General features: G+C 31.6%; 3 protein-coding genes and 3 pseudogenes across 5 annotated transcripts; 2 read left to right on the top strand and 4 right to left on the bottom strand.

Moving 5' to 3' along the window:
• Positions 1-6,129: 6,129 nt before the first annotated feature.
• LOC125606294 (F-box protein At4g00755-like) lies at positions 6,130-8,120 on the bottom strand. Of its 2 annotated transcripts, XM_048775340.1 has the most exons (5): positions 7,971-8,120; positions 7,608-7,741; positions 6,955-7,523; positions 6,747-6,865; positions 6,130-6,668 (listed from the first exon to the last, which is right to left on the bottom strand). In XM_048775340.1, exons 2-5 carry the CDS (start codon positions 7,720-7,722, stop codon positions 6,395-6,397), a joined length of 1,077 nt encoding a protein of 358 aa, XP_048631297.1. In that variant the 5' UTR covers positions 7,723-7,741; positions 7,971-8,120; the 3' UTR covers positions 6,130-6,394. The 2 variants fall into 2 exon arrangements, with proteins under 2 accessions (XP_048631297.1, XP_048631298.1); XM_048775341.1 differs by having other exon boundaries at positions 7,608-8,064.
• An 11,855-nt stretch (positions 8,121-19,975) lies between these two features.
• LOC125606293 lies at positions 19,976-24,909 on the bottom strand (annotated as a pseudogene).
• Positions 24,910-34,654: 9,745 nt separating this feature from the next.
• On the bottom strand, positions 34,655-38,265 carry LOC125606292 (annotated as a pseudogene).
• A 2,969-nt stretch (positions 38,266-41,234) lies between these two features.
• Positions 41,235-42,403, bottom strand: LOC106440543 (B3 domain-containing protein REM9-like). The gene is made up of 3 exons (XM_013882241.3): positions 41,870-42,403; positions 41,505-41,799; positions 41,235-41,413 (listed from the first exon to the last, which is right to left on the bottom strand). The coding sequence occupies exons 1-3, from the start codon at positions 42,272-42,274 to the stop codon at positions 41,385-41,387; spliced, it is 729 nt and encodes a 242-aa protein (XP_013737695.2). The 5' UTR covers positions 42,275-42,403; the 3' UTR covers positions 41,235-41,384.
• Positions 42,404-53,163: 10,760 nt separating this feature from the next.
• On the top strand, positions 53,164-54,708 carry LOC125606295 (methionine adenosyltransferase 2 subunit beta-like). 2 transcript variants are annotated; one of them, XM_048775343.1, is made up of 6 exons: positions 53,164-53,410; positions 53,520-53,685; positions 53,778-53,965; positions 54,041-54,167; positions 54,238-54,368; positions 54,455-54,708. In XM_048775343.1, the coding sequence occupies exons 1-6, from the start codon at positions 53,189-53,191 to the stop codon at positions 54,596-54,598; spliced, it is 978 nt and encodes a 325-aa protein (XP_048631300.1). In that variant the 5' UTR covers positions 53,164-53,188; the 3' UTR covers positions 54,599-54,708. The 2 variants fall into 2 exon arrangements, with proteins under 2 accessions (XP_048631300.1, XP_048631299.1); XM_048775342.1 differs by having other exon boundaries at positions 53,171-53,410; positions 53,484-53,685.
• A 14,736-nt stretch (positions 54,709-69,444) lies between these two features.
• On the top strand, positions 69,445-71,600 carry LOC106435780 (annotated as a pseudogene).
• The last annotated feature ends 489 nt before the right edge of the window (positions 71,601-72,089 follow it).

Raw genomic sequence — 72,089 nt, 5'->3', positions numbered from 1 at the left:
TAGTGATGTCCCGTGTCCGTGTAGAGAAGATAGGCATGTATTGCCTGAGTTATGCTATATTAGGCTTAGGCATATAATAAGGTAAGACATATGTATCAGTCGAAAGCAACATTTTATTTTTACCAATATTCTCACCTGTAGGTCAGATTCAAAATCTCAAAGAGGCGCACACATATGGAAGTAGTTTTACTGTAGATAAAATTGCGATCATATTTATACGTTTGACTTTTTCTTAGGTTTACTTACCACTGCCATAATAATCATACAAAATTGCCAAGTCATATTATTTTAAGAAATAAAAAATGAACAATAAAAAAAAAATAGTAATTGCCAAAAATACTAAACTTTTATGTTGTTAACGCTGTCACAAAAATCCGAAAACCTAAATCTTAAATTCTAAATACAAAACCTTAAATCTTCGGATAAATCTTAAACCATTGGGTAAATCCTAAACCCTTGGATAAACTCTAAACCATTGGGTAAACCCTAAACCCAAGGCTGATGGCGTTTAGGTTTAATGTTTACTATTTAGGGTGTAAAGTTATGCTGATGAAGTTAACAACGTTAAAAAAAATGTTTTTTCTTGGTAATTACTACAATTTTCTTTTATTTTTTTTACCTTTTTATTTCAAAAACATAAAATGTCTGGGCAAAATTTTATTGGTTATTATGGTAGTGGTAAACGTAAAGATTCACTATAGCGGTGAAACCTAAGAAAAACTCTATACATATTGATTCTGGAGTTGGGTGTTTTAGTATATTTTTGGTATTATCTATATTATATTAAGTTTTGGGTTCTATTTTTCAGGTGTAATTTCGGATAAAATTTTAGATTTTCATAAATATAATTTGAATAATCAGATAACATTTTGGTATTTTTTGTGACTTCGGGTCCGATTTTAGATAAAATTTCGGGTATTTGAAAAATTTACAGGTGTTTTTTGTTTTCACGTATTTTTTCGGGTTGAGCGTATGTTTTGGATTTTCCAATCTTTTTTGGATTCTAAATACCGAACCGATCCGAAAGAATTAGGAACCAGGAAATAGCGGGTATTAACAGTTTCTAGACAACTAAACCCGACAAGATCCAAACGAACCCGAACCGATAAATTTTAATGAGTTTTTCTTATGAGCTTGTACGTTTACCACTAAAACGATAACCAATAAAAATTTGTTAAGTCATAATTCATATTATGTTTATGAAAATAAAAAATAATCAGAAAATTAATTGTCGAAAAAACACATTTTGATATTGTTAATGCCGCCGCAAAACTCTAAACCCTAAATGTCATCAGCAAAATCCTAAATCCTAAATCATAGGGGGTAAACCACGAACCCAAAACCTTTAGGGTGAACCATAAACCTTAATATTAATCATATTGGCCTAATTAGCTTGATCTCTTTGACGCCTCCATTATAAAAGCTCTTGAGACTAGAGCTTCTATAAAATCATGTCCTTTCAATTCAGATTAACCTGAATGGCTTTATGAATAAACAACATAAGGAAAGAAATTTTATTTAGAGGAGAAAGAAAAAGCAGGAAAATAAATAATTTTAAGAGGATATATGATGTCATATATCTATCTATAGGTTCTCCAAATGTCGGAATTATACTAGAGATAGAGATAAAGGTAGGGATTATGATTTACTTTCACTTTTAATGAAGGGTAAAAGACATTTATAACCATAAGGTTAACTAATTTAGACTTAGGTTTTAGATTTCAGGAATGAGATTGTTTTTTTGGAATGTGAAATTTAGGATTCTAATAAATATATAAATAAGTACTTAAAAATATAAAATATTTTTAAAATAGTTTCAAAATAAAATTTTGAAAAAAATTCAAAAACAAAATTATAAAAAAGTTGGAATTTAAAAAGTATAATTCAAAAAAATAATTTTTTATTTATTTTTTTGTACTTTTATTTATTTATTTAAATTATTATTTATTGTATGTATAGAGAACATGAGTATACGAATCTTTTGCCACTTAATGAAGAAGTTATTTTTTAAAATGTCTCATTAGTGGTCGTAAACATGAATAATGGTCTCAAGAAAATGGTAATCATGAAAATTCCCGAGCAACGTAAAGAAATAATTATTTATTACTGGGGATATTAGAATATTTGAATTATTAGATATTCATGAAAGATATGAAAGTCAAATAATTTTTTTTGATAATTTATCTATTCTATTAAAACTGAAGTACAAAATAATACTTGTCTATTTTTAAGTGGTTTCTTACAGATTTTCATTCATTTTTTTTAACTAATTCTAGCTACTTCATCTATTGTCTTTTCTAATTAATTCAACATCATTCATTACAAAGTACAAAACATATATAACCTATTTTTAAGTGTTTTATTACAACCTTTTCACTCTTCCCATCTACTTCATTAATTATATTTACTATAATAATTTGACATCATTTATTTTTTATGTGTTAACCTAATAATTTCACAGGTCTGAATAATATTGCTTTATTTTTGACAAAAACTCAAACCAATTAATAAATTTATTTATTTATTTACAAAATCAGTTAGACATGGACATCTAAGTACCCATTCAAGTACAAATCGGTTTTTTGGATATTGTGTTTTTGTGTTTTTAAATTAAATTTTTTTCGGATATTATAATTTTTTGGACAGGGTTCGAGTTGGATCCTTCCGGGTCTGAGTAGGTTCGTAGAAATCTAAAAATATCCAAATAACCTATGTGTTTAGAAAGTAAAAGTAAAAAGTCACGTGAGCGCGCATGTCAAGTTCTAGTATTATTTAAATAGATATATGTTGTCTAGTAGAAAATATTTTCCATTAATTAAGTGAGTAGTTCAGATTTTCAAAAAATACCAGTAGCAAACTATTTAGCTTCAAAAGCTCACTAACTTTTGTTGCATAACCTATTCCCCTTTTTTCTTCGCTTTGCCGACATAGAATGATTTCGATTCTCTTCATTAAAACTCTGAAAGAGTACCTTAGGTTTTTAGTTAAGCTAATTTGAATTCGTTTTAGGCTTAACATAGATTTTAAGAATCTATAAAATGGGCTGAATATAATTGAATGTAAAATTATATCACGTACACCTAAAATCAATTATGATGAGGTAAACAAAAGACCAACTCAATTTTTTAAACAATTAACACCATCAAATCACTAAAATAAAAACAACAAGAAACATTACTTAATATTTCGTGCCATGTTTATGCTTTATTAATTTTGAAATATGTTCTTATACGTAGAAAAAAACAAATTGCGAATATTCCAGACACCTAAACTTGGGAACATATTTTCCTTAACAAATGGTATGTTTTTACTGAATTTACGTTAAATTTTGAAGCCGGTTAGCTCATACAACATACTAGGTTAAGATCCGCGCCTTCCGCGGGATGAACATTATATATATAAATTATTTTATATATTATATATTTATAACATATTATGAAATAATAAATATATATTGAACAATTAAAAAGTCATTATCTACTACTTATATAATTAAATTAGTGTGAACATATAAATAAATTTTATAAATCAAAAAAATAATTTTTTTATTTGATATGATATATAATTAAATTTAAATGATAGTAACATATATATGGTATATTTTAATATTAATATTTATTAGATGATGCTTTTTGCTCATATTTTTTTTATCATTTGTATCTGTTATAGCAAAAAGTCTAAATTAGTGATAACAAAATTTTAACTGTGGAATTAATGGTTTAAGTAATTTATAGTATTTTAAAAAATTAAGCTGTCAATATTTTTTCAAATTTTTTATCAAAAAAATGTTCAAATTAAATTTCAAAATTAAAATATTTATGTATTTTTATATGGCATATAGTTTAATTTAAAATGATACATATATTTATATATCTTTTATTTTTGATACTTATTAAATGAGACTTTCAACTTATATTATTTTTAATTCTTTGTATCATGTCATAACAAAATTTTTAAATGATAGATCACAAAATTTGAATGTGAAACTTTTAACAGTTTTAGTGATTTATATAATATATAAATAATTTTTTTAATTTTTATTATATGGTTACTATGATTGTTTAATTTATTTAATAGCTTAAAATTAAACTAATATAATTATAATACACATTTATTTTTATCAAATCTTTATTATTCAAAATCATTAATTGTCATATATACTTTAGCCACATTAGGCAATTCTGTAATCTTATTTAAGGAAATAATGAAGCATATTAATAATGTATTTATTGTGGTTTAATAAAAAACATATTATATATTTAGATGGACCAACCTATTTTTTTAAGGATTCTAATAATCATTCTAGTGATGACATGTGACTACAAAAAAATGTTGCAATGCTTCTCAAATAATATATAGGGGATATTCGAAACCAATAATATATGTAAAAGACTATTATGTAATATAATCTATACTATTCAAAGAGAATCAATCCTAAAAATCTACTTAAACAAAGTTGTTGCACTTTTTTATTAACTAATAATATTTTGGTCTTACTTTAAATTTCGACTAACAATGTGTTACCTTATATTTCTCTAACAATCATTTAGTCAATACTGTTTATTTATTAGGCCACATCTTTTTAAATGATTACATAAAATCCCTCGGTTGGAACTTATATTTCACCATTTTTCATTTGAAACTGAGTATGCGGTAACCACAGTCAAAAATATTTATCCATTGTTTTAGGTGACCCGCTCTGATACCAATTGTTGATGTAAAAGAGACACCATAGTAGTACTGCAGAAAGTAAACCGAGAGACAAAACACTACAAGCAAGTACTTATGCTTTATTAGAATATCTTTTAGACAATCTATTACAAGATCTGCTTAATTCAGCTTTTACACGTCTAGTGTTAACACCCTAACACATGCTACTGAATGATTTCTAAGCTACAAAGCTTATGTCTCTCTTCCGTCAGTACTTCAGCAACTGCTTCAGCACGACCAAGACCACACTCAAGAGCTTTTCTCTCTCTATAAAACCAGCCTCTGTGTCTGTGTCTTTTTCGACGATCCTCAAAGCTATTTATCATTAATTCTATGTTCTTCAATACCTTTTCTCCAAGGCATCAAGTATATGGACATTCCAAAACAATAAGTGCAACTTTCTTTTTCTTGGAATTACACTTAGTTCACTTTCTTTAAGTCATAAACTTGTTATCCAAATTTATTCCTCTTGCCTTTTTTCCAAGATACTTTCTTGCTCTCCAAATCTACACGACTCCAGCTCAGCACCTTGACTTCATATGGTTTTCACCACTCAATATGACGTCTGCTTCAGCAACTACGTCAGAGACTATTTCAAGACAGACATCTTACATCTTCAATCAAACCATTCGTAGTTCATGTTAATAGAGGCGCATAGCCTAGATGGGCACGTAGCCTAGTGGGCACGTAGCCTAGTGAACCACGTAAAATTTCTACTGTTGAGCTGGTGATTGTGGCCTGAGCCAATAGACGTGCTGGAAACTCATCAAAATGCTTGTTTTGTCTTCTCTTCTTTTTTTTTGTTATCGAATCTTGATAAATAAGCTATGATTATGTCTGTAATATGAAAGAACACCATGAGAAGATTGAAAAACAAAAGAAAATAGAAAAAGAACAACATTTGAGCAAAACCAGTCATGTTTCTATTTTCATCATCCGTTTCTCATTCCAGTCCAGCCTTTCAATTTCTCTAGCATATGCACGTCTCCATGATGACGGTAAAAACTCTGCAGGATGTGGCGCTGGTGCTGGAGGATCCCGTGGTTGTCTTAGCTGTGTACTGATAAGGTTCGAAATGTGATATGTCTTCATGCAGCAGGTCCTTAGAGGAGCTGCATCGTACGATGGTGATGCTTGCTTTGTTCTTGGATGAAGTGCTCTTTGGTAAAATACCTGATGGGGTGTATTTAGAACGGAGGTTCTTAACGGCACTAAACACAGCCTGCAATGCATTGGATTGTTTCTTCTTTGGTATCATTGAAGGCCTTCTGGGAATCGATTTGAACCCATTTGAAAGGAACATGAATTTGAATCTTCCAAGAGGCAGTCTTTGAACATTCTTGGCCTTTAGTTCCATCCTTAAACGCTCTGTTTGAACATTAATTCTATTTTTTTCCAAAGCAAAGATAGACTTTTGAATCATAAAAACAAGCTTGCATTGCCAAGGACGTGAAACTTGAACGAAACATAAAAAAGTAGTAACGTTATTATTTCAGAAAACTCTCCACACAACACATTGTAAGAGGCTGGAGAAGAAAGAAGCTTTTAAAAACCGCTCACAAAAGATGGAAAAACACCTATACGATTCTTCAACAATAGAAGCAAATACAAACTAAAAATCAAAAGAAAGAAAAAGAGACACACAATTCAGCATGCATCCCATCCCCACAGTGTGATTCAAACACTAAACCTCACCGTCTGATTCAGCTTCCTCCTCCTCCTCGTCAGATTCAGGCCAAACATACTCGACGTCAAGAGGATGCCTGTGCAGGAAATTCAAGAGCTGTTCAAGATTTCTCATCGGCCTAAACGGACTTAGCCCCTCTTCTTCGTTCTCATCCATTTCTTGTGGATCACTGTAACTCAACACTTTCAACCGAAACTTCCCTGACTCATCCGGATCCACCACCTGAAACGATTTTGCTAGTGATCTTCCCATCACTTTCACATGCGACACGCTGCAATAACCCATCAATCATCAAAAAAAAAAAAAAACTCTCAAAGACAAATAGGGAGAGAGAGAGAAGAAGATGTACCATATGTAGTATAAGCCATCCATTTCTTGAGTCTGAACCCGACCAAGAAACTCGACTAGCATATACCCACCAATGCAAATAACCGGTTCTGGAAGCTTAAAGTTCTGCAACCGATTCTCCTACTCAGTTTACAAACATTGGGGTTATCAACAGTTGAAGAAGAATGAGTATAATGTTCGCTAATGACTGATAACACAGACACACCTACCTGAGCCATGGGAAACTCTTGTGAAGTGTAAGTCCATACATATTTGTTTTCAACAGGAATCTTTCCCGCTGTCTCAGCTTCATTGTTATCGAGGTGACCCAACCGGAAACGAACATAATGTGACGAGTATATCGGTGTACCCGGCTGGAAATAAGCTTGGAAAGGCTGGACGCTGAGTTCGGTAATGACACACAAATCACCCTTCAGCTGGTAAAGAAGTGTTTCGGGCACGGAAGTCTTGTGGTGCCCTGTACTAGACCAATACGAAGGGGTCCCACCAATTCTATCTCTTTCGTCCAGTGTGTTCAAGATGCTCTCTGCTGGGAAATTATCGGTACTGGAGGCTATGATGGCATCGGCAATACAGCTTCTGATAGGGGAAGATGTGCATCCTTTAGCCAATAAGGCATAAACCCTGTGCTCTCTTTCTAGTACCCTTGTATCATCCCTGCTTGACCCGGCTTCAAACGATTCCTTCATATCATTGCTTGTGTCTATTATACGATCCACACTAGTTAGCTGATGGAACAACTTCAAGCACAGGTTCTTCGAGAGACTGTGTTTAATCACTGCAAGTACAAAAAAAAAACACATTCTTGGATGTAAAAATACTAAAGATTTTCAATTCAAGGACAATAAAAGATGTTTCTTACCAAAGTCTCGCCAGGAGCGTGAGACAGCACTGGCGCGGACTAGATCTGATGGGTCATCAAGACAGGAAAGAATGGCTAGAGACATGTCGGTATCAAGATTTTCAACGAAATCCATCCTTGGTTCGATCAAATTCCTTAGAAAAAAAAAAGATTGAAACTTTTACATTGTATTGTTTTGGTTTCACATCTATAAACAGCGATACGATCAAACGACCCGACCGCCTGTAATTCTGATGACCGATTCAGACTGGACAAAGGGTTGGGTGTCGATAACACAGCGAATCGACGATGAATATGGACACACACACACACAAAAAATTGAAAAAGATAGAAAGAAAGCATGGAATGGAACAAAGTTGATACCTGTGTTTCTAAATCGAGAATCGGATAAGAGCGACGGTGACCCTATCGATTGAATTGGGGTTAGATTTAATAGAGACAAGGACAAGTTCGAAAACAGACGGTTTCTGGCGGAATCATTCGGGTCTCTATTAACCAATATGCCGACATCGTCAACGCACGGCAAGGTTAGTCCTGTCTTTTTGACCGCTTTTTTTTTTAAAAGAATAATGATATTTAATGACTTTCTGTTTTTCTTTTTCTTTTCTTAATCCAAAATTATTTCGCAGCATCATATGTAATAGTGAATTAAATTAAATATATAATGTAATTGATATCTATACTATTATTTTAGAAATGAATATGTTTATTTATTATTTTCTCCATAATTTTAGGTTTAGCCATATTTTATGCTCAATTATTAATTTTAAATAATTTTAATGATTTAGTTGATAATTTATCATTATCTTAAGAATAATTATAAAAAATTCTAACGATAAAATCGTTGTAGATCAGAGATTATACATGTACCAAGAACGCAAAATACAAAGGCGGATAACCTAGCACACAGTGTCAGGAAACAAACGTCTTTCGTCGTTCACATGGATCAATATCTCCTGGTGTGGTTTACAGAGTCTATATGAGTCTGTAATGTTGTCGACAAAAAAAAAAAAAATATATATATATATATATATATATATGTTTATATTATAATTGGTTTAGTAAAATTAAACTGACACTATTATGATATGTTTGAGAATAATTTTAGAACAATATAAACCACTCATTGTGATAAATTCTGAAAAAATTGGCAAACAATTCAAAAATATTTATAATATTATTTATTAAGTGATTAAAACGAATTTTAATAATTTTATATCATCATTATCTAAAAATATTATATAATATGATATCCATTTGTCATGCTCTATATAATTTAAATGTTAGTCATAAATAATACTCAATTATTAATTTATCTGATTATTTATCTTTATCCTGGGAATAATTAAAAAATTCTAACGATAATATCATAGTTATTATATTATATTTACTTTAGTAATATTAAAAATATCATATATATTATATTTAGTTTAAAAATATTAAACCGACTTTATTTTGATATATATGTATATCACATGAGTCAACTATATTTTAAAATAAATTTTTAGGAAAATAAAATCACTTATTGTGATAATTTCTGAAAAAGTCTTTATTAATATATAATTATCTAAAAATTAAAAACAATTTTTTTAATTTGATAATCATTATCTAAAAAAATTATATATTATGCTTTTTTTGTAATCTGCTTTCAAGATTCTATATTATGTCGTCCAAAAATATTTTATATCATAATATTTTGAATAAACATATAAATTTTCAATGTATATAATTTTATGTAGACATGAATGTTTTCAAGTTTACTTTATCTAATAAAAGATATTTAAAATAATAATAAGTTTTTATTGTATATAAAAAAGCTATTTAATTAATTATTAAATATTTCAAAAACATGAAATAATTGATTATAATAATTTTTAAATCGATAATAGGTCTATTTACAATTTTTTTTGTAAAATTGTAAAGCCCGCAAGTGCGGGCAAAACACCTAGTTATCTATATTATCAAAACAGAACAATTCAAAGCCTAAACATGTCAATTTTTCCAAAAATACCTCCAAATTTACAAAGAAAAATTAATTTTAATTGATAGCTATTTTTTCTTTTAGTTTTTGGGCTTACAACTATAGTTACAAATTAATTCATGGGAACCCTTAATTCATTACATCTATGACCTCTTAAAAAATATAAATTTAATTCAATTATAAGTCTAAGCTCGTTGTATTTGGAAATGGCTGGATTAGCAAGATGAAGGTCCTCAATAAGTTTGAAACAAATAAAAGTGTACATAAGAAGATACTAGTTATGATGCCTCTAAACAAAATAAATAAATTATATACATTGAAATTATAATAGTATTGATCATTACAAAATATATAAATTAAAATTTATAACATAAATACAATGCATTTACTTTATATGACAAATAAAATAGCTAATTCAGTTTTATGTACTATTTTATAAAGTATATGAGATGTTTAATCAATTTAAAAAATATATATTATAAAATTATTCAGAGAACGTCTGATAGAATGTTAGCAGATGTCGGTTCACTGGTAAATGGCGGCTTTTTGGATTTTATCAGGTGTTTAGTTAATAGGTTTTCACTAAATTTGAATGTTATGGAAACAAATCCATTGGTAGAACATCTGATAGAATGTTACATGAATAACATAAGCCAGTCCAGATTATATATGTTTCACCAGGTTTACCGGTTCCACCACAGATTCAGATCAAATATAAAATATTGATTATATTTTAATTCGTCTATGAACCATATACGTTCCCCACTAAAAAGAGTTAAATAATTTTTAAGAATAAAATGATTTCTTTGCACCATTTAAATGTAGAGGCACTATTAGTTTTCTACATTTGGTTTGGGTATTTTGGTTTTTGGTGTTTTGGTTCATTTAGGAACCGCAAATTTTTGTTTGGTTTCACTTGGGTTATTTCAGTTTTTGGCTCGGTTCAATAGCAAAGTTAGGAACCGGTCAATATGCAAAAAAGAAAAAGAAATTGGGTCCAATTCAGTTCAGTTTGATTCTGATGTTTTGGATAATTACATAATTATAGGTAAAAATATAATATAATTTGAGATTTTTAGTTTAAATATCAAGTAATTCAGGTTGTTCAGATAAAAAAATTATGATAATGAGGATAATTTTTAATATTTTGAATTAAAAATTTTTGAGTAATTCTGTTTGTAAATACTATTTTAGGATATTTAGTTATTTAGAAATTACAATATAATTAATATTTGTTCGTATATAATTTATATTTTAAAATTTCAGGTATCATTTTGTTCTCTGTTTTGTTTCAATTTTTTGATTCTAGAAATATATAATATGCTTGGTTATTTTTAAAATTTGATTCCATTTTAGTTTTGGTTTTTCAATTTTGTTTAGTTCAGTTTTTGGTTCCGGATAAACGAACCTAAACCTATACATTAGATATATGTGCCTATGGGTGTCAAAATGGGTCATGACCCATGGGTTGACCCAATCCAAGTTGACCCATTAACCTAAATGAACTGTTTATTTTTGATCCAATGGGTTAATGGCCAAAACTGCAAAAACTTATTTTTCCACAAAAATGCATTTTTCCGCTAAAACCACAAAAAACGTTTTCTCATTTCGATTAACTTGGTCTTAACTTAAAAATAATTCATTATAAAAATGTTGGGTTGATGGGTCAACCTTTAACCCATCTAACATATTTAATTTAATGGGTTATGGGTCAACCCATAACCCATTAACAGTAAACCCATTTGGGTTATGGGTTGGGTTGACCCATTTGACCCATTTTCACAACACATAATGTGCCAAAACTTATACACTAGATATAATGGGTTCCCACACCTTTAGGAAAAGTTCATTAACAAATATTTTCCCGCTAATTTCTTGTTTTTTTAAGAATTATAATTGGTCACTTTTCAGTCTTTATTTTCCTTAATCCCAAAATTAGTTCTTGGATGGCATCATGTGTGATACTTAGAAGATATAAGTACGTAATGTAGTTTATAATTATTCCACCACTTATCTACACTACACCTTTAGGAAAAGTTCAAAAAAACATATACTCCTTAACTCTCTCTTGTTAAAATTAAATTAGAAAGATGGGCTTCACTTTTGTCCTCTATCTCCAACCTTCCACAGAGTTTTGAAAATAATAATGAAAACAATGTTTAAAAATTGTGTTTTAGATATGGTTTTAATAAGCTTTTACAGAACTATATTTTATTAGTTTAATATTTTATGTTCAAAAATTACAGTTTACTGTAAAATGTATAATTTAGTTGTTAACTAAAGTAGTCATATATAGTGTATCTAAATTATTCTACATTAAAGTGTACTAGATTTTGACCTGCGTTTTGAAAAGCGCGGATTTATTTTTTTATTTATTGATCCAAGATTAATTTAAAAATTACTATTATCTTCGTTTCAAATCTTAACAATTAACTTTTTAAAACTTTTATCACTTTCATTTTTTTTTTAAATATGGTATTTTTCGAAATAGATTAAAAGATGATATGTGTGATTTAATAGTATATATATATAGTAATGATGTGAATTGTCGATTTTAAACTGAAAATGAGTTTTTGCTTGTCATATATTTGTATTATAGCTCTAACCATCAATATAAAAATATTTTTATCCTTATTTGATTTAGAAGCTAATACTGTTTTTGAAAGCACAAATTTTTTTTATGTGAAATTTTTTATTAGAAAATAAATAATTTAATGTTAATTTATTATAATGTTTGAGGTTCAAGTACTATTTTCATATCTGACCCAAATCAGTGGTTGAACCGATCAAGATGAACCATGTATATAATCATGTTAATCGTTTATTAAAATTTTGATTGAAAACCTTGGTAAAAACCCAACTACTTGTTATTAACCAATTATGATTTTGCTATGACAATATTAGTTTATTGATATTACAATATTAGTTTATTTTTTATTAATAACCTATAATAATTAGTATTTGTATTTTTATTTTATATTTAAATTTAATTTTATGATAATTTTAAAATATTCTTACACTTATAATTGCTATATCAATATTATGGACAAAATGACATAATAAATGATTTTATGTGAAGGTATTATATAGTATAAATATTTACATAATTTTTTATTTGTATTTAACAATTTGAAATAAAATTTAGAAAATAAATTATAGGTTAGATGATAAAATCAGTATTATAAAATATCTTTTCGTTATAAAAAAATAAGATTGGGCCTTAAGCTTGTTAGATAAGTTAACGGATGCATTTTGGTTGGATTTTTTGGTTAAACGGTCTAATAAAATCGTTTCAATAATAATAAGCCTTAGTTAAATAGATTAGTATGTAAATTTATTATGATTAGTGAATATAGCATTTTTAAGGAAGTAAATATCCAACGTTTGCCTAAATGTCCTCAAAATTATAGTATAACTGATTTTGTTTCTGTTTTCATTTGATGTTAAATGAAACAAAAAAAATTAGAAAAAATCTAAATAAGAGAATGGCGTTCATTTGTAAATAACTTCAAAAACTACGGGCATAGTCCTAATAGGAATTCTGATTTAATAGTATACATGATGAAAATATTAATAGTAGGATAATAAACATCATCAAAACAATTATTATAAAAAAAGATAAAGAGTAACAAAGTCTGGTAACTATGTTATTTTTTTATTTATATGTATTTTTGATTGATTATTTTTAACAAAAACACCAAATATATTTATCATTAATTAATAAATTTATTGAAATATTTTTGGTGATGAATCTAAGGGTCCGACTGGTGACCATTTTGGAAACAAGATGAACGAATAGGAAAAGAACGTAAAGGAATAGAATTGCAGGAATGAAAAGGAATGGTTGTTCCATCCCATATTTAACAAAGAATTAATTTGTTCTTTATTTATCTACAAAAAAAAAGAATGGTAGGGAATGAGAAGGAAAAATTATTCCTTATGAATGGTGATATTTTTTAGGAACGTTAGGAAATGCATTATTTCTCACACCGTTCCCTGCTCCACCACCCTCGAACTAGGAGTGTGACTGGTAACCATCATAGGAACAATAGGAACGGATATGAAAAGAATGAATAGGAATAAAATTTTAAGAATGATGGTTCTTTATCAAAATTAATGAAGAATTGATTTGTTCTATAATTCTTTACGAACAAAGAAATGAAAAGAAAAAAAAAATACATTTCTCATGAATGGTAAAAAATTTAAAGAATATTAAGGAATATAGTGTTCCTCCTGATCCTCGTTCCTTTGATCACCAAATTGTCTACATTGTAAAATCAAAGTACTTGTAAAGATTCTCATGTGATCAGATTCGGCCGGACCGAATGTCTAAGCGGAAAGTCAAACTCAATCATCACTCTTGACATTTAATATTGGTGTTAACAAAAAAATGTAAAAAGTAATAATAAATTTGAAGTTGTACTAATATTGATAGTAGAAAAAAGAAATAAATAAGAATAGGGAGAAACTAAGCTTCATCCAATGCTCAGAACCGAAATGGTCAAATCTCGGCTCGGTTCAGTTCAGACATTTCAGTTCGGTTATAAACTAAGAAGTTGTACACATCTTTAGAACCACTACCAAGCTTCATCCAATGCTCAGAACCGAGCTAACCGAACCGAATAAACCTGATACTGAACCGAACTAAATTAATATTCGGTTTTATTCGGCAGCCTTTTCTCATGCCGTACTAACCGACGACCCGAGAAACCAAACCGTGTTGACCCGAAGTAACTGAAGTCGCAGGCCTAGTTTAAAGAGTATAAATATTGTTAAAGTAATTATTGATTACATCCTATTGGCAGAAACTGAAGCAGCCCTATGGTTTGAGGCACAAACATCACATTCTCGACGACTTGCACAACATAGGAAAGCAGTTCCGGAAGAACAATGTCACCATTTTCGTTCAAGAAAAAGCCATATTTTTCAACAATGTCTTTGTCATTTGGTTCAATAGCGTTCTTTAGATAGGAACAAATTTGATAAATACTACTTAGTTTTTCACTTTTTGAAAATATATTAGCTAATAAATTAGTTGTTGTTGTTCTTGTTTCTTTAGTTTCTTTAGTGGTTGAAAGAAGTATATAACGAATATATATATCTGTTTAATATTAATTCTTAAAACATTCAGAATTTGGCACAAAGTTAGCCGGGGCTTCTTCCTCGAGTCATGTCATGGCTGAGTGGTTTAAGGAATTGGTTTGCTCCGTTATATGCCTCATTTCATAGGGAACCTCAAAGTGGAAATTGAAAAAGAAATCTTTATTAGTTCTACCTCCTATATTTTTACCAGGAAATGAATCTTTTCATCGAAGGATAAAAACATTGGGTCCCCCGGATTTGGACTGGGACATTTAACCGGAACCGAATATCCGAACCGGATCCGACCCGAGATTGACCGGTTCAGTCCGGTTTTGGTCATAGTATATTTAACCGATGGATAATGATATTGTTTATCCATAGGTATCGGTTCGGTTTTAGTTTTTACCCGGAACCGATCGAGTACCCGATTTAACAGAATTATATGTTGTATAAAAACACATAATTGTATTCTTTGGGTGTCGAACCCAGGTTGATAAGGCCAAGTTACCTGTGCAACGCCACTTGACCACCTTGACTTTGTTGAACTTAACTACATCATATTAACATATAGGCGATTTTGATTTATTTTTCTTAAGAAAATAATATCTATATATATATAAAAGAAAAATATAAATAAGAGTATAATATTTCGGGTATAAACTTGTATATATGAACCGACTCGGAACCGGTTGGAACCGATCCGAAACCGAACCATAAGTCGACCAAGTACTCATTGGATACAGTTTCTAAATAACCGATTTACCCGGACCGAACGGGTCTTACCCGGAACCGATCCGAATACCCGAATCCCTACCCCAGATGAACCATATATCCAAGAGAAACCATGACCGTAAGGTGTCCCTGTTTTTTTCAGAATAAGAAGGGGTAGAGAAAATGCCCCAAGTGCGTACCAGGTGTGAAGTGGGATAAAAGAGAATAAAAATGCTAGTTCTTACTGTTCATATGTTATTATATCAATATACCACACCAATTCATTATGTATAGGCACGTAAAGGAGTTGTAGATACTGTGGTACGTAATGGAAAACCTTTATCCTGTTACATTAAATCTAAATGAAATAGTATATGAAATGTATGTGCATACTTTCGCAATTTCATTTGTATTCATTACAATATGTTGACTTTGTATACCATTCTGTGGAAATTTTCTGAAAAGCTAATCATAGGTTCTTCTTTCCATCGGAACAATAGACCCATTATGATCATTACGAAACTTGTTGACAAGATGAAATATAACCAAGTATATACATGTGAAATCAAAGGATATTATTTGAATGCTACTGCAAGTACATGCGAAGAAATGATCAAAAGAGCTGTATTTCCAAGAGAATTGGGAGTTCCTATCAAAATGCATGACTACTTAACGTGCATGTATACGACTCCTAAGCAATCAAATTTTATCCTAATCAACCGAATTTATCGAGAATGATTGTTTTTTAGGCCAAGAGGTTGATGCCGAAATCTCGAATCAACTAATTATCTCACAGCCTCTGATTCATGGACGATAGTGTTTCATAGATGGATCCTGGAAAATACAAGATATTTTTCAGGACAAGGATGGGGTAGCACTCTAGAAGGTCTTGACGGATTGATGGGGGCTAGAAACACGAGGGCTAGCCTATCACCCCTCCATGCCGAAATAGAGGCTTTCATCTGGGCATTGGAGAGCATGAGGAATTACAGCAATTTCATGTGAAGTTTGCAACGTACTGTTCCCAATTGGTGAAGATGGTTTCCGAACCGATAGAATGGACAGCATACGCAATCTATTTGGAAGATATCTGGATCCTGAGAGAGAGTTTTAATCACTCAGAGATCATAAATTTACTCAGAACGCAGAATAAAAGTGCCGACAACCTGCTACTCAGTTCTGGGAAACAATGATCCTTCGTCGTTTACATGAACGCAGAGTTACCAAGATGGTTCGAAGAGTCATAGTTGAGTATATATGTTGATGACAAAAAAAAATATTCATTACGTCATGTATGTGTAGACTCATGTGCGTGGGTTCGAATCAGTTGAACCAATATTAGGAACACCGCTTTGTTCTTCTTCTCTGGCAGAGATGGTGAGAGAGAATCCTTTGAGTCTTACATAACCAGCGCTTCTGAGTCTCTCTCGATTGAAAGACTTGAGGTTCCTCGTTTTCTCCATCTAAACTCTTTTTGTTTGTCTCTCTCTGATAGTATATGAATGGCACTAGAGAAGTTGTGGTTGATGATTATGCGATCAAATGGATAAATAGAATTTGGATGGTTATGGTTTGTAGCCTTTTTATCATCAAACAAAATCGTTTGAAAAAGAACTGTAGAGCAGTGTATCTTTGTATATCCCACACACACTAATCGTAGGATGTTCATGGAAATGGTCATGCAGAAGTCGAGAAACATACATGCTACATGGGGTAATGATCAGATTCGTTCTCCTGGACCTGGAGAAGACGACTATGCTAAGCAAAACATAGTGATGCTGTCACATCCCGGCCCGCCGGTATGTGGGCTTCTTTGTTTTTTATTAGTTTGAACCGAAGCCTATCTCCTTCTTTGTTTTAATTTTGGCCGGAGTAGTAAACTTAGAGCTTCCTCTTCTTTTCTGATATATTATTGTGTTTATCACTATTTATGCCATAATATATGTTCTATTTAGAGTCTTTATGTTATGTTTGGAGTCTATTTTAGAGTCTTTACATGTTTATGTACGTTCTGGAGCATTGTGGAGTTTATGGAGCTAAATAGAGCTTAAAGGGAGCAGAACCCTTAGCTGAGCAAAGATTAGACAGAGTCGATGTGCAGAGGAAGTGACGGTAGACACTCATCCTTGATGTCAATCGACACCCTAGCGAGAAAGGCCTTGCCGGATCAGGATCAAGATTAAGAATTAGGCACAAAAGTTTCCACAAAATTACAAGAATGCTTCTGACGAGTTTTGACCTAAAATATATATGTTTATGCCAGTGTTTAGGCAGAGAGACACATATTTGATTTTATTATTTTTAGAAGCTTTTTAAGGTTTGGAGAGAAGATCCAAGAACCCCTTCAGAGTATTGTATTGGAACTCCTGTTTTTTTATCTCTAATCTCATTATGCAATTCATCATGTTTATCTTTATGTCTTGCTTGATTATTTCTGAGTAGAATAATTTGTTAGACTTAGAGTTTAATATGGTTATGATGAATTGATTTTAGAACTGCTAAGTTAATTATCTAAAATCCTTCACATAGTTAGATCTTATTGCTTGCATTCTAGAGTAGCTAACTAGAATCATGATCTTAAGACTAACAATTGCGAGAGTTGTTTCATAACTGAACATAATTCTGTTGAGCTAAGTTGTTAGGCACGAGCTATATCTAGCTAGTTTAATCAACTTGATGAACTTATCGATCTGAACATTAAAGCTTGTTTGAAAGTGTATCAATCGACACTCATTCCATTTCGGATATGAAATATGGATACAAATTTAACATGTAGACTCACGGTCAGAGCTGGAGATCTTACAATTGCATTCGAGTTCTAGGATTGATCATCACATGTTCTTAGCATCAAAATCATAATTTGGATTACATAAACCTGAAAGTCTAGCTTCCTTCTTATCTATTTATCAACCACATCTTTCTTACTTACTGTTTTATTAATTATTTACTGCTTTAATATCTTTTTACCTAGCTTAGTCTTACGTTTAATCGGATCAATTGTGTGCCCCACTCTCTGTGGATTCGATCTCGAATTGATACAAACTGATCTCTTATTTGAGAGAGTTGGCTCTAGGGTTAATTTGAGCTGCATCATTTTCCTATTAAAATGAGCCTTCCCCTTCTCTTCTCTTCCATTTAAAAACCAGAGCGAAGCCTTGCAGAGTTCCATAGAGATCTGAAAACCCTAGCCATCAAATTTTCTCCTTTTCTCTTCTCTCTTGTTCTCTCTCGGCCAACCTCTCTTTCCTCGCTGTTCATCGTTTGTTGCACGCTGGAGCCAAGCCATTGGAGATCCCAAACAAACTGATCCAAGTTCGTGTATTCTTCTCTTCTTTCTAGATCTGGTCGCCGATGAGATAAGGAACCTTAGTTTTCTTTATCTTTCTTCTCTCTTACCTTAGATCTCTCATCCCATGTATTTTGGTGATAGCAACAACCCTTTCTCTTGTAGATTGGGTTCGATGAAATCCTTATTTTGTAGATCTGATTATCCCATCCCTTATGTTCGCAGATCTAAGGCTAAGGTGAGGACATGTGTGATCTCTTCTTCCTTCTTTCATTCTCTCTTCATAGTAGAAGTATCTATCTAAATCATTCATACGTACGTATTATCTATAAGCATATATCTATTTGTTTGATAAGTGAAATATATCATATATATACACATATATATTGTATTATAATGTGTGAACACCTTTTTGTCACGAATATGTGAACACCTAAATCTACTCATAGATTGCTAAAACAAATATGGTTGTATGATGATTGAAATTTGTACATGGGTGTTTACATTGCATGGGGATTAAGCATTTGAGTGTACTGTATATGAGATGGGAGAGATCTTACAGCCTATGTGTGACGGTGCAACGTGATTGAGAGTTCTCGGGCGCTGCATCATTTTTTGTTGGGTCGCGTGGGGACCGAATGAGGTGGCATGACTCATCGCCGGGAGCGGGTAGACGGCGAGCCCAGATCACGCGGGGACCGAACGAGGTGGCACGATCGTGTGAACATGGTGGCGGAGAAAGCGTGAACCGGTGTCGGCAACTTGATAGCATGAAAGAGTTGAACTCACGTGTACCGTTAGGTGGTGAGTTCTTACGTGACAACATAAGGAACGTGGAGACCAAAAATCGTCGGAGTTTATCCTTGTTACTTATTGATTGCTCTTATTTTACTTGATGTTCTATGTAGAGCTTTTGTTGTGTTGTATCGTGAATATTAGGTGATGATTTCGGGCTCTTAGAGCTTTCGTCCCGGAGGTTTTGTCGAATGCTTACCCCTCTTTCTTTCCTTTCTCCTTACAAGTTCGTTTTATATTGGTAGGTTTTTGTCAATGAGTTATGAGATCCTACTTTATCGAAAGACATATATTATTTAGTCCCTTGTGGCTGGAGACAGATGTCATGATATCGCCGACCATTTCAGCTACGTGGAGTGTAGAGATGCTGGATCACCCTTTTATAGCACCGATGCTGAAGCAAGAAATGATGAGAGCTCTACTAGACAAATGTATAATATTGTAGCCGTAAGTGCTTTCATATCCAACGAATGGTCACATACTCTCTAGTAAACTCTCCCGTTTATTTGAAAGTTGAAACAATAAATTCAGGTGTTTATTTCTTCATGCCCCACCCCCACAAACGTCTTTTGGTGCGTACAAAATATTGTTAAAAGTAAAAAAAAAATAGAAGGGAGCTAGCTACTACAAAGGTCTAAACATTTATCTCTATAGCTTCCTGATCACTGATCAGGTGCAGGCGCCGTCCAGTACTCCTTGACAAGAAACAAAATCTTCTCCCTTTCAAGCGGTCCCTTCTCATGATCTCCTATTCTCCCTTCCCATTGCATCCCATCTGTTACCTTCTTCACTTTTGTTAACACATCTATGTCGTCTCTTATGATCACGCTTCCCTTTGGTCTTAGTATCCTGTCCATTTCTAACAAGATGTCTTCCATGTCACATCTGTGTTTGTACAGACTAAACACCGAGTCGGCATGTATGAAATCGTACGTTCTTGGGTAAGTTGACATCGCTTCACACCTGTTTTTAATAGAGTTCAGAAGAATCAATCAAAGCTTCCCCAGAATAAAAGAAGAAGCTAAAGAATCGGTTATTATAAACTCTTTACCAGTTTTGATACGTTCCGATCAACCCTCGCTCATAGATAACTCCAAGGGTGTTGACACTGGCCTCCACGGGGACAACGTTCATGACCCAGACAGGATCATCGACCAAGGCTGAAGCGAAACCGCCAAGGTAAGCGTTCATGTCAAGTAAGTTTCTATATCTCCCTGTCTCCGCTAGCTGCTGGTCGAAGATCTTGTAGTAAGACACTCTTGTCTGCCATGTCTCTGTGTTGCTGACAAAGTCATCCACAGTGATCCCTTGCAAGCTCCCACTCTTGATCCTCGGAGGAACTGCATTCAATCTCTCAGGCCATCTCGCCAACTTCCCACCCGCTACTTCTTTGATCTCAGTTCCTGTTACTTCCGGCAAAGGCGTCAAACACTGCTCCAGCTTAGTGTACCTAAAAGTCCAGAACAGAGCAAAACCATGGTCTAGTGAAATACAAATTTTCATTTCATGTAGGCATCTCTTGTCTACAGATAATTACCAGGCATGATCGGGTTGTGTCCGGTGGCAGAAGGGAGGGCGTCTTAGAGCAATACGATTCCGCTTACAGTGAATATGATTGCTGGGTTTCTGCCATACCGCAAGATCTTCTCTCTGCGCCAGTTTCTTCCAACACAAGCTTCTAGCGACCCTCTCGATCTGAGACTGCTCCGAGTTGAGATCGTCTTTTGTTCTCTCCCAACCCCTCCATTGTCTCTGCCAGTTGATCGGCGGTCCGGAGAGAATCCAGTACCCTCCCGGTCTCAGTACCCTATCCACCTCTATCAGATACGTCCCATCTGCTCATCCACAAACAGTTCAACACACGTAAGCGACTCCAAAAAAAAGAGAGAATATGTGGCCAATAGGGTGAGTATATAATTACTGTATTGGCCCCAGGGGATGAGACATCGAGAGCAATGAGCTATGTCGAAAGCTCTGGCTGGAAATGGGAGTCTAATGGAAGCTAAGACTCCGAGGATAGCAGGGACTCCTCTCTCAAGTGCGAACTGAACCTGAGCTTCGTGTGTGTCTCTTGGCGCAAACGACATGGTTACTATGTTCCTCGACATTAGATACGCACCAAAGCTCGCTACCTATTATCATCATCATTAGCTTATACGGTCGATGAGTTTACATTTAATCTAACTAACTAAACTACATATGCACATCTATTAGACAAAGCATTTTTAAAAGTGAAACAATCAATGACAAGAAAATCACATTAACTATCTATGCTAATGTTGACAGCATTTAACTAGCTGTGCTGCACTTTATTTGGGATTAAAACGTAATCAAGTATTAATAAAATCACTAGATTTTCACCCGCACAACCGTGCGGGTATATATTTTCACATTTATATATATAGATATTTGTTTTACATAATTACTATATATTTTTAATGTTACTTACATATTTAAATGTTTGTATAATTATGCCAAATATAATAATTTTATAGTTTTCATGTTGTAAATTAAAATCATCACATATATATGTTGCTTATTATATATTTGTCCTATTGAATTTGCGTTTGATTACTAAACTAAATTTTTTAATCCATAAAACAACATATATGAAAACAATTTTGTATTTAATTTATTATAATCATGATCCGTAATTCAAATCGCTAGATTTTTTTGTAATTTTTTAATATTTATTAATTTTATATAATAATTACTGTATATTAAAAAGTTTAAGATAAGATAAATTTTTATACATGTATTATATAGTTTACTAATATTAACCCGTTCAACCAACATATTATATTTTTAGCATAAATATTTTATATTTATGAAAATAAAATATGTTAACTTATAAATTTAAAATAATTTTATCATACTTTTTTCAATATAACGTTTTTATTTTAATATGAGAGATATTATTATAAAATTGATAAAATATGATATAATTTTATTCTTTTAGTAAATTTTCATTACTAATTACAAAATTAGTTAAAAATATTTATATTCAATTTATGACAATTAAGATCTTATTATAATATTTTTCAAGAGATTTGTTAGAATTTTAAATTTTTTAAAAATAATAAAAGATATAAAAGATATTATGATTAAAGTAGTTAAAATTATTATATATATTAGCATTAATGATATACATTTAATACAAAATTTAAATGATGGTCCAAATAAAAATATCACTCATAAAAAATCATGATTTTCATTTTTATTAGAAACCAAATTTGAAAAAATTAAAATAGAAATAAATATTTATTTCTAACAAAATCTTTAAAAATTATTAGTAAATGTATTTTTGAAATTAATTAATTTCATTTTATTTTAATTTTCTTTTATAAACCAAAACTATATTTAATTTTAATTTCTAATTATATTTTATGATAATTTAAATTAAAACTAACTAATTTTCAAAAGTAAATTTAAAAAGATTCTAAAAAGATTTTAAAAAGATTTTGTTAGAACATTTTAAATATATTCATTTGTATTTCAAATAAAAAGATAAAATTATTAATAGATATAATAATGAACTTATGTAAAATATGATATTTTTTAAAAATTGTCCAAACTAAAAAAAATTACACATGAAAAGAAGTCATGACTTCTGTTTTAATATATTAGATATATACTAAAATGGAATGTAGAAATATTGTTCATATCCATTCCCATTTAAGGAGAATAAAATTAGTGAAAGTTGGCAAATATTTTTATCTAATTTTGACGGCAATGTTATTAATTCCAAATGAAGAGAGTCCTATCCATCCTTCTCACTCTGCTGTTGCCAGAATATCTTTACTATCATAAATGACATCTCATCCTATGACCAAAATTCTGATTTTTTAATTTTTAACACTAATAACTTCAAATGTAATTTGCACAATCATCAATTAGTTTGACAAAAGCTACTCTGAATCCACCTAAACCTACTAACTAGTGCGCCTATGTATAGTACATGCAATACACGTCTTGAACCAAGGAAACATCAATATATAGAATTTCAATGTAATTTGCACAATCATCGATCAATTTGACACTGCATCTACACGTTACACATAACTTTATTTTTTTGAAACACACACATAACTTTATTATGTAATAAAATCTCAAACTAAAGAGACATCGATGATAACTTTATGTGCATATTTTACTAATACAATAATAATATATTTAGTATAGTTTAATTATATAGTTAAAATAAAATTATAAAAATATGAAATATTGATACAAACTAAAATATTCCAAAAATCTTTTAATTATTTTTAGAGTTTTTGGAAACAAATCATCTCATTCTCTTTTATTCATCTTTTACTTTAAAAAAAAAAAGGGTTTTCATCTCTTTTATTCATTTTTTATTTTTATGTTTTGGTAAAGAAAAAAAAACTTGTTGAGATATTCTGAAGATGTTCTAAACATAAAGCATACGATTTATTTTTTTGCAATAACGTGAAGTATACGATGGCTGATGGAAAACAAAAAACAAAAAACAAAAAAATAATAACAATTTATGACCATCACAGATTCACAGGGATGGGATGAACATGTAAACATGGACAAGAGCCAAAAGAACAGAGACGTCACAAGAATAGTACAAAACGAATGAAATTAAGAACAAAAAAACAGAGAGATATTTCAACTTACCCCACATCCCGTATCAATGGCTGTCCGAACCGATCCATCCTTGAGATTTATCAGCCGTCCGATCTCGCCGATGTAAGCATCAGCTCCACGTGGAAACATCGTACCTCCACCAGGGAACAAGAACCTATCCTTCTCGTACCTCACCCAGTTTGATTCTTCTTCTCCACCGTTAGCTCCGTGTGCGGCACGTTAGCGAACCACGCGACATCACGGCTCTCCGGCCATCGGAATGGTACCGAGTAACCGTACGGCGCTGGAATCCGGCACCGGAGAATCTCGTCTTTTGAAGGACAGTGTCTCTCTCTGTAAATCAACCTATCTCTTGGGAAACTTAAAGATCGGCTCACTGACTCGCACGGCGTATACTCAGAGAACTCGACGCCGCAAGACGGGATTTGAACCACACGCGCCGTTGTTGTCTCCGATGGGGATGTATGACGGGGAGTGAAGGGGAGGATCGGTGAGGTTATGTTAGGAAACGTGCATGGCAATGAATTGAGGGAAGCACGTGAGATTCCTCCGCGAGAGTTCTTCCATATCCCGACGGAGTAAGAGGCTGCACAGAGAACCGTGACGATGATCACGCCGTAGAGGTTTGTTTGTTTTGCTCGGGGTGATAACTTCGATAGCTTCGACGGCCACCGATAGTTCGCCATGACTGGCCGGAGAAATAGATTAAAAAAAATGTTGTAATGGTAGGAAAAGTGTAAAAATCTTAGATGAATGGTGTATTGTTTCTGTAGTGGGAATAATATATACGAGGCGACGATACGAGTGAGCATTCCCATATATCTGTTCAATTAATTGGATTTTTGTAATAAAAATCAAAATAATTAAATCAATTTACTTAAGGTTACTGATTTGAGTTTGGTGGTCAAGATTTGGAATTTAACCTTTTGTTAAGAAATACAAGATGTAGGCTTTAGAATTAATCTGTATACAGTATACTATTTATAAATTTATATTCAAATAAAAATATAGTTAATTTTAAAATGTACATTTCATATATTATTTATGTTTTGATATTTCCCCTATTGTTTACATTATCAAGGTTATATCAGTTTCATATGATTAAAAAATTCCTTGGACAATGGCTTTCGTTTTTGTCTACTTACTACCGGTTTTAAAGTTAAATCATGAATACTTTGGGGTAAATGACAATTAGGGAACTGAAGAAAAAGATAGTCTCAAGTATTTAATTTCTTGTGTCCAATATAAATGTATGGGATTAAGTTACAAAAAATAAAAAAAATATAAATATATGGGACATGTTTAGATTTAATGACTTAGATGCATAGATATACATCTAACACAGCGCTTAATCACGCGTTTGGCTACTAATGGATTATTATTCTTCTTACCATTTAAAGAAATACGCATTTAAAACTGAAATCTACACAATTCTCTTCAGTTGAATTTACTCCATCTGTTTCACATAGGCCTGGGTATTTCGGGTATCGGTTCGGTTCGGATAATTTTGGGTTTGGTTCGGTTCGGATAGTAAATATAGGAACCGGAAAATATCCGGAAAAAGTTTGGTTTTCATTTGGATCGGGTTCGGGTTTGGATAGTTCGGGTAATTCGGATAATTTGGATAAAATATCGGTTATTTAGGGTAAAATATCAAATAATTAGGATGATTTAGATAAAATTTTTGGATATTTGGGATAAAACTATCCGGATAGTTTCGGATACTTTCGGGTAATTCGGATACTTTATAATAATTTAGTCATCTTCAACTTTTTTCAGATACTTTTAATAGAATTTTAAATTAAAATATATATTTATTTATGTGATATGTATATATAATTAATAGTTTTATATATTCGGGTACCCGTTCGGTTCTTGGTGCGGTTCCGGTTCGGTTCGGTTATTTCGGATATAAAAATATAGGAACCGTTCGGGTATTTGAAGGTATTGGTCCGGTTCTAGTTTCGGGTATTTTGGTTCGGTTTTGGTTTGGTTCTTCGGTTCCGGTGATTTTGCCCAGGCCTATGTTTCACAATAAGCGTCATTTTAACATTTTTTTTGTTACACAAAAATATCACTTTAAAGTTCTAATGCAAATTATATTTACTTTTGGCTAAAAATAAATTGCAAACTGCATTGATTTTATAAATAATCTTATTTGTCTCAAATATTATTGATCAGAAAAGTGTAATTAATAACAATTTACATATATTTCAATAATTTTTTTAATTTGTGTGAAAAATATCATAGTGACACTTAATCCGAAACGGATAGAGTATTTTGTTGATTCAGCCATATCGCCTAACACGTGAATGTGCTTTCGATGGAATTTATTAGGTGTGGACATAGAGCGAATAATACTATAATTTTTAGTATTTGTGATTGAATTCATATTTTTTAAATTCTGATTTATTTATTTATTTTATTTCTAAAAATACGAATATCCAATTTTTCATATATTCAAAATTTTATGGATATTTACAGATATCTTATATATCCATTGTATTCAATACAAGTAAATCTTGAAAAAATTAGACAAGTTTGTTTTGATAAATTTTTTTTAAATAACATAAATAAAAATAAAATTAGTGAAACAATATGTTTCCTTTAAAAATTAATTACTTTTTATAAAACACGAAATTTAAGAAAATTTAGTTTTTATAAAGATTTATATTCCTTTCTTAGTTTAAATATTTATAATTAATTTTATAAATAAAATTATATGTTAAAATAATAATCATACCAAATTATATAATTAAAATTTTATATTTAATTGTAGATATACATTTATTTGTATTAATATGGATCAGACGTGCAAACTTTGCAATAATTCTCTGGAGTCTATTAATCATGTGATGTTTCAGTGTCATCCAGCCCAAGACATGTTACGGACAATGCACTTTCCTGCTGACTCTGCGCCCCCTCAGTCTGATCGACAACTTTAAAGTGATCACGCATTTGTTATCAGATAAATCTATTGAGGAATACGGCAGAACTGCAATTCCCTGGTTACTCTACGGTCTATGAAAGAATCGTAATTCTATCTTGTATGCATAGTCCCAAATATCTGTTGATACCTTGATAAGTCAAGCATTTGAAGAAGCAAAGCTCTGGTCTCCTTTAAACAAGAAAAAGTCCTCAGTTGAACCTACGATAACAACATTGAGGGTCTCGAAAGTTTGGCAGCACCCTAGTCCTGATTTTGTCAAATGCAACATGAATGGAAGTTGGAGGAATGCACCGTCTATGGTAGGTGGCACATGGATTTTGAGAGACCACCAGGGCAGAACTTCGATGTATCATTCATGATATGGGATTTCGTGATGTTGTTTTGGGGATTGACTTCCATGATGCCTTTCAAGCTGTCTCTGATACTCAAACATGGCCAAGATATCGTCATCTCCTTGCCAAGATCAATGACTTGCGCTCTGGTTTTAGCTTGGTTGTATTTGAACATGAATCAGCTTCTACAAATTTCATTGCAAGAGATTGCACTAAGTGTAACTCAGCCTGGGAGGTTCCACTCTTACCTCGCCCTTGGAGGCCCTGCTTGGCTCCACAATAGGATTCAAGAAGAAGCCATCTCCAACATTTGCTAAAATCTTTCTCTTAAGATCATATTATTGGTTTTTGTGCTTTGTTTCTGTTTCTTATTTCTATTCCTATACTTGTTTTTTTTTTTAAGTAAAGACCTCTGTTTCTTATTTCTATTCCTATACTTGTTTTTTTTTTAACCATGGTCTTTACTTTTAATTGAGTTCAGACGTTTAAAAAAAAGAAACCAAAGCAGATTGGATATCAGCCTCTGAAAATTTTAGTATTTATGATTTGATCTGTTTTTAGTATTTCTTTTTCTCAAAGAATTACAGTAATTCGAATTTTTCCACATTAAATCTAAATAAATAACAAATCAAATTTAACAGATAAAATACCAAGCCTAAAAAACAGAGGAACTCAAACTTCTAAAAAATAATAATAATAAGAAACGGAAAATTTAACGCTTATCCTAATATGACATAATTATTAATTATATATATTTTCAGATTTGACTAGCTATCTTCTATGTAGAGAACCTCTTTTTACGAATTAAGAAACGAAATCCATGGTATTTTACTATCATATGGAATGTATTGGAATTTCTAGATATTTTTTCCTCTATGTAAACAATGAACTTTTTACCAAAAATAAATAAAAAGGTTGCGAATAGAGTGTGAAACTGGCTCTAAATGGTGACTAAAGGAATAAGTGAAAATAGTAAATTTTTTATCATTCTTTACAATTTACACTATTTACAAAGAATATTTATTACATATGATTCATTAATATTTAAGGAATAAAATACTGCAATTATTCTTTATCAAATTAGGAGAGGAAAATATATTTTTTCCTTTCATTCATTTCCTTCTTATTCCTCGTATTCTTTCAACGGTTACCAGTTAGTGTTTTAATAGAGAACTAGATTTTGACCCGCGCTTAAGAAGCGCGGATTTGAAATTTTAAAAATTTTTAAATCTAGTATTTTTTTTTGTTTCACATTATAACTATTGATTTTTAATGTTTTTATTATTTATTATTTTTTATAGTGTGAGATTTGTTTGAAATAGATTTACAGATGATATGTATGTTTTTAGTAGTAAAGATATTCATTATTAAAAATATATATTTTAATTATTTAACTGTATTAACCAATGTTTTAAAAATCTGATCGGACCGTACGATCGAACCAGTCGGATCATGACTCGCTCTTCTAACTGGTTCCGAGTTGTGCTAAAAACCGAATTTGAGTTAAATCAGACCTAGTTCAATATTAAAACCCAGTTTTCGCAAATTCAAGTTAAAAAATAAAAAAAATTGTAAATTTTAATAAAATTTCATCAAAATTTAATATTGTTTTCTACTACATATATAAATAAATTAGTTTTAGTTTTTGAATTTTGAATTTTATTTTTCATATCATTTTTAAAATATAACATTGATATAAACTTATATCAAAATTAATTTATAGTTATACTTACATATATATAGTTACTTAATTTAAAATTAAATTAAAATTAAGCGGTTAAACCGATTAAACTGGTCCGGTCATTGACCCAGGTGCAATGTTGAATCAGTGTCCCGTTCGGTTTTCAAAACATTGTCATTAACACACAAGCTATCAATTTTAAAAATGAATTTTCCTCGCATATATTTATATCATAGTTACAACTATCAATTTACATTATTATAAAACCAATTATTTTTAGTATTGATATAGTTTTCAATTTCATATATTAAATTTGTGATAACATTTCATAAAAAGAGTCAAGAAATACATGAATAACATATCACTTAAAAAGTGCAATGAATATTGTTAAGTTTTTAATACAAAGGTACGCATCATATGTTCGATAATCTATATGTAGGGTCCAAAAATATGTACATTAATATTAATCCGTTTGTTATGACTATCTCCTTAAGTTATTTTCTGTATTAAGAAAATAATAATAAAATATTTATGTAAAATATTGTTGTTAGTTACAATATCTATTTTTGTACATTAAGGAAATTATGAGTTGATGTATAGAATATTACTTTGGCTTAAAAATAGGCTGAATTATATGGTGTTAGTCTAACTAATAGGTCCAAACAACCTTGTATAAATAGATTTTTTAAGAATGATTCCCTTTTAATAGTATAGATAAATATGCATTGACTGGAAAATAGGGAATAGCCTGGGCGAAAAAACCGGAATAGAAAAACCGAACCGGAACCGAACCAAAATACTCAAAACCGGAACCGGACTGAAACCCTCAAATATCTGAACGGTTCTTATATTTCTATATTCGAAATAACCAAACCGAACGGGTACCCGGATATATAAAAATATTAATTATATATACATATAACATAATCAAATATGTATATTTTTAATTTAAAATCTATTAAAAGTATTCAAAAATAGTTGAGGATAACTAAATTATTATAAAGTATCCGAACTACCCGAAAGTATCTGAAATTATCCAGATAGTTTTATCCAAAATATCTAAAGTAATCCGAAATATCCAAACTTCTTATTTAAATCATCCTAATTATTTGATATTTTACTATAAATAACCGTATTTTATCTGAATTATTCGAAGTACCCGAATCCGAACCGGAACCAAATGAGAACCGAATTATTTACGGATATTTTCGATTCCTAGTTTTACTATCCGAACCGAACCGAATCCAAAACTATCCGAACCGAACCAAAAATAGGTTAAGTAGTAAATGGATCCTCAGCCTCCTACCCAAACTACTCAAAACCCGAAATATCTGAACCGAACCGAACTGTTACTCGAAATGCCCATACCTAGAGAATAGTCTTATCTTATGACTCTCCCAGTATCAGATCCGTCTTTCCTATGTGGTTTCATCAACTTGAAACAATAGAGAGTGAAAGAGTTACAGAGAATGACTACGATGACTATCTGATTAGTCAATAAAACTTAATAAATATGCAATGAATGAAAGTGTGAAAAAATTAGAGAGAATGGCTAAGACCATTTTTATCTACTATTTAGAAGTCATATAGGACCATCTATTCAATTATATTTATTTGATTATTTACATTAGTTTATTAAATATATAATAATTCTAAAAAATCGAAATAATTATAAGGATATCAATAATAAATCAATTTTAGCTGGAAATTTAAATTTAGTAATAACAAAATCTGTGGAGAAAAAAAATCTAACAAAATCTTACAAAAAATTAAATATTTTTAATTAATGCATATATTAATTTGAAATTAGTTTTATAGTATTATTATAAATTAATTTTAATTAAAATTTTATTATAAACAAAAGAAAATAAAATTAAGCTATTTTATAAATTCTATAAATATAGCCTATATTATATAAAATAGAAGTAATAAATGAATTAAATATTAAATTACATTAAATTGGTAAACTAATATATTTTAAAATTAATAAATAAATAAAATATCATTTACCATTTAAATGGATTAAAATACTATTCATCATTTAAAAGGATTAAAATTCGCAAATTAAGTAATATTTTATGCAAAAGTAAATTCTTAACATATGATAAACTTTATATTTAGAACTATATATTATTTATTTATTTATTTTTCTAAATAACATAAATATATTATCTAAAATGATTATACAAAATATAATATAAATTTATATATTTATAAAATGTAAGGTTACCCGCACCGAAGTAGCTATTATTATTATTTATTTTATTTATTTTTTGTCATCACTAGTTATTATTATTTGATTAGCTTATAAATCCAATTGCCGGTTCTAAGCTTCAACATTAGTGCATCTTGTTATATAAAGCTTGGTTTTTCAAAGTTGCTAATTAACATGATCGCGACACATGGCAATTATATATTTTAAGATTGTGACATGTGTTAATCTATCTCATAATTAAAAATATATATACAAAGATATTAACAAAAATGAATTTTATTAAAAAGTAACTAAAATATTATTTAATACTAATTTTCCTTTTCTATAATTCAAATCAAAAGATAATTGCAAAAAAATATTTGATAATAATTTTCCTTATAATATTGTGACATGTATTTAAATATAAAATGATTAAACATATATATAATAAGATAATAAAAACGAATTTTGATAAAAACTACTTTTAAAAATTATTGAATAGTAATTTTTTTTAATATTTAGTAGTAATTATTTAAGAAATTTTATTTTTACAAAATCCTAAAAACAAATTGAAAACCATTTATTTAATAGAATTTTCCTTTTCTAATAGTTTGGTTCTTCAAAAAATTTAATTAACATGATCGCGACATATGGCAATGATATATTTTAAGAATGTGACATGTGTTAATCTATCTCATAATTAGAAAATATATATTAAGATATTAACAAAAAAGAAATTTATTAAAAATTAATTAAAATATTATTTAATAGTAATTTTTCTTTTTTAAAATCCTAATCAAAACATAATTGCAAAAAACTATTTGATAAAAAATTTCCTTATAATATTGTAAAATGTGTTTAAATATATAATAATTAAAAATATGTATAATAAGATAATAAAAAGAATTTTGATAAAAACTATTTTTAAAAATTATTAAACAGTAAAAAAATTTAAAAGATATATATATATATATATATATCTATATATATAATGTTTGTTTTAAGAGATACTAAATATATGGAATTATAAAAGATAAATATTAAATTTTAAGAAAAAATGTTAAACAAAAGCTAATTGTAAAATCCTACAAGTACAAAAAACTTATTTAGTAAAAAAATGAATAAAAAATAGCTTTTAAATAAATAATATTACTTTTTTTAAAGTCAATTTAAAAATAAAAATAAAAATACTCTTATTATTGTCTTATAAGTAACTAACTTTCCTTTTTAATATATAATTTTGTATGTTAAAAAGGTAAGACCAAAAATAGCTACAAATATTTCACATCTATATTTGATTTAAGCTTCTACATATTATTTTTACAAAACACAATATTATTTACATGAAGAGTATTACCTCGGTATTTTCTTTTAATTTCTTGATACAACTCAACTTTAAATCATCCTTATTATATCTTATGATGCTAACTTAATTTTATATTTTGATGTTGTTATTGTACATGAGTATGTGTGAATATGATGAATATGTGTTTGTATGTATAAGACAAAATATATAAATAATAAACATAATTTTTTCTATTAAAAATAAAATAGTTGTATAAAAATTTAAAAGTAAAATTAATTATAAAATAATTAATTTCCTTTTTAAAATTCTAAATAAAATAAATTTATAAAATAATATTATTTTTCTTATAATTAACTAATTTTACTTTTTAATAATTTTGTGTTAAAAAATATAAACCAAAATTAACTTCAAATATTTCACCTGATATGATTGTGACATGCGTCAATTAAAAAAATAGATTGTGAATGTGTCAATAAAAACTGTCATTATGTGAAAATAACTTCTTCTTTTCCTAAAATCCTAAATAAAAGAGATTTCTAAAAAAAAAAATTATTTTTTAATCTTAACCAATTAAGAATTTTTTTTTTTTAAAAAAAAAATCCTGACCTGAGAAAATTGTAAAATTTTATTTAATAGTAATTTGTACTTATAAAAATTAATGATAAACATGATAGTAAAAAAATATTTAGTTAACAAGAAATTTTTTAAAAAATATTAGTAATATTGGAAAAAATGAATTTGAAAATGACAACTTTTAAAAAAATGTTAATATTTACTGGAAATAATTATTTGATAGAAATTTTATTTTTCTAAATCATAGAAAAAATATAATTGTAAAAGATTATGTAATATTAATTTTCTTTTCTAAAATCCTAAAAACCTGTACAAGAATATTTGATAGTTTTTTATTATTTATATAAAAAAATCCTAAACAAAAAAAAATTGTATCATATTTTTAAGTCCTAACCAAAAGAGAATTGTAAAAAATTATTTGATAATATTTTTAAGAGAGTATTTGATGATGAACATGATACAAAAAAATTATTTAATTAACAAAAGAAGTGTAAATTAGTATTGATACGAAATGTACATTTTCTTTATTATTAAATAAAAATAATTATTTGATAGCAATTTATTTTTTCTGAAATTGTACAGAGAAGAAATTGTAATAGGTTATATGATAATAATTTTCTTTTTCTATAATCTTAAACAAAATTTGAAAAGTGTATTTAATATTATTTTTTTTATTGTAAATAAAAACGAGATTTATAAAATAGAATTTTTTCCTTTAAAAGAAAATCCTAACAAAATAAAATTTTAAATAATTATTTAATAAAACATTAAATTATTACATAAGAACATGTATAATGTTGTCATTGACTGGATTGGTGTATTTAACTTTCATTTTTTTTTACTTTTCATTCAGTTTCTTATTTCGGGTTGTGTTCAATTTAAACATTTAGATATAGTATTTTATCTAATCCTAAGTACAAAGTTTATAACAATTCATCTATGTACCATAACTATAAAATATAAATATTAGCTTAAACTTATGTGTAAAATGGGTTTGAATTATAAAATAAATCTCAAACAACATATGAAAAAACACAATCATAAAACTATATTAAAATTATTTATTATTTTATATTTTTTATTAAATTAAAACATCACATAAAATCCGTTGCAACGCAACGAGCTCATATCTTGTCCAATATAATTTAGCTCTGATTCATCCCGCTTATAATGTCACATCTGCGCGGCTATTTCTTAAATGTGTTTATATTTAGTGTATATGATAAAATTTATAAATATATTGTAAGTATCCACTTTTATAAGTCAAAATTTGGTTAAACTTAAAAATAATTAATTTGTTATTTATTATATATTTTGTAATTCAATAGAATTTGTTGTTCATGTTATTTATTTGAGTTTATTATAAACTTTTATTGTTTCTGATATTTATTGTTATAGTTGTTATATTTCTGCAAAATTTAGTATACGCATAAATTTATTTATAATAAATATACGAATAATCACACCTCCAGGAAATAAGTTAACTGAACTTCAATTTTTATAGTTTGCATATATTATTCTTGTAAGTTTTATTCTTTATCATCAAAATCATCATTGCGAGTGTGAAACGAAAGTGATTGATATAGGGTCCAATCTTGTTTTTTCTAATTCCAGTAATGAGTTCATGAATGTACGATTCTCAATATATATACACATATATGGATGCAGATATATAGATAGATACAAATTCAAATTCAAATGCAATGAAGACGATATATTTATATACAAGCATGTGATTCAGAGCATAGAGTCCGTCATGGCCGGAAGTCGTCGGAAAAAGTTGAGTGGAGCGGAGGGAATACGGTGTCGGAGCCTAGGGTGTCTCATGAAGTAGTAACCAGAGAGGAGAGCAAACAGTTTAAAAGGTGTTATGTACATAACCATGGCTATGATCAAACAGAACGTCACAAATATTGCTGTGGCGCGTGGATCACGCCAGCTCAACAGAGCCTGCACGCGCTCTCCCTGTGCTGCTATGTCTCCCACCACCGACTGTATCTTCCCCGCCACAATTCTCAGTCGGTCGTACCTGACAAACAAGAACGACAGAGCCAAACACCATATTAAGATTTGTTTCTTTAATCCTTTAAGAGGTTTTCTGTTGGAGTGACCAACCAGATGAAACTAATATTATATGTTGTAGTTTCAGGTCTGTCGTAATGGGTTTCGGCCCGAACTTTTTAGTATTCAAATAAAAAAAATAAAAATGTGTTTGTTACCTCATTTTAACAATGTCCGGAGCCTTCATGGTCGGGAAGATATCAAACTCTTCGTCCAGTTCATCAGCATTCACACTCTCTGCGTAAGACAGTTTGGTGTCCATATGAGGAGGAAACCTTGGCCTAAACCTGTAGTTCCACAGCCCAATCACAGCCATGTAAAGAAACACAGTCGGCAAAATCATCTCCGGGAACATCACAAGCATCGTGTACAGCACGTGCACCAGCGCCGTCGTCACCGGCGTCCTCCAGCTGCACACTTCCCCCATCCATTTCCACACCGACATCACTCCAGAAAACACCGCGGTGAACCTGTAGAAGTTGGCTTTGCTTCGCCTCATGCTGAACAGATGGGTCTTAGCATCCGTCATATACTCAACAACTTCACGTCTAAGAGGCGGCTCTGACCGGCCTAGTCGAGCCACCATTATGTTGAGAGCCTGCACCCTAAGCACTTCCTGTAGGTTAACGGATAAAGGCTGTGTGTAATGCATCTTAGGCAAGAGTGGTTTTGTGTATTTCATCAGCATGTTGGAGACTGATGTGCATGTGAACCTCACGGCTAAGTGAAGCTCGCCTCTTTTCTTGAGACCAGATGGTTGTAAAACAAGTAATGGGTAAGCGTTTGTGTACACACGACCACTCTGGAGAGTTGAGAGTCTGATACGTACTTTCCCAATCGTCTGATCTCTGTTCTTTCCTTCTCCGAAATGACCGTTGTCGAAGACGCAGATGGTTAAGACCGTTGCGGGGTCGAAAACCTCCCATGTGTACTGCTCATTGTACTTTGGACTCAAGCTGTTGATTACAGTTCTCGACCGAACCCACTTGTGACCGTATTTAGCAACAACGTACGTGTCCGACACACCTTTCCCGTCTCTAGTTTTCACCGGGTGGAGCCCGTTTGCGTTAAGTATCCCAAGCTCCAAGACTCCTATTGGCGGTTTCCAGAGCGGTTTCGCCGTTGGCCTGAGATCGCTGCTGTAGTAAGTGGACTCATCAAAAACGTGGTAGCCTCCTTCAAGAGCCGCGGCCACATGGATCCTAGTAGCGAACTTCACCTTCTTGGCTTTATCTTCATCCATTGCGTCTGAGATGGAGTCTTCCAGATGAAACCAGCGGCTACGAAACTTCTTATCATCCGTACGTTTCTCAATAGCAGCGAGAGGAATCACAGCTTTGCCTACAGGCTCATCTCTGTTAGGTTCAGAGTGGTCTTCCACCGAGAGGACCAGGTTTTCTTCAAACGGCTCCGCGACTACGAACATGAACTCCTGGTCCCATGTCGGATGAAACGTTCTCTGAGAGACTCTAGTCTTCAACATCTGATTACCCATCTGGATCCTCACAAAGGCCTCGGGAAGACGGGACTTGTCGGAGACGATGATCACGTCCTGAGCCTCTATTATCCTCACCCTTAGGTACCATAGCCGAGGAGAATGGTACACTTTCGAGCGGAGGTTGGCCGATATAATGTCCGAACTGTCTGAAGATGTCAATGAGTCCGAGAAAACCGCATCCCCGAAAGCTTCATCTGCTTGAGTACCTTCCCAGACAGCAAGCATTATCTCAGCTCTCTTCTTCTTCTCTTGTCTTTTGTTCTCAAGTCTGTACCACTCGGGAGCTAAAGGACTATCCGGAGGAACGCGAGACTGAACCTCATGGAGATCAAACCGAACAGTCCCAACGTAATCGTCAAGGACAAGGTCTTTATCCTTCACCACTATTTCAAGAACGTTAGACTGAAGATTCTCTTTAGCAAAGGCAAAGACTTGGTTCCACTCCGGATCCGAGTTCTTGTCCAAATGTCTTGTAACGCCTTTGAAGTTTCCTATTTTTACTTCAACGTAAGGGTCTAAGCTTCCCGTAAGGTCTCTGTCGGGGAGGTCACGCGCCTTCACGACTCGCACGAAGAGAAACCTCATCTCTTCAACGAGATCATATGCGCCGCTTGCTGGTCTCTTTGTACCACGAACCACTCGTCCTCCGATGATCTGTCCACCTCCCAGGAAAGGGCTCGTCTCTTTGACTGAGAAATCTGATGGTGGAGTTGGACCGTTGTATTGAACTACTCTTGGAGGCATTGGCGCAGCAGCTCTCATCTCGTGCATGCCATAGTTCATCGTCGCCGGCTGTTGTTGGTTCACTGAAGGGGTAGCGTTATAAAACGTACGTGTTATAGGCTTCTTAAGCTCTCTTCTCTCATTAGCATCATCTGTGATTAGGGAGCTTACATGTTCTCTCCGCGGGCTGGGGATATAAGCTCGAGGAGATTCTGAGACAGAAGGTGTGATAGAAGGGTCGTCAGTGATGAAGACTCTCAAACCAAGCTCCCCACGCGCTCGAGAGAAAACGCTGCGTTTCTCTAGAGGGTAGTTGAAAGGAGCTGCTTCAGAGCGAGGAAAAAGGATGTTCCATTGACTCGAACTTTGCCAAGAAAGGGCTTAGCATCGGTTTCGTCCTGGTAGCTGAAGACATGGGCTTCGAGTGTACGGGTGGAGAGGAAGGAAGGATCAGAGACAAGGAAGTAGAAAGACTCGTGCCAGACGGGGTTTGGATCGTTGGGTTTGGTCGTTGTGCGGAATATCTGGTTATCAAACTTGAGCTCCACGAAAGGGCTACATGAGTTTTGCTTGTCTCTCTGAAATAGACCATGTGCGCTTATGACTTCAACGCCTAGCTTTATATTGCTCATTTGAAGCTTTGCCTTGAAACTGAAATACCTTATCATAAACAAAAAAAGGCAAAACGAGCTTATCAGAAAACTATGGAGTATTCATTCACAGTGTTAAAAGGAAACTAGTATACTGTAAAACCTAAATTAGCCGTATGGAGATAAGGAGAGTTACACAGCTTACAAGAACAAGAAAAAGAAAGAAAGAAAAAACCCATAAGAGAACGAACCTTTTTCAAGTATTTCTCGTCTTCAGAAACAGAGGAGGACAAGACGCAAAAGACATGACGGTCTTTAAAGGTTGATCAATCACCTGTCTTAATCAAATCAGTAGTTAATGAATAAACAATCTTAGTTTCTTGGTAACTACGGCAGATGAAAACAAGTTTTAATGATTTCCTCTTAAAGAGTTCGTGTTCTGTTTTACTCTCTATGGTTAGTTACTATGTTGACACGTGTCCATTATTAACATTAGCTAACATATCAGGAGGACTAATCGGATGAAGCGTTGACCCCAACCCAATGTTAAGACGTTTTCTTATTTTTTGAGCCTAATCGTTATTTACTCAATTATTAATGTCGGCTAACGTATCTTTTTTCTGTTAAAAATAATAAATATAAAATATTGAAGCATCTCTGTGTATTATTAGAAGTTCCTATCAAATCTGAATGCATAATTAGGCCACATATACCTAGAAAAATTCATAATTAAGTAAATACCCTAAATACTATTGATACTTCTAAACCCCAATATTGTCCCTGCCCTTGTCCTACCCCATATCTCTGCCCCTGCCCATTCTTCTTCCTTCTACCTCTTGTATCTCTCTAAATTTTTTACCGAATAATAATATGCTGGCTCTTTCTTCTTTTCTAATCCATTATCACAATAATTTTTTTTCTCTTTTCTATCTCCACAGTTGTGGATCCAATAAAATTATCTCATCGAGGTAGGAGAGAAGATTAACTCCTAACACAACCAAAAATTGATTGAACCAAATCTCTCGGCGCGAACCGAAGAGATTGAATTTCTGCAGAACTGGATGCTCAGAGTGAAGAAAAAATACAAGACTAGTTTTTGATTGATGGAACTTCGGTGAGAACTTCCCTGCACACGACAGAGAAATAAACGAAGAGTGTAAGATATATAATCTAATAGCTGGTAGTTTACATCTTACGTGCTAACCATTGCCCAAAATTGTTATTCATGGCATCAATGGTTGTATCTATAGAAAATTAGTTATTGACTAAAAGTTGTTTCAATAGTCGGTATCATTCCTAGTATTGATTAACTTTAATTTTAACATAGCTGGAACTGCTGTTATCATTCATAATAGACACTAACTATGTGCCTTGCATTACTTTATCGTTAGCATATAAATATTTTCATCTTACGCTAACTATATGCCTCACATTGACATTATTAGGTGTTAGTATTTATATTAGCCGTTACTAGAAAAGTTAGCAGTGACCTCATTTGTATCATATATAAATTAATAAACTACATCTAAATTTATGTTTTACACGTTAAATAACATATCACAATGAGGTCACTGCTTTTGTTACTTGTTAGTTATAATTTTTCATAAACAAGTTTATTCACTAACAACTAATATAAACCAGAAATTAGATTTATGTCATTGTTAACATTACTTGATACCTACATCATTATCTGTCTAATATATATTATTTAATGCTAACATTTTCCTTAAAGCTTAACGTAAAATGTTAGCTGTTTAACTTATCTAATATTTAATGTTAACATTTTACGTTAAGGCTTAACGTTAAATATTTTAAGATAAAGCTTAACATTAAATCTTAACGTTAAATATTTTATGATAAAGCTTAACATTAAACATTTTCTGTTAACATATAATAATCTATGTTTGAGTTTCCTACTATGTTTTTTCTCTTTGTGGACTATTGATTCCTACAACTTGTCGTAATCTCTAATTTATTGGTAGAAAATTCATAAATTAGAGAAAACGTTTTTGGTGTATCTGAGATTAGATGTTGATGACGAGCATGAATTAAAAATGAAGAGATTATTGTTGGATTTGAGTTGGAAACCAAGTAAGCAATAGTAAAAGGATTCGATGAAAAATTGATTGTGTGTTTGAAGAAAAGCTTTATACTACGATAAAGGTGGAGAAGAAAGATAAAAAAAGATTTATGATAGAGATGGAAACCTGGAAAAGAAAGAGAAAGATGAGGAATGTTTGGGGCAGGGGTAAAACCGTCAAAGAGAACCAAAAATGTACTTGGTACTAGAGTTTTTGAGCGCGTAGGGTATTTCCTAATATTGCACTCGATTTGGTATTTCTAGCCAATTGTCTCATTATAAATTCAGTAGTTAAATAACCATATGTAACAGATGTATCATTTTTTGTACAGCTAGCTATTGGGTTAATGCCAAAAAGTTAGGTACCTTTGGAAGTTTATTAAAAATAAATTGGAAAATAGAAAAATACATAAAGAAAATGCAAAAGAAAAGTCAAAATAAGTACGTATATTACGTCCAGAAAGGACAAAGCGTCTAAATTTTTAGACTCTATAAAATCAAGAATGGCTATTAAGAAATCTTATTAACAATTAAAACTCGTTTTCTGTGTAGGAGACGTATCACTTTCAAATCACGTCTCTAGTATGCATACCGATAAACAATTTGTCTTTCGAGTCAACAAGGTTCTGCCTTTAATATGCATGCCTCTAAGTGTAAAACGCTCACTAATCAATCACTATTACATCTAATAATAGAAAGAAGATATTGTTAGCTTTACAAATATATCGATTTGAATATTCAGAATACGAACGGCTTTATTTCAACAAACAAGCATGAATCTTAAGAGCATGAGCATTGGTGAACTCCACTTTGGGGTTCACCAAATTTTTTTAATATTTTTTTGTGGACCCATGAACAGTTATGAACCCGAATTTGTAGTTTTCTGCATTAGTGAACCCGAAGAAAAAGTTCATAGGAATAAAATAATAATATTTTTTTAAAAAAAAAAAATTAAAATTATTCAGAATACATGAATAAAATATTAAAATATATTATAAAATTTATGAAAACATTTTATTTAACCTATGTTTTAGTTTTAGAGTTTAAGTTTTGGTTTGTGTTTTCAAATGTAGAAAAGCTATGTTTTAAAATTTTATGTTGTTTCTTAACTTAAATTCAATTCATAGATACATTTTGTTCGATGATCAGTCTACGCATTCAACAAAGGAATTAAGTTCGAGAATGTTTAACTTAGGATAAAAGTTCACATAGAAAAACCATTCAAGTTTTACAAACCGAAATACATAAGTTGATAAGTTGCTAATGAAACAAAAAGAAACAAGTTAAGATGATAGAGAGGAAAGACCGCAAAAGAGCCATCTAATTTCGTGAGGTAGAAGCAATGCTACCTGTAGAAGAAGAGAACACAAGTTAAAGCATAAGCAAAGTAGTAACATTGAAGATATAGACAACACAAACAAGTCAAATGAGAAGACATACCATCGATTCTGCTGAAGTGCTTGATCAGTAGTTCAGTACACTCCTTCCTTTCCGGACATACACACAGTAATGGAGTTGTCGTCCCGTCTCCAACCACGTTGAACACAAACAAATCTCCGTTGGTGCATCTGTTATCACGACAGAACTTTCTCCACCCTCTGCTGATGTAATATGCGCCGTCTGATTCGCTAAATCCGAAGCGCGCAGTCCATGACTTTCCCTCCTTGTTGACAAGTTTGACCTCTTTGCATTGTTGGTTCAAAGCACCACACCTCATAGCTTCCACAGGAAGAAACTACAAACACATACATAACATCAGCCAAGAAGCAGTACTAGAAACAAACAAATAACTAAATTTTACGAACCATTTTGTCGTCCTTTTGATTTGTAGGAGTAACCTCAGCCAAGAAGCAGTAGTCGTATGAGAAAGTAGGAGCATCATCCGCGTGAGGATGTGTATACTGAATCTCACAACAGCTAGGACCAAAAGGAGTCACATGAAAGACCATGTCTCCTTCGTGTTTGAAGATGACAATGTCACCGATTCGAAGATCATGTGCTTCGGTGAACTCTTTCCAACCTTTCGTGAGTGTCCTGCCTTCTCGGATCACCTCCCAAATTTGATCTGAAGCGTCCGCTCTTAGCTTCCACGGTTTATTGATCTCAGCCCCTTGTATGTGTTTTGAGTAGAAGTCAAGTGGTATTGCGACGCCACTTTGAAAACCAGGAAGAAGAGGCTTGAAGAAATGAGGTTCTCGGGGAGTTTCCATCTGCAACAATCGAGTTTTAAACAAACCGTGAACCCTCAATCGCAATTATTAGCACACATTAACGACAGATTATTAGCACACATTACCACAATTGAACTCCCATATCGATTAAGAACCCTAAATAAAAAACCCCAAATCGATTTTAAATCACACAAATCGCAAATCCCTTTCGAACATTCAGAGAAACGAACCCTACATGAAACGACCATGACGATTTACAGCAATTATTCGAAACCCAGACTTCGATTTACATCCCTAACGCGAAAGCCCCAATTTTGAATTGAAATCCGAGAAAACGGTTTCGAGTTTCCACCACAAAATCGAACCAATTCAACCCTCAATCTACTCGATACTCACCTGAGCAAGTGGAGAAGACACTCCGTCGTCGATTAGAACGAGAAAACCTCCGGGAGACGAAGTCGCACGAAATATCGCCTCTCAGAAAAAAAACCCTAGCTTTTTGGTGGAGAAGAACAAATGAGGCGATACACGTCGAACCCCAACTTTCCTCCTCCTCTACGCGCTTTCGTTCAGCAAATCAACACCCGACGCGTGGCTTGAACCCGCTTCATACGGTATCACTCGCAAGGCCCGGTTCATCAAAACGAACCCATTTTTTATTTTCTTTTATTCATCGGTCCCTTAGAACTCGAGCCCATGAACCTAACTAAAACCCCTACTGCGCATGGTCTTAAGTTCTTAACAGTTAACACTGAGCAAGTCTGTCAAAATCGGAAAGCAATAAATTGGAAGTATTGGACCGTCCCTCTTTTGAATTACACTGAACTCATGGATTAGATGTCACATTGGGGAGGCAGAAAATCGATTTATAGTATATAGACAGTAGAAGCCTGAAGAGACATATCATGACTGAAGGGAGAGGATCAAAATTAAAAAGGAAAAAAAGAGAGAAAAGTTAGAAAACATGCATCATGATAACATCAACGTTCCAATGTTCTCTCGACCAAAACTTCAGAGCTCATATGCAACCACAAAGTAATAAAAATAATAATGCGTAAAGAGATAGAACATGTGAAAATATGGGCACAGTGGGAACTGGGAACAAGAGTGCAACAATCATGCATTATCCACAAATCAAAACCCTGAACTATCAACCAATTGACAACACAAAACATATGATAATCAAATCTGCAACCTGGCTGAATGGTAAAAAGGAATATATAACACCTTAAGGTCTCAATGACTTATTATTGAAGTTGGAAAGATGGAAACGGGACATGAGAGAGTCAAGAAACCACAGCTTCTTGAAGACGCAGCACAACACTGAAACCACTGATCAGTCTACGTAAAAACTAAATAAAAAACTGCAATTCTACTACTAGCCAGCATTTCAAACCTTCTAGGCTTTTGTCTATATGTAGTTGAAACTTGAAAATTAAGAAATATAATAAACCCAAAGCTTATGACTTAATACACCTAACAGAAAAAACCTTATTGGCAATAAATTGCCTGATCGATATGTGGCGGAATCTGCTTGATCTCAGTTCCAAGCTCTTGCTCAATCCGGTAACTACAAGAAAAATGTAAAGAGTAAGGTTAAGCAATGCGTAGGCAACATGAGTTAAAAACAAGTTAAAGAGACATATATACAGGTTAAAGCGATCCTCGTAGGTGATAAGATTCACAGCTAAACCAAGATGGCCAAACCGTCCTGATCGACCAACCTGAAAACAATTATGTCCAAACTTCAACAAGAACCATAAAAAAAAAAAACAAGTACTCACTTTGTGTCCAGGGGTCTTGGAACCCATTGTTGTTGTTGCTGTTGGTCTTGACGCGGCTGTGACGTGGCTTGCTGAAACTGTTGTTGGTGATTCTGGTGCCAGTAACCGCCCGGCCTGGACGTATTGTGGCTGACGCTGCTGCCTGTTGATAACCCGGCCGGGACTGGAAATTAGGGTTAGGGTTAAAGGCACCACGGCCAGCGCCAATCCCCTTTCCTCCTCGGTTGTTGTTGTTGTTGTTCATCATCACAGATTCTTCTTATCGATAGCTAAAAAGCTAACTCTGCCTAACTCTGAATTTGTACAGCAATAATAAAGAAGAACGTCTAGGGTTTCCTAAGGTAACACAAAAACCTACTGCAGTGTCCAGATGTGGACAAAATCGCGATTCAATTTCACAAAAGAAAAACTATTGCTGAGAAATGTAGAGTTTGTAGAACACAAAATTGGGATTAGTCAAAGGATTTTGGAAAGAGGTCAGACGCGAGAAGAGAAAAACCAAAGAAAGGGATATTTATAAGTATTGAGAAGAAGGTTCTGTCTGCCTGCCTTGAGAGACAGACAACCCTCTTTCGGTGACTTGGTCGGATTTCTTTCTTTGGCATCCAGTTAGGGCTGGTGGGAGAGCTACACAACCGCGGCCTTGGGCTTCAATTCTCCAACGGACCTTTCACTTTTTCTCTCTCTCTCTCTTTAAGCAGACAACGCATAGAGAGTTATCATTTTTTTTTAACCACAAAGAGAGTTATCATTTATGTAATACTAAAATTAATTGAAAAGAAAAGTTTTGTAACAAATGATGGAATGGACAACAAGACCACCAAAAATTCTATAATAGACCCCTTATTTTTTCTCTTTTACAAATAGATTAAAAATAAATTAAAATTAAGATCGTAAAACCTGAAGACTTAAATATATTTACTTAACCAAAATAAATAAATAAATAAATAAATATATATATATATATATATATATTTGAGCGGGCTTTGTGGTCTAGTGGTAGTGGACGGGCCTTGGATGTAAATACATTCCAGTGATATATTTACTAAGTCACATTATTCTGCTTACCATCACTACAAGAAAACAGCGACATACTGAGGGAAAATATCGTCGGTATGTCGTCGGAATAACGCTATTCCGACGACATACCGACGAAAAAAGTCCTCGGAAATAACTCCTCGGAATTTCATTTTTCCTCGGAAATTCCTCGGAAATTTCCGACGGAATTCCGAGGAAACGAATTTCCGAGGAAATTCCGAGGACCACATGTTCGTCGGAATTTCCTCGGAATATTCCGAGGAAGATGTCGTCGGAATATCCCGAGGGATACACTTCCTCGGAATATTTCCAAAATTAAAAAAAAAAAATATAAATTTATTTTTTTAAATTGAAATTCGAAAATATAAAATTAAAATTGAAATAGAAAATATATTTAAAATACAAAAAAAATAAAATAGTTTTTATAAATAAAAAAAAAATGTTTTATAAATACAAAATTAGTTATAATAAATATAAATATTTTTATAAATATGAAATCATCTTTTTATAAATACAAAATAGTTTTTATAAATACAAAAAAAACTAAAATAGTTTTTATAAATAAAAAAAGTTTTATAAATACAAAATTAGTTATACTAAATATAAATATTTTTATAAATATGAAATCATCTTTTTATAAATACAAAATAGTTTTTATAAATACAAAAAATAATAAAATAGTGTTTATAAATCAAAAAAATGTTTTATAAATACAAAATTAGTTTTAATAAATATAAATATTTTTATAAATATGAAATCATCTTTTTATAAATACAAAATAGTTTTTATAAATACAAAAAATAATAAAATAGTGTTTATAATAAAAAAAATGTTTTATAAATACAAAATTAGTTTTAATAAATATAAAATAGTATAAAAATTAAAAAAATAGTTTAAATAAATCACAAAAACAGTTAATAATTACAAAAAATAGTTTTAAAAATATTTAAAATGTTAAATAATTACAAAAAATAGTTTTCATAATATTAAAAATGTTTAATAAATATAGAAATTTATATTTTTATATAAAATACATAAAACGTTTTATAACCACAAAAAAATGATTTTAAATATTATATATATGATTTTTAATCTTAAAAAAGTTTTATAGATTTTAAAAATGTTTAATAAATATATAAATGAATTTAAAATGCAAAAAATAGATTTTATATACAAAAAACGTTTTCAATATATATATATAATTACAAATTCGATTTTTATAACCACAAAATTAATAAAAACTAAAAAAAAAAAATTCAAATCAAGTGATACAAATCAAATCTACCATTCACCCTAACAAAATCTATAAATCTACCATTCACCCTAACAAAATCTATAAATCTCATTCCAAAATCATCAAATCTACTTAAAAACCATACAAATCTAACCTAAAAGAGTGGGATAGGGTTCATACATGAGGATTAGGGTGGAAATCGCGAGGGAGAAGAGAGAAAGCGCCGCAAATCGCAAGGGAGAAGAGAGGAGTCGACGAAATCGCAGGAGAAAGAGAGATTGCGGCGGAGAGAAATGGGGAAGAAGGTCGGGCTCGACCTAATAAAATGAGGGGTCCGACGGAAATTATCCGTCGGAATTTCCTCGGAAATATTTACTATATCCGTCGGAATTTCCTCGGAAATCATTAATTCAATTTTCGCGAAATATTTGGCGGCTTGGTTTACCCGGTTAAATGAAAATATTTCGAGGAACCAGGGTTTGGGGTTTCAAAACATCGATTATTTTCGCCGTATTTCATTTCTTATACAATTATAATGCATACCATTGAGGATTCTTTGTATAGATGATCATAAACCATGAAATAACAAAATTTCAAAAATAATTGTAAGTATTCTCTTTACCGTTTGTTAAAGTGTATAAGTGTTTCTCTTATGTTGTGTGGTTTTCGTTCATGCAATCGTAAAAGTGTTTGTTATTGGGTAAAACACCAAAGTTTGACTTCATAATCTGGTTAAGACACTTAATGAAGGTTATATACGTGTTATTCAATCCGTAAAACGTTGTTTTCGGTTTAAAACCCCAAGTTCCTCGGAATTTCCTCGGAATTTTCCGAGGGAATTCCGAGGAAAACTCTATCGTCGTCGGAATTTCCTCGGAAAATTCCGAGGAAATTCCGAGGAAAAGGAATGTATAATCAAATCCCTAAATCGACAAGATCTATTCCGAGGAAATTCCGAGGAAAACCTTTCTGCCCTCGGAATTTCCTCGAAATTTTTAAAATCCCCCCAACGGCTCTCTAACGTCTATAATATTTCCTCGGAATTCATCGGTTTTTTCCTAGGAATACTATTTTCCTCGGTATTCCGTCGGAATATTCCGACGAACTGAATTTTCCTCGGTATTCCGTCGGAATATTCCGACGAACTGAATTTTCCTCGGAATTCCGTCGGTATATTCCGAGGAAATTCCGAGGAAGCCAAATTTTGTGTTTCCTCGGAATTGCCTCGGAAATTCCTCGGTATATTCCGAGGAATTCATTTTCCGTCGGAACGTCCGTCAGAATACCGCTGTTTTCTTGTAGTGCATGATTGCGGATACGTCCGTATGAAAATCTGGGAGAGGGCATGTCGTGGATTGCACCTCCCATCCAGAAGTTAAGTATGTGTCTTTAATAGATCCGGATTTAACCTTTTTCTTTAACAAAAGAAATAATATTTACTAACAGTGTAGTAATAGCATTGTACTAACACTATAGTAAAAAAAAAAAGAGAAAAAAATACGCGACCTAACTTGTGTTATAAAAAAAAATTACTAACACTGTAGTTATAGCATAATTAACTTGTTTAAAAAAAAACACATGTCAAAAAATTACTAACACTGTCAGTGGGTTGCACCTCCCATGTCATTATTATTCAAACTCAAAACGCGACTTAACTTCAACTTATCTTCTTCTTTTTTCTTTTTAATTTTCTTCTCAACTAGTGCTCTTTCACTTTAAAACAAAATAAAAAAAAAATCATCAACCATCCACCAATTTTCTCTTTTTTTATCCCAAATCGATAGACCTATAGTTGTATTTAATCAATTATGTCTTTTCCAGAATCAAATTTCATCTTTTACGTACAAGATTTAAAATAAAAAATAATGCATAGTATTACTAGTACAACTAATACAACTCCAATTAATATGTACACTTTGAAAGTGTACATATTGCCTTTTATATGATGTACAACTCCAATTAATTTTAGATTGGAAAAAATGTCATTTAAATCATCAATTTTCAAATTTGGTTGAAAAATATGAACTTTTTTGTAGATCATTTAAAGCCACAACTTATCTTTACTAGCCGTTTTAACTTCTAGTCATTTTAAGACCTCGTTAAAATGGCTAAAAGATTGAGTTAGTGGGGTTAATCTCTGTTAAATTCAAATGATATCGCTTTTTGAATTTGTTTTTAAAATTGTTCCTCAAGGGAATCAAACCCGTGACCAAAGCTACACTTGTTGCAAAGCTAAACCAGTAGGCCACTTACAATTCTATTAATTTGTATAAGTACTAATAGTTAATATTATTAAACTTCTAAATCATCTTCTCACAGTCTAAATCCCTAATTCGTTTCTGAATCTAATAAATCCAAAATTGTTTCTTTTCAAAACCAAAATCTAATTGTGTCAGTATATTATCACTCATACAAAACAGAGTCACGCCTCTTAAAATTGAGTCTTCCTTTTCATACATATATATCAACAACTAAACCGAAGACTTAGATATATGTATCTCGTGTACCACCTAAAGAAAGTCTTCAGCTCTGTTTTGACGGGAGTATATCAACCTATAGATGAATGGAGACACTGATGAGCTCCAAGATATGTCCCATAGACTCAACCCAAGACTACTACCTTGCCACGACAATCTTCAAAATAACATATAATTTTTAGATTTGAAATAATTTAAGAATTTAGGTTGGGAGAAAATGAAGTTTAATAATATTAACTATTAGTATTCATACAAGTTAACATAATTGTAAGTGGTCTAGTGGTTTAGTTTTATAAAAATGTATGTAGTTTTGGCAACGAGTTCGCTTACTTTGAGGAATAAGTGTTTTTCAAAATTTCAAAACAACTATGCATTTAACAGAGATTAAAGACGAAGATTAACCCAGCTAACTATTTTAATGACGTCTTAAAAATGGCTTAGTCAAAATATGTTCGAAGTTAAAACAGTTAGTCAAAATAATTTGAGGCTTTAAATAGTTCGAGAAAATTCATGTTTTTAAACAAACTAGGATCGTGTCCGCGCTACGCGCGGATATTGGATGAAGTTAAAATTTGTATATGATTATAGTTGTGGCTGTTTCTGGTTGTTGTTAAAATAGATTTAAAGTAATTATAAGAATGAATATATGACACTAAGTTTTTTAAGATTGATTGTTCATTTTTTTATGCGAATATAGTTGGAAGTCAATCGATAGAGATGTAAAAGTAGAGGGGAGTTGATATTTTTGGTTGTGTAAAGTGGTTTTCTGTAGTAATGGAAATTAAATTAACGTGTTGAAAATTAAAAATATGTAAAAGAACTTCGTAATTGAGATATTGTTTAGCATTATGGTGTTTTGAATTTGAACATAATCTTTTAAAAGTGTGTTTAGGTCTTTCATTAATAAACTAATTAGAAATTTTATGAATTACATGGAAAAAAGGCCCGTTGAAAAAAACTTATGAACGAAAAACCAGATAAATTGATCGAGAATTTAATACTAAGGTTTTGTTGTGTTACTTTCAAAGTATAACCTACCAGATCAAACTATCTCTACCCTTAATTTTGCACTTAATAGTTAAGATGTTCTGTCCGAATTTTAGACAAATGATTTCTTGGATTCCAAAGAGGGGTGATTGGGTTCGTATGTGTTCGAGAATTCTATAAACGCACAGTAAAGTTGTAATTTTGATTTACCTCCAGCAGGTGGAGGATCATTGTGGTTTGATTTGACCACCATGTTGAGGAAAACGACCCTTTGACGAAAGAAATAATTAGAAAATGAGTCAGCGAAAGAGAGAGATCTTGAAATGTGGAAATCCACTGATTGAGTAACTTACACGTAATAGTTGTATCCGCCTTTCTTCTCGTTGCAAATTTCTGAGTGGAAGATGATGTGAATGTTATGTGGAGCTGAGGTTGTTAACCGGTTTGTATCAAATATGCAATGTTACTGAATTTATTCGTATATTTTGTTGATTTGTATTGATGAGACAAAAGATTTTTTTGAACTTTCAGTGATTGCCGCCGGTGATTGTGGCAGGAGATGTGCTACTTGCCTTTCTGATATTATTGTCTATCGAGAAGAACATTTAGGTATTATAATCTATTGAAGATTTTTATATTTAATGTGATACGTTTAAAATATGAAAATTTTGTGTGAATTAAAATAATTAGTTACAGTCATCAAATTGAAGCGAGAGAAAAAAAAACAAACAATCTGACAATAAGAGTTCATAATTGTCTTTGTTCATTACTCTTTGTCTCTGTTTTAAGAAGAAAAGTTACAAAACAACATAATAGATTTTGAATTGCATAACCAAGATTCTGGTGCAAGAACAAACCACTATATTTTTTAAACAGACTTGATAGCTGTCTTTAATCTTTTTTTTTTTAGAAATTTAATTTTTAAATAAAAATTAGGAGCTATATTAGTCTACATTTTGATTCGTGCTTCAAAAGCACGAATTTTTCGGTTAATACAAATGTGATACGAATAGTATTTTTGATTATGATTTATATTATTAAGTTATTATATAAATTTATTTTTAAAATAATATATATAATTTGTCAATTCTTTTATTTTAAATTTTGTGTGTACATTCTTATCTCACAACATCATCTTTATATTTTTATGCATTATATAAAAGTTAAATTTGTTGGCATATGTTAGACTAATTTAAAAATATATATTTGCAGGGGTTACAAAATATATAGAATATAAATGTAGTTTCTAAATGTAATTAGATTTCTTTATGTTGGACATGTTCCTAACTTGATAGTATTGACTTGAATTAGTAAAACAAATAGAGATTTTTATATAGAAGCTTAACATGGTTCATTTGCACGTTATAAATGAGTCCAAGACATATTTATGTACACTTATGTGCATGCAGTATCATAATATTCCAAGACATATTGCCATAAGTCAGGCCTCGATAGTTTTTTTCTTCTAGCTTTACGTGTGAACACGACATATCAGCCCCTGAGTCACCTGGATGGGCTGAAGAAATGCATTGTATTGGATGATGTGAAAGTACATGCTAATTTACTGCAACACACTCAATTTCATTCACACAACATAAATTCTAACTACGATTTAAAAATGCTACTATTTTCGCACCACCTTGTTTCCGACTGTTTTGTTATGATCCATTTCTGCAAATGGATAAACTTTATTGGATTAATTAAGAATTACCGCTGCAACTGAAAATTTTGTCTTGATCTCCATCGCTGATTTGGATGTCTTCACTTGGGAGCGTTGCTGCTTTGAGCTCCTCCAACTGATCTAAGATCAAACGTCTTTATTTTATTGAAGCTATCAATCATCTTTGGAGGCGTTAAGCAACCAAAGGTAGAACAGTTGAGTCTATGTTTTCGTACGTTTATTTTTTTTTGGAAGAAGAGCCACCACCATCACCACCACCTGCTTCACACTCCGCTACATCTTCGTTATCAGCTTTTGATCCTTCATCAGTCGCGTTCGAAACATAGGATGCCTTTGTCTTCTTCTTCATCTAGTGCATATCAACACATGCCTCCTCCTTTATTTTGCTGCTTCCTGCTTCTTTCATCGCCTTGTCTTCCACCCACAGAGGCTTCGTGGAAGCTTCAGCATCAGCGGTTGGTGCTTTGGAGAGGTCATTGAAGAAATTCTGTGGAGGAGGTTCAGAACTCTGCTCTGCTGCTGGTCTCTGAGAAGTTGTTGGATGAAGAAAGTTCTTAAAGTCATCAATCACTTTAGCGCTTCTATCACCTCCTCCTTCTAGATTGTGATTCTCAGAGGAGGTTCCAGCATTGTTACCTTTACCTTTCCCTCCACCACATGAGAGACCCAAGCTGAGCTCAAGCCCATTATCATCATCCATTTTTTTTGTTTCACACTATCCTAAACAGCTCAACAGATCGTTACAACATCCCCTGTCATCTGAGAAAAATCATTAGTCACAAAAAAGGAACCCAATCATCACTTTCCCTTTTTAAAAATTTATAACCAAAAAAAGGAAACATACAAAAAGGTGTAAACTTTTCGATCTGTTTACGGAAAAAAAAACTCTGAAGACTCTGGTAATGATTAATAGCACTACAATAAGCAGAAGATCTGTCAGGTAATGATGTTCGGTAATATTATCATAAACCTCTTGAATCACTCCAAAGTACGAGACTTTGGAGTTTGGAATCATCATAGATTAGTACCCAGAACCCTTACTACAGAGCTGGAGAGCCAAGTCAGCTTAACTTAGAGCCATTTCAATCACAAAGAAACTCAGAAATCTTAAATTGAGTCAGAGAGTGAACAAAAGTAAAACCTGAAACAATGACGATCAGAAGAAAAGAAAAAACCCTAGCAGCTTCGCGGCGTCGCTTTGTGTCTACGTTTCCATACGTCTATGTGCCATTGCTTTTTTCTCCATCTTCTAACGATTATGATGTGGAGGGTCTGTAGGGATCTTGAATGGAGGATTTATGGGAGCACATTGAAGTACCAGCACTCACATCCGAGGCGTTATACGGGAGGAGCTGGGGGAGAGGAAGAGAATCAATGAAGGGATGAGACGGCGATTAGGGTTAGGTGGAGAAGGAGCCATATGTTTAGAACACGGGATTGTGCGACATCACTGTCAAGAGAAACTCGGGATTGGGCTGCAAGATGGGTCAAATGGGCTCTGAAGGTCACTAATTTTTTTTAATTTCAAGCCCAGTCCAAAATGACCTGGCACTTTGATTGGTCATGATTATTTTGACCATGTGGATAGCCTTATGAAGCTCAAATTTAGCTTCTTTTATATAGTGGGATGATTTTTTCTGTATTTTAAATTTAAGTCCATTTTTTTTTTTACTGAACAGTGATGAAGAGGTAAAAAAAATTGAGTTACATAAGAAAACAAACGTGGGTGGGAGAGTAGCCGGAGAAGAAAGAATGGAGAAGAAGAAGACGAAAGTGGTGGTTGTGGGAGGAACGGGCTACTTGGGCCAGCATCTTCTTCAAGCTTTCGCCGAAGATCGTTACGACGTCGCTTTCACTCATCACTCTTGTCCCCTTCCAGGCCTCTTGCTCGACGCTTTCCCACATTTCCCATCGTTTCATGTCGATCTCAAAACCGGTCTTGGCTTCCATTCCATCTCCCACCACTTTGGTCAGGTTCGTCGAATCAACTATCCTTTCTTTCGCCGGATCTCTTCCCAGATTCAAAGAACTAATGTTTGTGTGTTAGAGACTCTCTGGTCTGAAATCGACAATTTGTTTCCAGCCCGACGTGGTCGTGAATTGTGCAGCTCTCTCTGTTCCTCGAGTCTGTGAGCAAGATCCAGATTCAGCTCTCTCCATCAACGTCCCTTCTTCCCTTGTTAACTGGTTATCTTCATCTTTTCAGACAAAACACAAAACCCTGTTGATTCATCTCTCTACTGATCAAGGTTTACAAGTCATACATATATAGAGAGAGAGATTTTATCACACACACCCATTTCTTTCTTTCTTTTTTATTTGATTGGATCTCAAATATCAGTTTATGAAGGTGTCAAGTCTTTCTACAAGGAAGAAGACGAGACTCTCGCGGTCAACGTTTATGGCAAATCAAAAGTTGCAGCAGAGCTTCTCATCAGAGATAAATGTCAAAACTTTGTTATATTGAGGAGTAGTATCATCTTTGGTCCTCAAACTCTTTCACCACTCCCTAAGATTCTCCCAGTTCAGGTTTCTTTCCGACACAAACATTATCAAAGTTAGATCTCATTTCTGAGTATATTGAATTGACTTTTTTTTATATAGTGGATGGATAGTGTCTTACAGAAGGGAGACACGGTTGATTTCTTCCACGATGAGTATCGTTGTCCCATTTATGTTACGGATCTCGTTATCATTATCTTGAGGTTGATTGACAGATGGGTTCTCTCAGGTATATTCTTTCTTTTGAGTCATCATAGTTCGGTAATAAAATGTAACATGTTGTTGTTGCCTTCCTTCAGATGATAAACAGATGCGGCTTGTTTTGAATGCTGGTGGACCGGACAGACTCTCTCGTGTTCAAATGGCGGAAGTGGTTGCACAAGTCAGAGGACACGATCTTTCCTTGATTAAACATGTTTCTGCTTCATCGGTAATATGATGTTTTCACTCTCGCTTGTAGAAGAATATTGTAGAGCAGTCACTTGTTAATGGGGGTGAACTGTTTTGCTTAACTAGGTTGATCGAGGAGTGGTGTCACCAGCAGATATATCAATGGACATAACTAAACTCATTCAGACACTTGACATCTCCCCAACTTCGTTCAAAGACGGTGTTAGATTAACGCTTCAGTCTGAATCTCGTTCCCATATCCTCTCGTAACATTGTTCCTTTCTGTCTTCCTTACCTACCGCTGCTTCTTTCTACTACATAAATTTCGGTTATGATAAAACCAAATCTAATCACAATACTAAAAGGCAGATATTTTCCAATTCTAGCCTGTCCTGTCCTCGTAGGACTATTAATTCTAGCCAATCATATAGTTTCATCTCTCCACGTCACCACCGAATGTTGGATCATCGAATTGGACATTGTTTGTGGGCCAATCATATATTGTTTTCGGCCTGTCTGATCTGTATATTTCTAAGCGTTACCGTCGACAGTATTTTAAGTTTGTGGGTCCCACATTTATGTCCAGTTTAGTTATTAAGTTTGATTCGGTTATTAAATTTAGTATTGTGATATGATTTAATTTTGATACATGATTTTGGTCCAAGTCTCAAAAAGGCCGAGTTAGCTATAATTCCATTGGTACAGTTTGTATATATGGCCTAGCAGCTCTAACGTTTTATGAGTTTGCGACCAAACTCTGCCGTTTCATAGATTAGGTTTTCATTCTTCTTCTTCTTCTTCGACCCTTCAACGCCGTCTCTGTTTTTTCATGTGTCTGCAAAAAAACATCTATTTCTCGACTCTTAACCTCCCAACTTTGTTTATATCCATATTTTTGGCTTCATTCAACGTATTCCTCCTTAATTTGACAATGAATGTTTTTCTCCAGTAAAGCCATTAACAATCTCGAACTCTCCGTCTCCCTTCCCAGTCAATGAAAACCGTAAATTCACCTCAAATTCTATAAATTGGAGATAGCTGAGAGTCTGATGAATCTCCACATATTCTCTCAGTTTCTCTTCTATCTCAAACTTAGAAACCTGATTGAAAATGTCTGTCTGATGCGATTGTTGTTCAAACACCAATCAACCTTTGAGAGCGAAACATGAAGAAGAATGGCCCGATGAGATCCGGCGGCTGAGCCATGTCCCGATGGTTCTCCCGGTCCCACCATACCTGTGAGTTGTTGGCGATGGAGAAGAGAAGTATCGCTAAGCCATATCTCTCTATGATTGTTGTCCATTACAAGTAGGAGATGCGTGTGCAGAGAATCATTAACGCATTTGCTAATTAAAAGGTGTGATATTACGGTTCGTGCAACGTATTTTAGTATTTCGTCACCTATTAATAATTTTGGGTTTGGGTTGTATTAGATATTTGTTAATATTAGCCAGCTTCCTATTATCTTTCATTTTCCATCTTCTTATCTCAAATTGGTCATTCTCTTAAGATTATGCATCTAAAGATATAAATCACTGTATTAAGTAGTGATTATTTCATGAAACTGGTTTAGTTATATTTTGTTTTTGAGCACCATTTAGCTGTCTTGATATGTTCTTTTTATTTCCGCAGGGTACCTTAGTGCTCACAATGTTTTCTGGATCATCTTCTTCCACTGCATTTAAATTTGGTTTTAACTAAACCTATATGCAGTAAAGTGTAGGTTGTTTATGTAACCTAGGGAGCATTGTGTATTGCAAAGAGTGAGTTCCTGCTCCAAAAGTCGAAACTGCAGGAGAAAGCGGTGACGTTGAGAAAAGTGCAGCAACTGATGGGGCTTCAACCTTGGAATCTAGGAAAACAGAGAATAGAGGAGGAAGCTACAGTACTCATTACCTCACGAAGAGCACAAGCTTGAGCGGTTCTAAATGCATCGGTGTTCAATCTAAAACCAGCATATATGTTAGTTAATTAGTAAAGACAATGATAAAACCATAGGATCTTCAAAGGAATTTGGATGTGTAGCTTACTTACTCTTCTTATGAACTCTGTTTGTAAGACATCATTGCAGAAGAGAAGAAAACTAAACAGTTACAAAGCTTACTTTCACATGAATTTTAAGATTTATATTACCAATTTCAACAAAATGGATAAAACTAGGATGTATATATAAAATTGGATGACACAAACATATGCTCAGGACTCAAGTGTCGAACAAATAAAAAACCAACTACGTACAAACCACACAGTGGGATACATTAAAGCAAATAATGTCAATTATGACTTTGAATATAACATGCGTATACTGTGACTTATTTGTATGTTCAATCAAGACGGACAAGAGGAGATAGCAGGGAATAAAATGAAGAGAGATAATGTTGAGCCTTGAAACAAAAGAAATATGCAACATTGTTGATTTACATTTGATCTTTATTATTGATTTCGTATAATCATAAACAACAACTAGATTTTGACCCGCGCTTCGAAAGCGCGGGTATTTTTTTGTTGATCCTTTTGACAAAATTTTCTTGAATTTAATTCTTATTAAATAAATAATTTTTAAGTTGTTTTATCATAATGTTTGAGTTTGAAGCACCATTTTTATATCCAATCCCGACTCATGGTCGCAACTCGACGACCCAAAATATAATCCAGTTCACATTTATAAAAAATATGATAAATCTAATAACAATCCAAAAATTTGCTATTAACCTGTAATACGATACTGATTGATCTCATATAAACTCAAAAAAACATGATAAAACTTTTTGATTAAATTTTTCATATATTTAGAAAGCTAAAATTGAATAAAATTTTATTATATCATTCGAAAAAATGTTAACAGAAAAAAAAATTATTGATATAACAGTATTAGTTTATTTTTGTTATAAATAACTTAGTACAAGTTTATGTTTTCATTTTAGGTTTAAAAGTTATTTTATAATATTTTTTCTTTAATTATTTATTATGTTATTTTTTAGGTAAAATCTTAATTTGGTTTTACGGAATATTAAAAAAAAATGTTAATTTTTAGGTAATTTTTTTAGGTTTAAAAGTTAATTTTATAATATTTTTTCTTTAATAATTTATTATGTTAATTTTTAGGTAAAATTTTTATTTGGTTTTAAGGAATATTCAAAAAAAAAATTTATGATGGATGAAAATTAAAATAAATGATATTAAAATATGTATATGATATATGGTTTACAGTATAGTATTTTAGTTTATATTAGAATTTTTTTGTTATTTTGAATATATGCATAATATTTGAATGATTTATTTTGAATATTGATACATAGGTTTTTAAAAAATAATTAGATGTCATTTTGTTTGTTAATCTATAACCTTTTATTTCTTTTAGTTCTGAATGATTTTGAATTACAGAAAAAACATAGATAAGTTGTTAATTAGTATAAAAATCTTAGTGCATTTTTAGTATGTTTACTTAGTCCACGTTTAGAATAAATATTTATTCTATGTGATTTGATTCAATATTCGAAATGAATAAATATTAAATAACCGCTCTTGTATTTGGTAAAATACCATACTAACCTATTATTGTGGGGTAAAATATAATTAATTTGGTCGATTTTATTGTTAGCTTAAATGTAGTTAAATCCCAAAAATTAAAAGAATATTCTGCTATTAATGAATGTCTTATTCTCTGTTAATATTATTGATACTATATAAAAGAAGACATGTTAAATTTCTAACAAATAAGTCCAACAACCTTTTATAAGTAGATTTTTCAAGACTGCTTCCCTTTTAATAGAATAGATGCCAACACTCAATAGAACTGAGATTTATTTAATGTGCGATCCAATTAGATATAGTCTAAGATTTTTTTAATGGTTCGGTCAAATGAATGTCCATGTAAAGTGGAGTGGAATAAATTTAAGAAAACCATTATACAAAGGTAAACAAGGCGAAACTGCAAAAGAACTATATAATTTTATTTTACATTAAATTATTTAAAAAGTATATTTTTATTAAAAACAAAATAATAAATAAGTAACACTGATTTGATGGTAATTTTTATGACATATATATATATATATATATATATCAATTCTGTAAAAGAAATAGAAACTTAATATAGAAAAAAATCTTAAATACAAAAAACTCTAAAAATTAACAAAACAAAATTAATAAAAATTAAACTATGATATCACTTAAAAGTTTCTTAAACAATATTAATAAAATATTTAAGCAATAATTAGATAAATTTGATTATTTTTTGACAGCCAAAAATTTATTATTAATTAGCATCGGTTATTTCAAAATGTTTAATAAAGAATGGACAAAAAATAGGATGAACATAAATGATATATGAACTATGAATAGTACTTTGTAAAGGTGACTTAGATAACACATATGTACATCCATTTCCAATCTTTTTTTATGCCTAAATTCAATTTCTTTAGAGCAGTTATTCCACAAAGAGATCGTATGAGATATTATTTTGATATTCCGATTTGTTTTTTGACTGTTAAGAAGATTGATAACTGTAAAAATGTCTTCTTCGAATATGATATGTTTATAACCGAGTCCCCAACATGAGACAAATTTGTTTAAAAAGTAAATAATTTCATTTTTCTTATATTATTTAATAAATATATATTATTTACTGATAATAAAAATATATTTATTCATCTATCACAAATATCTACGCAAATATGTGAATCAAGTATAACAATCAAACAACATAATGATTTCCACAAAAAAAATTTTAAAATATATTTATCTTATGTAGTATTATTTTATATTTTTTAAATAATGTAATACAATATTATACATTATATTTAATAGAATTGAGAAATATATATAATATCTTATCCGCGCGTAGCGCGGTTAAAAAATCTAGTATAAATAAAGGATTGAAACGGTTCTGGTTTTATTGTTTACTTTTGTTTTGTTGTTTTACAACGAAGTCCTCGTTTCATCTTTTTGAGTTTAAAATATATATTGTATGTTAAGATAACGTGATCTATCTATCTATACTATTATTTATGAATTGATTTGGGTTATGTATTAGCTTCTCCATATTTTTAGGTTTTTTCGCTTATTTGTCAATATTTATTTATTAATTATGTTAATTGTTTTATTTTTAAAGTAATCTGTTATATTTTAAAATGTTTTTAGTTGGTTATTGTAAAATATTATTTGAGAATTAAATTTGATTATTTGTCATGTTTTCTTTCATTTTAGGTAATTTTTTTATTTTTCATGTTTTTATTATGTTTTAGCTAAATTATTGATTTATTATTTATTTTTAGTTAAGTTACTAATTTATTAATTTTAAAAATATCCTTAATGAATCTTATATATATTAAAAACGAATTTTATTTTAAAATACTAATTGTATATGTTATATTAAATTTTAGTTAGTTTTTCTTATTTGTCATGTTTTTATTAAGTTTTAGACTTTTAGTTAGGTTATTGATTTATTATTAGTTCCTAACTGATTCACTAATTTATTAATTGGTGAATTTACCAAAACTAACCCACAACTTGATTTTAACCCCAAACCTATACCCAAACTTGAATCAAGTGCAAAACTAACTTAAAAGCCTTATGAAATTACATCCCAGCACCTTGTGACCAAACAGAAAAACAGAAGCTATTTTTATGAATATAACCCTAGTAAGTCGTCTGAGTCGTCTGAGATGTTGGAAGTCGTCTGGACAACTTCAAAGTAAGTCTTCTGGTTTAGCTAATATTAAAAATAATTTATAAAAATTTTAAAAAATATTTTGATAAGCGAAAAATTAAAATCATGTAATTATAAACAGTTTTAAGTGATATAAATTAAAATATAACAAAATTGAATTGTTATCAACATAGATGAGTGTAGGTAGTGAATCATGGTATTCTTTGGTCTAGGGTTTGGCAACATATGTTGTAGTATTGTATGTATTCTTAGGGTTAGATTTTGGAAAGCTTGAATATTTTTTTGAAAAATTAATTTTTTTATCTATACGTGTTTATTTTTGTGTATAGTAAACACTTTTGAAGTTTAATTTGATTTTATGAAGTGTTTAGTTAGTTAATTAAGTTTAGGGGTTATGTTTAGGGTTTAGACGACTTACATTTCAGTCGTCTGGTGAAGAAATTAAAACAGACGACTTACATGTAAGTCGTCCAAATATTCCTGCCTAAAAATTTTAAAAAAATTATTTTCCCGCTTAAATAATTTAAACCAGACGACTTATTTAAACCAGACGACTTGTAAGTCGTCTGGAAAGTCTTCTATTTTAGTTTTCCGCTAAAAATATTTTACTTTCCCGCTAAAAATATAAAACTCTTCTGGACGTAAGTCGTCTAGGAAGTCGTCTGAATCAAAATTATTTAACCTAATTGGATTTTTTGTCTCCCTATATAAAGAAAAATTTACACATTCTCTTTCCTCCTCTCAAATGGCTGCAACAAAAATGTAATGTTCATCATTCTAAATCTCTTCAACCTCTCTCTAATCTCTTTGACTTGAAAACACCAAACTTTATATGAATTTTTCAGTTTTGTCTCATGTCTTTCTTACTAATCTATCTCTTTTGCAGGTTTTTAATCAGATGGTACTCATCTTCCACTCATTTAAAGGTAGATCTATTAATTTTAGATATATATTTTTGTGTGTTCTATAAAGGTAGATTTATCTAATCTTCCACTCATTTTTTCTGTTTTTAAGCCATTTGAACGTTTTTGGATATGCAGGTTTTTCAGATATGGATTTGATATGCAAGTTTTTCAGATCTGGAAGACTTCTGGGACGATTTACCTGTTAGTCGTCTAAAATATAATGCACTAGACGACTTCCAGGAAGTCTTCCAGACTACTTCCACTTCAGTCGTCTGGACTTCCTGAAAGTCGTCTGGACTTCTTGAAAGTCGTCTGGACTTCCTGGAAGTCGTTTGGAAGTCGTCTGGACTTCCTAAAAGTCTTCTGGACTTCCTAAAAGTCGTCTGGACTTCCTGAAAGTCTTCTGACAAAGTTTTCTTCCATATCAAGTAGAGTCCAAGCTTGTCTTTGTGTAGGAATGATCTATAATAGTTTTATTTGTGATCTGTTTTGTGAATTGCATGTCTACTTTTTTAGTTGTAATTTTTTTTGTAAAATCAGTAATAATGTTTCCCAAGATGTAATACATGTGCTAACAATGTGTTTACACATTTACAAATCAATGAAATAATAGACTTCAGTAGCCTTTTTCTTATCTTTGAATCTCTCATATGCAATAATAAATTCCACTGGCCTTTTTCTCATCTTAATAAACAAGAATGTTGGTAGCTTCATATTGATACAACATTTTAAGAAGCATTTTAACCATTCTTCCAACTCATAACAATAATCATCATTATTGTATATAACAATAATACTTAAGAGAAGGAAACAAACAATAGTAACTAGTCAAAGCATATCATATTTTTTATAAGTTTGCGTTAAAAAACTTAGTCAAATTTAGTAAAACTAAGGGAGAAAACATATTTTGTAAATATGAGTTTTACATATCTTGAAGTTACTTATCACTCTTAAAAATACAAGTTATTCAAAAAGTAACGTAGAAGACTTAAAAACTAGCGGAGAAGACTTCCACTGAAGTCTTCTCGGATCCGTTAGAAACTTTAATTAACGTGAATGTTGGTAACCTCATAAATATCACCAGTTATAAGTTCCATTCAGTAGCCCAAATATTAATTAATAAACATGAATTAACAAGGAAATGTTAAAAAGTCTTTATAGTTTTAGAGAAAATGCAAGTTTATTAAACATTGACGCATACGACATCCACGGAGGTCATCTAGTAGACCTCCAGAGAAGTCGTCCATTTAGGTCGACGCGGACGAATTCAATCTAAGTATTCCAGATGACTAAAATATAAGTCGTCCGGTCAACGCAGAGGTTATTTTTGCAATTGACTTTGAAATCTGTTATTTAAGACGACTGAAAAATAAGTCGTCTACTTTTGTTTGGTTAAAAAAAAACTCCAAAAAGCTAGACGACTTACATTTCAGTCGTCATAGGTTGGTTTTGCATTTGACTGGATTATTTCAGAAGTTTGACTTTCCTGGACTACTTACATTTCAGTCGTCTCGTGAAAATTAAAATATCAATATTTTTTTTAAAACTAGACGACTTACAATTATATCGTCTTAGGTTAGTTTTGCAATTGAAAAAAAAACTTCAATATTTAATTATATATAGACGACTTACAATTCAGTCGTCCGTCAGACGACTTACTTGTAAGTCGTCCAGGATTTACGAGGTTTGACCAGAATCTCGGAATAAAATAATGGACGACTTACATGTAAGTCGTCGGGCGGATGACTGAATTGTAAGTCGTATGGGTATAGTTAAATATTGAAGTTTTTTTTTTCAATTGCAAAACTAACCTATAACGACTTAATTGTAAGTCGTATAGTGTTAATAAAATATTGATATTTCAATTTTCACCAGACGACTGAAATGTAAGTCGTCCTGGAAAATCAAACCTCTGAAATAATCCAGTCAAATGCAAAACTGACCTATGACCACTGAAATGTAAGTCGTCTAGGTTCTTTGGAGATTTTTTTGTAACCAAACAAAATCAGACGACTTAACTTTCAGTCGTCTCAGGAAACAGATTTCAAAGTCAATTGCAAAAATAACCTCTGCGTTGACCAGACGACTTCCAGATAAGTCGTCTACTGCCAGACGACTTCCCATGTAAGTCGTCTGACGAACAGATCTGGGAAAAAAATTGATTTCATATCTTAAATTGGTGAGATAACTTCCTTATCACACATAAGGCTTCTCCAAGCACACAAACGAAAGTGAGAGATATGTAAAATCAAAAAAAAATATTAGCTTCTATGACTTTATGAACCATAAAAAATGTAAAATCAAAATCTTGGTTTTTTTTAGCTCAATGTGGAGAGAAAGTGAGAGATATGTTGTGTTTAGTTCATAAGAATGGAAAAAGAAGAAGTGTAACTCAATTTTGGGAGCATTAAGAGCTTCAAATTGGTTGTTCATGGTGGTTAGGGTATTGATGACAATGACAATCTTGTAATTACTTGAAGATGATGAGGGTGAGAGAGTAAAAATGTCATTTTCGAAAAAAAAAATAAAAAAAAATTGATAGCATTTTCGTGAATTATATGAACTTGTGGGGTGAATAGGGCACCAATTTCCAAAAAAAAAGGAGGTTAGTTTTGTGTTTGACTTTAAGTTGTAGGTCAATTTTGCAAAAAACCTTATTAATTTAAAGAATACGCTTTATGAATTTATATATAATTAAAAAAAAAATTAATCATGTCAAATTTATATGTTATGTTAAATATTAAATTGTTGATTCTAAAATAATATAATAAAATTATCAATTTTTTTTAAAATAAGATAATTTTTATATATATTATATTGCTATCTGAAAACAAATTTTTGTTATAAAATTTTAAAAACTTAAGATGCAAAACATTTATAGTTAAATATTAGTCAAGAAAAATATTTATATAAATATATTTTCTAAACAATTTCTAAGATATGAGCGTTTTAAAAATTTTAACAGCATAATAAGTATATATTTTGATAAAAATATATTTGACATATATAAATATTTGATGTTTAAATTAACTATTTGAAAACATAAATAATAATTTAGTATACTTGTTTTAGATTAATAAGACATAAACTAATAAATATTGATAAGAAAATTATGTCCGCATATGCGGGCAAAACACCTAGTAAACAATTAAACATCAATTATCGTTGACAAAAAAAAAACATCAATCATCAAATCAAGTAAGGTTTTGGTTCAAACTATTAAGGCATTTCTTCTGATTGATTCTGGTCGGTCTGCATTAGGGCATCTCCAACCCATAATATCATTTTAGTGTCAAAAAGTTTTTTCATCTCCAACCACAACACCAAAATTTTATTTTTGATTTTTATACTATTTAGTTAGAAATTTTATTATTACTTGATATATATATATATATAAATAAAATTATTATGTAATTATATTGCACAAAAATGTATAACACTAAAATATTTGTTTTAAAATAAATTATTATTATTTTTAAATATAATAATATTAAAATAACAAACTAAAATAAACTATTTCAATATCTGTAATTATTTAATTATTATATAACTATTTATCTATTTTATATGTGTTTATCTTGCCACTAATATTTATTTAATTAATATTTTATTAATAAAAGTAAGTAAACAATGTTTGGCGTTGTGAATAGTAACGCACCAAATTTGGTACGGTACTGTAGCTTTGTACTAAAATGATATAGGGGGTGATTGGTTGGGCTGTAGAAAGTGACTTTAACTTTAATTTTCATCTACAACCTTAAATACTACCAATCATGCTTTATCTTGGTTTTTAAAGCTACAACCAAAAAATTAAAACTACAGCAAAAACACACAAAAAATGGCTGTAAACATCTTATTTTCTAAAGCCCCATTTTTTTAGCTGTAGAAAATTTTAAAGCTACATCATTTAAAGCTAAATCAAAAATCCTACAGACAAAATATTAAAGTAAATTTTCTACAATTACAACCCAACCAATCATCCACATAGTTTTTTGCAGTTGAATTGGAGAAGTTTTGATGTAGAAATTACACTAAAATAGTGTTTTGGAGTTGGGTTGGAGATGGCGTTATATGGTATAAACTTGATGTCTTAGATTTGGAGGGTAAAATTATAAAAGTTTTTTATTTAAGAGGAATGATTCACAATTTTAAATTGGCTAGTCAACCATTGGGCTAAGCCCATGAGTCATGACCATGACGGTCGTCAAGTCCGCCGTATTTACTTGCAGAGTGAAGCTTGATAATGTATAAACATAAAAAAATGGCTCGTCCAATTGGGGATGTGGTATTGAATACAAGAATTTAATTGATCATAGAAGAATTCAATTGAAGATATAAACAATAGCTTTCAAAGTATTTTAAAAGATTTGATAAAAAATTTAACGCATTTGTCTAATTCTGTTGTTCTGGATTTTAAGAGAATCTAAATAAATTTGATAGATATTAATTCCTTTAAATGCTATGAACTTTTACACAAAGAAAAAAATTGAATAAAAATTTGACTAGTGAAAGTAACAAAAACTTAAATCATTTTATTTCATATAATTAAAGAAAATCATTTGAGAAAAAAAACTTGATTAATGAAAATCAATGTTCAAGAAATTGTTAGGCGATAAATAAGTGCTTTATAAAATATTATTGATTAATCGGGCACCTATAACTTGTATGTGCTTGATAATGCGTCTAGAACGATTTTTAAAACACTTAATAATAGTAATTTAATTAATTATAAGGCAGTTTTATAGGAATATAAATTACGACAAATAATATATTTATATCTTTTTTCAAGAAGATAACATATTTTAAAATTTATAATGAAAATTACAATTTCAAATCTCGTATATTATAATGATCAATAAAAATCTTGACTTATATATCTGATAGATAAGCGATATAAAAATTATCTTAAAATCCCAACCCAAAGACAAAGAATTGTTTCTATACATTTTTAGTAAATTTTACATTAAATTCCTTTCAAATAAAATTATCACAAAATCCACCAAAAATTAAATAACACAAATATTTAATGGAATTAGGAAACCACTAAATTGAATAACACTAGAATTTAAAAGATTTCAGAAGAATGATTACAAATACTTAATCTAATAACATAAAAGTTTAAAATAATAAAAGTTTAAACAGAAACTCTAATTCCTTCAAATTCAATTGAATTTCTAAATCCAAGAATAATGAGATTTGGACCAATCTAATGACATGAAAAACAAACGGAAGAAGATATGAATAGAGCCCGAGAATAATATCTTTGGCACACAAACCCTATAATAAAAAATGAGTTAAATTAGTACAAACTAAACTAAATATGATGAACCAAAATCACAATTAAGAAAATAAATTCATTAAACTACTCTTAAACATACACATACAATGGAACAAATAGCAGAAACAACACATTATTTTAACACACACAAACTAGAAATTCACACATCATCGTTTAACAACGTTGTTGACAAGAATGAAAATAACTTCTTTTCCCATGGAATTCTACATATTGGATCACCTTTGCGAATAAAGAGAAACCATTGATGACAAATAGTAAAGCCGTAGAGGTTTACAAGGATGCATTGAAGATATTGAATTACTCAATACAAATTTGGTTGGGATATTGTGGTTATGCTGTCCAAAGATCATTTGATCACGTATCTATCCCAATATATTATTTGATCATCAAATCAATCAGAAAGTACCCGTTTAATTATCACCACCCCCCTCCAAGTACATCCATATTGAACTTGTGTTTTCTTATTTGACTGCAGCTTTTGTGCTTTATTTATTCATTTCAATATAGGAATGTTTTTTCTTATCCCAATCATCCATAACATAGGAATGTTTTTTTTCTGTTTTTTTGTACACATTCATACATTTTCTTGCTTATTTATCCATTTCAATATACATAAATCATCTTCTCTTTGAATACCCTCCAGCACTCTAGACATGGGCTTTATCGGATCTACCATCGAGGGACAATTCCCGAGTACATCAGTTTATGAAAATTTTGATTTTTTTTTGTTCAGAGCCCCAACAAAAAGTATATTGATGCAACGACTAGCTAAATTCTCATGGATCATGTGGTTCTTATGGAAAGCAAAGAATGACAAACTTTTGTATGAAGTTTAGGTATCACCTATGGACTCACTTCAAAAGGCTACTCAAGAATGCGAGGAGTGGGAGTGGCTGGTGGCGCAACAAGTGATGACGATAGGAAATGCAAAGGAGCGATCACATTCAGATGACCAGGAGGACATGAATAGGTTGCATAAATCCAGATGTCAAGTGGATGCATCTTGGGCAACCAACCAGTCTACTTTTGGAGGTGGTTTCGTTATGGAGCTGGAAGACGGGTCTATGATTTCTGGTTCTCTGGGGGTAAACAAGTCCTCACTCCCCTGCATGTGGAGATGAATTCACTACTTTTGGCTATGTGAACTTCTCTCCATATGAGGCATGATACTATGCATTTCGAGTCGGACTGCTTGCAAATGGTAAAGCTGTTCGAAGAAGAAGATTTTTGGCCATCTTCGGCTTCATAGAATGGGAAGAATTTTTCCATATCTGTTCTTTGTTTACGCTATTTACTCTGTCTTTTATTTCTCGTGATTTTAATGTTAGAACCGATTTTCCTTGTGAAAGGAGCTCGTGCGAAAGCTTTTGAATTTTGCCATGTAAACAATGTGGTTCCTCCGGGTTAGCTTTTCAGCCTAATCCATTTGAACCGGTTGAATAAAGTACGGTGTTTGCAGTAAAAAAAGGGTAGATGAATATATGTATTGGATGTATTGAGTTTACAAAACCCCTGAAGGAGGCTTCTTAGCTGCAATTGATGTCACTTGGCTAGTAGGCAATAACGTCCGTACCTGTTTTCAAGCCGTCTAGTAGCACAAGGATACCTATAAAATATGTTTACTCTTAAGTCTTGTTTTTTCAACCAACTTCTTATATGTATGAGTATCATGAGTACCATTACCATAGCGTATTCATGTTTTTTTGTGTGCAAATTATACATTCAGTTTAGACTACGTAATTTCCGGTTTAATTAATAGAACTTTTCAAAATATGGTAGAGGAGATTTCAAGAAAACATCTAGAAGTCGCCATATGCACATTTAACATTAGGTAAATTTTCTTAAAACAGTTATAAAATTCTAAATAAATGATTTTGGAGATCTTTTTAATCCTGTCGATTGATTTGATTTATTTTATGGTTGAAATTTAGTTATGATATTTCAAAAAGTTACAAAAGATATAATTGAGCGTGAATTTCTCTCAGGTTGATTTTTTTTTATTTCTCTTTGTTGAGAGTGAATTTGTTTGATATTTTATATTGGTAGCCGTTACTCGTCCGTAACTTCTCAAGGATAACACAAATCTCTAATTTCTCTACTCCTAGATATTTACATTCTTGTTCTCCAGTAAATAATGTTTCTCTATTCTCCTGTTGAATCTCCGTTTGGTCTTATAATTTAAGAAAAACTAGTATTGACTCCATGCTTCGCATGGAAATACTTTTTCTTACAAATATAATAAAAATGAATAGTAATAAGTATAAGTGGATAGTTGCACATTATTTTGAAGAACACATGAAAAAAAAAGAAATATAATATTTTTTCCAAGTTCCATTTATTTTTCAACCATTCCATAAAAAAAATTATGTATATCCAAAAACATTTCCAAAAGTTACTTTAGAATATATATAAAATTGTTGGCTAATTCGATTGTTTTGCTGCCTATTATTTCTAGTAGTCAAGAGAATACAGTAGATTGAAAAATAATTTCCTTGTTATTGTGTAATGATATATTTTTGACTGAAAACATTGTGTATGAAAAGACTGCAGTAATATAAACGTGTAGCTGCTATTATATATTTAACTATGTTAATTTTGTCTCCCATCATCCCTTGGCAGTACTGATTTTGCCTTTTTCAACGCTTTATGTTCTTCTCGCCTCTACACATGAACCTATTTTCTTTTTGAATATCTGAAATATTAAAACTATAGAGAAAATGTATCAAATTGCTCTCAATCATCCTTTTGATGTGAAACCTATTGTACAGTAAAAAAACAGTTCGATATGATCCTTTCGTAATGAAATAATAGAAAAGCGTTTACCTTTTATCAAAAGCTTTTTTTCCATGTCTTCTTCTTCCATATCTGCATTTGCATTTGTGTCTGTTTTGTCTCTTTTTTTTTCTCTCTCTCTTTTATGTGTAAGTAAATATGAACTTAAATTATGGCACTGTGAATGAACTACTCTACTGAGAAAGATTAGCAGTTCAGATACAATGATGATGATGGACGTAGTGGGATAGATGTTACGATTTTTATTTAAAAGTAAATTAAAAAAAAAGAATACATAGAAATCAGTTACCTTTAAAGGTAGTTTATGTTTTTTTTTTAAGTTTTGCATTTGATTTTTTTTTTAAACTGTAAAATTTCTATGCCATTTGTCACAATTTTATTGGCAAAGTGACTTGTGCTTTAGTATATAAGGGATATGTAATTATTAGCAACTCCTCGGATTTGGTGGATTGTCGTCGTTAGTTACGGTTTCGTCCATATATTTTTATTCAGAAATAATGGCAGAATCTAAGCATTTGATTCGATCTAAGTCTGATATCAGCGCCCAAGTTACTCCTCCTACTTGTGCAATTGACTCTCAAGAGTATGTTCTTCTTCTTAATCTTCTTTCTTCCAGTGTGTATGTATGAACAACTGTATACATATATATATGTGATCAGTTAACAAGGTTGTGTTCGATTATTGATGTTTCATGTCTGGTCAAAGATGCAGAAGAATAAGTGGTCCTACCAGAAGATCAACTAAAGGAGGATGGACCCCAGAGCAGGTAGGTCAATTGTTTCATGTGGAAGTCTTTGTGTGATTGGTGAAAATCTTTATTTCCATCATCTTATTTGTTTTCTTTTTGTGAAGGACAAACTCTTGATGAATGGTGTGTGGAGGTACAAAGGAAAGAATTGGAAAAAGATTGGTAATTGATATTTTGATTTTGGTTTTGTCATCTCAAAAACTCTTGTACACCTATCCAATATATATGTTTGTTTCTCTCTTGTCTTTTGGTTAATTAGCTGAGTGTGTTCCCGGGAGAAAAGACAAGAGGAAGACTGATGTCCAGTGTCAACACCGTTGGCTAAAAGTTCTTAATCCTAACCTCAACAAAGGACCTTGGAGAAAAGAGGTAATCAACTTTTCTTGATATCCTTTCCTCCTACTAATTCCTTTTTTTTTGCTGACGATCATATAAATTTCTCTTGTTATTTTTAGGAAGATGATCTCTTGAGTGAATTGGTTAATGTCTTTATTGAGAATGATAAGCCTAAATGGTCCAAAATATCCAAGCAACTCCCTGGTCGCATTGGCAAGCAAGCAATGTCGTGAAAGGTATGTTTTTTTCCTTTTCACGTACAACTCCACGTTTACCCCATAAAATTAAAGCTTACTATATATTTGCATGTTATATAGGTGGCATAATCATCTAAATCCGACTATCAAAAAGACTCCGTGGACTAGAGAAGAGGAACTGATTCTGGTTCAGGCACAAAGAGATCAAGGCAATAAGTGGGCCGAGATTGCCAAGCTCTTGCCTGGAAGGTTTGTCCTTAGAACTCAGATATATGATCAGCTTTGTCTGATTTTGATAGACAGTTGTGGATCTTGGCAATTTGTTCGCTTTTTCTTGAAAAATATTGGTCATGAAATTTCACAGGACAGAGAATAATATCAAGAACCACTGGAATTGCTCACTTAAGAGGATATCGGAACACCTTGTTACTAGTAGCCCCTTGTCTGGTCATGGACCTTGTGGTTCTGAGTCTAGCTTTGTCAATCAAAGCAACATGATGGAAATCGAGAAAGCTGCCAAGAGTCCTCAAAGGTATTCACTGGAATTAACTCTAGAGCCCATGAATTGGAGGAACACGTCTTCATCCATAAACTCTCTTAAAGGGGATGAAGAATCAACAATCTCATCATCGCTAGAATCTGATTGGTTAAGACGCAATAGCAAGGTTGAAATATCAATAACACCTTCTTCAGATGACCATCACCACAAGAATGTATGGTTAACTCCACATTAACAACTCCGTCTTGTGTAAAAGTTCCATTGAGTCCGGAAACCCCACAGAGCAGCAGCGCTGGACAAGAAGTGAGGGAGATCATAGGGAGATGGAAAATGGCTGCGAGTACTTTCGAGAACACACCTTCCATTATCTCCAGAAGAAGATCACCAGCCTCACGGCGCAAACAAGAAAACGACTCTCCATTTCATAGATGTCCTCGGACTCTCCTGTCAAGTGAGGAAGAACATTCATTTTCAAATTCTTCTTCTACCAGCCCCTTACTCATGAAACGCAACAACACTTGTTCAAGTTTAAAACCCTTGGAGAGGCGCTTGGAGTTTGATTTTATTTGACAAGTGAACATACCTTTTTAAAGGTTTCATACTTGGAATCATCAAAGTTTACGAACTCTGCAGTTTGTTTAATTCTCTTCATGTATTTTTTTTTTATATATATTTGTTGGAGCAATTTTTCTTCATGTACATATTTGATGTCTAGTCTAGTTTTCTTATCCACCATACTTTAGGATCCGACGTTTAGTTTCCTTTAAATCCGTTTCATAGTTTGTGAAAACGTGTTTTTTTCACACTAGTACAAGAAAAATAATACAATGAAAAATGGGGAATTGGGGTGTATGGCAACGAAAAAAACGATAATTAACAGAGTAGCTATTTTACCTAACGAACAGATACACGGTGTTATATATACATAATAATACAGTATTACCCTTTTAATTAACCGGCTGCACCTGCTACAAAAATTAATTAAAAAAAAAATTTAACTGCACAAAGGTAAATCGTGTCTTCATCCGAATCACATCTTCTTCTTCTCACTTTCTTCGGCAATTTCTCGAAGTCGAAAGGCCTCCGATCTGCTCCAACGCCTCGCCTCTACATGCAATCCAATTTTCATCTCGGTCGTCCTCCCTTTTAATCGTGTTCGCCGTTAGGGTTCGGCGGTTGGGTTTTGCATTACGGTTTCGGCGGCGGGTAGTAGCACAGCCGACCTTTCCAACTTCACCAACTCGATTCTTCTGAGATCTTTGATAGTCCTGTAAGTTCTCAGTGTTTTTCCGTCGATTCTGGTTATTAAAACT

Source organism: Brassica napus, unplaced genomic scaffold, assembly GCF_020379485.1.
Source record: "Brassica napus cultivar Da-Ae unplaced genomic scaffold, Da-Ae ScsIHWf_834;HRSCAF=1189, whole genome shotgun sequence".
NCBI classification, from domain to species: Eukaryota; Viridiplantae; Streptophyta; class Magnoliopsida; order Brassicales; family Brassicaceae; genus Brassica; species Brassica napus.
Note: the sequence above shows the minus strand (reverse complement) of the source record. Positions and strands in the feature narration are given on the sequence as shown.

What these genes read in the sequence shown, in the direction of transcription:
- LOC125606294 (XM_048775340.1), bottom strand. Translation starts at nt 7,722, where the DNA reads ATGGATTTCGTTGAAAATCTTGATACCGACATGTCTCTAGCCATTCTT. An exon ending in ACGCTCCTGGCGAGACTTTG is followed by an intron (nt 7,524 to 7,607) that starts GTAAGAAACATC and finishes TTGTACTTGCAG; the next exon opens with TGATTAAACACAGTCTCTCG. An exon ending in AAGAGTTTCCCATGGCTCAG is followed by an intron (nt 6,866 to 6,954) that starts GTAGGTGTGTCT and finishes TAAACTGAGTAG; the next exon opens with GAGAATCGGTTGCAGAACTT.
- LOC106440543 (XM_013882241.3), bottom strand. Translation starts at nt 42,274, where the DNA reads ATGGAAACTCCCCGAGAACCTCATTTCTTCAAGCCTCTTCTTCCTGGT. An exon ending in ATCAAAAGGACGACAAAATG is followed by an intron (nt 41,800 to 41,869) that starts GTTCGTAAAATT and finishes ATGTGTTTGTAG; the next exon opens with TTTCTTCCTGTGGAAGCTAT. An exon ending in GCACTTCAGCAGAATCGATG is followed by an intron (nt 41,414 to 41,504) that starts GTATGTCTTCTC and finishes CTTCTTCTACAG; the next exon opens with GTAGCATTGCTTCTACCTCA.
- LOC125606295 (XM_048775342.1), top strand. Translation starts at nt 53,189, where the DNA reads ATGGAGAAGAAGAAGACGAAAGTGGTGGTTGTGGGAGGAACGGGCTAC. An exon ending in TCTCCCACCACTTTGGTCAG is followed by an intron (nt 53,411 to 53,483) that starts GTTCGTCGAATC and finishes TTTGTGTGTTAG; the next exon opens with AGACTCTCTGGTCTGAAATC. An exon ending in CTAAGATTCTCCCAGTTCAG is followed by an intron (nt 53,966 to 54,040) that starts GTTTCTTTCCGA and finishes TTTTTTATATAG; the next exon opens with TGGATGGATAGTGTCTTACA.